Genomic DNA, 68728 nt, shown 5'->3' with positions numbered 1-68728 from the left:
AGAGGGTCCCCGTGAGTGACCAGCCACCACCCCACCCTGGACAGTTGACCCTTGGGGCTGAAGCCCTCACAGGTCCCAGCTGCTGAGGCACGGGGGACGCGGCCTCCTTGTAAGGGCCTGGCTGTGAGGTGGGCGGCTGAGGTGCAGCTTGGTGGGCAGCTCAGTGGGGAAGGAGAGGACAGGGGTCTCACTCAAATCGTTGAGACCACGCACTGAAGAAATAAAGCAGGCCCCTCGTGGAATTCCCAAATTTTATAGCAGCCACATTTAAATAGTGGGAAGGACATGTGGATTCCGACATGTGATCAACGTAAACAAGAAGCTGTGAGCTATTTTCCATACCAGGGTTTGAAGTTGGGTGCCTGGTGCTCGGGCTCATCTCCAGTCAGCTGAGCCGCCTCCCGTGTCCAGGGTCACGCTCGGTCCCCAGCTCCTGTTTCTGTGTGGCTTAGTCGCTGGAAGGTGCCGTGCTGGCCCAGTGACACCACTTTCCCCCTCCTAGATGGCAGCAGGCCGCTGGGGCCTCACTGGCTGGACCATGCCTGTGACCGAGCCACGGTCGAGGACTGGGTGTTCAGGGTCCCCCTCGTCGCCACGTTCCTGAGAGTGGTCATCCACCAAGGCTTCCCGGTCCTGTGTTCGTCCCTCGATCTGGCCACGCTGGTGCCCGAGTGCCAGGTGGGCCCCGGGCGGGAGTTTGACAGCGTCCTGGACGTCCTGGCGGTCCTCTACCTCAACTCCCACCTGGCGCGGGAGCAGCGGCACCACTGGCGCCTGCTCTTCTCCTCCCAGCTCCACGGGCAGAGCTTCTCGCAGCTGTGCGGGCACATCACGCACCGGGGGCCCTGCCTCATTCTCCTCGAGGACCAGGACGGACACGTGTTCGGTGGCTTTGCCTCCTGCCCCTGGGAGGTCAAGCCTCAGTTCCAAGGTGAGCCTGAGTGACCGCGCTCCCCGGGGCAGCCCAGCTGTGGGGGCGCCCGCCCGCTGCTGCTGCCCTGGAGGCTGTGGGCGGTGGGGAGCGGGGCGCTGGCAGGCCTTCTCCTGGCCTCTCCGGTGTCCTGGACACGAGGGCCTGACAAGCCAGGACACCTTTCTGGTGCGCAGACCTCCTCCGGTCCTGGCCATGGGGTAAAGTAAGCAGGGGCAGCCCCGGGCCAGCTTCCAGGAGAGGACACAGAGGCCCAGTGTCACCCACCCACCAGGTCTAGAGGTCGTGGGAGAGGTCGGGGTGCGGATGTCTGGGAGGGACCCACAGGTGACTCTTCTTTCAGAGGGACATTTTTGCTGCCTGGACCGACTGGCCGCCCTCCTGTCCCCTCCCCCCTTCTGTGGGCGCTGCCTCCTGGTCTTGTGACTTGGTGGAGGTTGAAGCTGCTCGCCCAGTGCCAGAGACTGGGGCAGACCTTCCCCTTCCCCGGGAGAACCTGCTGAGAGCATCCCCAGGGAGCTTCGTCAGAGGCCAGCGGCCGTGTCCCTGGGATCGGGGAGGGGGAGAACCAGTAGGTGAAGGGCTGGTGCCTCTGTCCCCCGGATCTGGTTGGTTTTAGAATCTGATTCATCTCTGAGTGCTAGTTCTGACACTGGTGGGCACTCTCCCCACATGGTGTCCACTCACGCGGCTGCCCTTGCACATGGACTTTTCTGGAAACAACAGCCTCCGTACCTCAACATCTGGGGTGGGGTGTCCTCCCACCGGTGACTGTGGCTCGGGGAGCCCAGCTGGGCTGCCTTGCTGTGGCTCAGGCTCTGCTTGAGGACACGAACAGGCCAAGAGTCGGGACCACAGATGACCACAGAGCCATGAGGACACCTTCAGGTCCACTGCTGGGCCTCAGTGGTCCACACAACGCTGACTTTGTCCCCCTGGTTCGGTGGGGCGTGAAGAGCCTCGTGCCCTTCAGGGTGGTACGTGGGGGAAATGCGGGAAGTTACACAGGCCAGGCATCACGTCAACCTCGTTCTGCCCTGGAACGCGGGACGAAGCTTCAGCCCAGGGCAGCCTAGGCCTGCGGTGGCCCGGCCCTGGGCTTTGGTCCCCTTCAGGGCAGTGTCCACCTGGGCACCTCCAGCTCTGAGAGGGGAGCGGCCGAACGGCACTTCTCTTTGGGATCATTCTGTGGTGCTCTTGGAAAGACTCCAGGCTTGGGTGACAGGCCTGGTCCCCGCTCTGGCCCTCGGGGAGGTGCTTGGGTCTCTGCGCCTCAGTTCCCAGAAGCCCGTGACGGTCATGTACTGACCGTGTTCACAGCTCGGCCGGGTGCTCGATGGTGAGAACCAGAAAGGAGCCCTCCTGTGGGGTCCACTCCAGCAGGCCGAGCGACCCTGGGGTCTTCCCCATGAGCTGGAGCCACTGTTTCCACGTGGCTTCCCCTGTCAGCAGCCCCAGCCTGACCAGGGGCGGTCCCTGCAGCTGTGGCCCACGCCGTGGCCCCGGCACCCCTCCTAGCAGGGCCCAGTAAGTGTCAGTCGAGGGACAGCTTCAGGACCACAAAGCAAAGTGACGCTGCTCTAAAGCCCGGTGCCCAGGAGGGGAGGCAGGAGCGGGGGGACCAGGCAGCTCCCAGTGCCCCAGGCCCTCTGCCTCCTGGCTGCTGAGGACAGGCGCCTACCAGGCCTCTGTGTGGTCCCAGGTGCCGATTCAGACTTTCCTTCCCCACCTGGACACCCACAGGTGCTCAGGGGGACTGACTGGTCCCTGGTGTGCCCCAGGCTCATCCCTGTGTGGGGTCCTTCCTCCATGAGTGGCTGTGGCCCCGCCACCTCTGTCCAGCACGTCCTTCCTGCCCTTGCTGGCTGTTGATGTGCTGCCTGAGGCCCTGACCTTGGCCACTGAGGCCCCCACCGTCTGTCTGATTGGCGGTCAGGGCATTATTTGCTGGCACTCGGCCTGCTCAAGAATGTCCTCATCCCATGGTCCCCTGGGCCTTGGATGCCCCCTTATGTCGTCCACGTGCTTCCTGTGACCCCCTTCCCGTCTTGTGGCACCCCTCCCTCCAAGCTGCTGAGCGCTTGTTCCCCCCAGGCCTGGGCGGTGGTTCTCATAGTCGCAGGCATTTCAGGGTCCGGTGTCCAGGTGCAGTCTCTGGGCCCAGCACCGGGACGTGGCAGGCAGCTCTGGGGTGGTCCCTTGACAGAGCTTCCTGTGGGCAAGGCAGGCTCTCATCCCGCCCCAGTGCTGAGTGCTGGTGGGGCAGGGGTCACTTCCAAGGTTTTGACCAGTGCTTCTTATTAATCTGGGGATTGAACCCAGGGTGCTTGCCACTGAGCCTCATCCCCAGCACTTTTTTATGTTTTACTTAGAGACAGGGTCTCACTGAGTTGCTTAGGGACTTGTTAAGTTGATGCCGCTGGGTCCCAACTTGTAATCCTCCTGCCTCAGCCTCCCGAGCCCCTGGGATTACAGGCCTGTGCCACCATGTCCGGCCAGCGCTTCTTTAAATGGCCCGTGTGCTCACACCTGTGCCGCCTCTTGCTGTCCCTCCCCTCCCCGAGGTCCTGCGCTGTGAGGGGCTCTGTCTGCAGCTTTCTTCTCTCCAGGATGGAGGTCTTTTAGGTGGGGACAGCCCCACGCCGTCACACACACTCCAGCAGGCTCCGCAGCGTCCTGGGGGCCACCTGCCCCTGCTCCTGAGGCAGGCGCCTCCCGACTCTGAGTCCTTGCCCGGCCTGAACCAACCCTGGCAAACAGCCGGCAGAGTTCCTCCCTGGGTCCCCCTGGCAGGAGCTAAAGGATGTCCCCAAAGCAGAAATCATGATCCTATTCGGTGCCAGTCTAGTCCCTGGACCCCAGCCCAGCCTGCTGGGTCCCTGGGCAGCCCCGAGTGCGAGGTCTGGACCCACCGTCTGGTCCGGAGAGGCCAAGCACTAGGGGTGTGCCAGTCTGGGGCCCTGGAGGGTGGCGGGAAGGTCTTCCCTGCGCTTCCTGAGCAGGAGCCATGTGTCTGCCGCTCTTGGTGCCCGGCACACACCGTGACCTGGTGCCCATTGCTCTGTGGCTTCCAGGGGACGAGCGGTGCTTCCTGTTCTCCGTCTCCCCCAGCATGGCCGTGTACCGGCACACGGGCTACAACGACCACTTCATGTACCTGAACTGCGGGCAGCAGACCATCCCGAACGGACTGGTGAGAGCTGCAGTGCGTGGGGTGGGGGTGGGGGGGTCCCTCCTGACACGCAGCGTCACCTCTGCCACCAGGCATGCGCATCTGTGCCTTTTGGTTCTCACGTGCACTGTGTCTGTCTGTCCTGTCTGGGGCCAGGGTCCCCTCAGGAAGGCTGTGGCCTCTGCTGGGCTTTCGGTGGTGGGTGCAAAGGGTGAATGTGGCCTTTTCTCCCGGCTCCTGTGGTGGCCCACGAGGGTGGCAGACCCGTCACGAGGCACCCTGCCCTCCTGTCCCTCGGCTGGCACACAGCCAGGCTGGCCGGTGGCTCATGAAGCAGCGTGTGGCTCCACACTGGGGTGGCCACGGTTCCTGGCTGTCCTTGCTTCAGTGTGGCAGCTGCAGGAAGCAGCAGAGCTGTCGGCCAGGGGTGGGCCCAGCCTGGGAGAAAGGCGGGCTGGCCTCCCGCTGCGCGCTGGGCCGTGCCTCGAGGGGGACCCCGAGTCGCTGACGCCCTGGGGCTTCCTCTGCAGGGCCTGGGAGGACAGCACGATTACTTCGGGCTTTGGGTAGATGCTGACTTCGGCAAGGGACACAGCAAGGCCAAGCCCACGTGCACCACGTACAACAGCCCGCAGCTGTCCTCCAAGGAGAACTTCCGCTTTGACAAGATGGAGGTGTGGGCGGTGGGAGACCCCCCAGAGTCGCAGCTGGTGAGTGGAGGGTCTCGAAGGTGGGGCTCCTCTGTTCCTCCCCACGGGGGTGGTTGGTCCTGCTTGGTTTCTGGGGACGCTGCAGGCGCACGGCACAGTTGGTTTGGGGGCCCTGTCCTGGAAAGCAGGGCCCTGCCCGAGGTGTGTCCCTTTGTCCTCCCTGCCCATCTGTGAGACCAGAAGGCCTGGGCTCCTTGGGGTTGCCTGGCTCTGCCTGGTTGGGCCCTGTGCACCCACGCAGCCCCTCATCACTCTGGAGACTGCAGCACCCTGGGCGGGGCCTCAGGGCCTCAGGGCTTCCGCAGCAATGGCGGAGCGTGGGTCCCTCTCTGGAGAGCCGACCCAGGGCCGGAAACCACTGCTCGGTTCCAGTTCTTGGGAGCTGCTCGCCTCTCTGCACATCATGAATTCCCTCTCCCCTTCTCCCCAAGGTCCAGGGCAAAAAGAGCATCCTCGACGTTGATCCTGAGGCCAGGGCCCTGCTGGAGATCACTGGGCAGACTCGCCACAGTGAAGGGCTCCGTGAGGCCCCTGAGGACGACGCCTAGGCGGCGGGGCTTCCAGAGCCTGGACACGGACATCCCTGGTGCAGCGCCTACGGCCCTCCCCGGGGTGTGTGTGAGCCTCGGACCTCCCCTCTCCTGCCGGGCAACTCCATGGAGCCCTGGACGGGCTTGACCAGAACACGCCGTGCCAAGAAGGTCCCTCTGCGGCCACAGATAAGATTTCTGGGAGATGACCTCCCAACCTGAGTGTCAAATTAGCAACTCAGTCTTAAAAGTTTGTTCATTTCTCATCAATGATATCCAAAGACACAGACATTTGGAACTCGGCTGGAATTCGCGGTTCTTGGGGATGTCTTGTCCTGCAGGAAGGAGTTCCCCCACTGGGGCCGCTTGGCCTCTGCTCAGGCCATCCCAGTTAGTGCCTTGATGGTCCATTTTGACTGGTAACAGATGGACGTTTGGGTGAGAATCTCGGTGCTTGGTGGGGACAGTGTCCTCGGGCAGGAGCGTGTTTGTGTACCGAGGCACAGCCAGCCGGGGGTGGGTGGGGCGCTGGAGGGGGGCGAGGGGGGCGCTGCAGCGCTGTGGTCCCCACTGTGTGCGTGTCAGGGTCTGCGTCTGCCTTTCTTGGCTCGTTTACAGACCTGAATCGTGAGCAGATGGGGGCTCACGGGCGTGAGGTAGCAGCTCTGTTGCCAACTCAAATGTGGGGGACGCCTGGGGGTCCTGAGCCTGGAGCTTGCTTGATAGATGCAAGCAGCCCACCCTGAAAGTCAGTGGCGAGTGACATCCAGGGCTGCTGGGGTCCGAGCCGCTAGCCACCATCACAGCCCTCAGAGTCACTCCTGGCCTGGGGGTTCTCCCCCGGGGAACGGTGGGGGGGAGATGCAGACTTGCCCTGAACCCCAGGGATTCCCAGATGCTGAGGGCCACCTGGGTGGGCTGCGCCTCCACGCACATCCGCCGCCTCTCCTCTGACGTCTGGGGAGTGGGTGCTGCTGAGGACCCTCCTCCTGCCAGGAGCCATGAGCTCCGAGTCTGACTGTCCCTTTTGTCTTGGGCAGAGCTGCTGCACTGTGGCCCTTGTCCCATACTTCCCTGGATTAGAAGCCATACTGACCCAGCTGCCTTGTTTTGGGGATTCCTGGTTTCCCCCAGAGGCCGGGCGGGCCTTCTGCCGAGCCCCACCCCGACCAGGCAGGGCCTCGTGGGTCCCCTCACAAAGCCGCTCGGTGCACAGAGGCTGCAGCGGGCCCAGGGACTTGCTCACTGTTGGTCCTCTTCCCAGGAAGCCAGCCCTCAGGGCTTGTGGGCATTACGTGGTCTTCCGGATAAGACAGCAGGTGCCCTCCCTACCGTGGATCCCAAGAGCTAGGTCCCCAGTGGTCCCCTCGTTTGGGATTTTTTAAAAAAAGTGCAATTAAATACCTCCCAGGTCACACGGATGTGCCTTGATTTCCTTTGTCGTTGGTGTCAGGGGGCTGCCACCCGTGCACCCGCTGGCTGCTTGACCTTGTGCTCTTCCTCCCCAGGTGACAGGTGGAGATACAGCCACTTCCAAGGCAGCACCCCTACACCAACAAGGGGGGCACTGGGAGTGTGGGGGCACGGCAGCCTCTGGGGTGGTGGGGGACAGCCTCCCGGGATGGTGCAGGGCAGCCTCTTTGCGCTCACACACCTTTGTCCCCATCTTCTCAGCACACCAATGGGTTGGGGTGTCAGCAGGGTGACAGGCCTAATCACACCTGGGTCTGAGAAACTCGTGATCTTGTTTTAACAGATAAGGAATGTTAGGGTTTGAGGTGTCCCCCAAAGCTCATGTGGGACAGTGTGGGAAGGCTGAGAGGTGACTGAGAGGTGGTGAGACCGTACCCCTCAGTGGGTCAGTCTCTTTGAGGGACTCATGGTTTGAGGATGAGTGGGTGGTAACCGGAGGCGGTGGGGCCTGGCGGGAGGGAGCAGGTCACGGGGCAGGTGCCTGGGGACTGCAGTACCCCGGCCTCCCTGCGCTGCGTGCTCTCTGCCTGCCGCTGCCCCTCCACCATGGCCTTCTGCGTGATGCTGGGCCTCACCTCGAGCCCAGAGCGATGGAGTCGGCCGACCACGGACTGAACCTCTGAGACCGTGAGCAGAGTACGTTTCCTCCGGGACGAGGTCCTTGTCAGGTCTTTCGGTCACAGAGATGAAAGGCCAGCACGAATCCGAGCAAGAACTCGGTTGGTAAAGGCTGGGGGTCTCCCTGCACCTGAGGACCAAGCACAGCCCAGAAAGTGCTAGAAGGAAGAGGTAAAGCAATTTTTTCTTATGAAAAAGCCGCATGCGTACAAAGTTACATGTGCACCCGGAGGGACGCGTCTCGGCAGTGAGCCCTCTGGCCCAGCAGACCCCCCGAATGCTCCTCCCAGGGGGGACGCGTCTCGGCAGTGAGCCCTCTGGCCCAGCCGACCCCCGAATGGTCCTCCCAGGGGGGACGCGTCTCGGCAGTGAGCCCTCTGGCCCAGCCGACCCCCGATGGTCCTCCAGGGGAGCCACACCTGAGCAGAACTCACCCACTGACCGACCCTCATCCTCATGTCTCTGACAGCCCTGCTCCGTGTCCCCACCTTCTCCACCTGTTGTCCCCGGTCACTGTGACCCACAGCACACAGTGTTTTGCTAGGGCCGAAGGCGCAGTGAGGGCCCGTTGTGCGTCTTGGTGGGGCCGGGCCGAGGTGAGCCCGCAGGAGCTGCAGACTGGGTCAGAGGCGTATCCTTTCCATTATTTAGATGTTGACAAGTGGATCACCCTCCTGAACTCACTTTAGACCTAATGTGCAGGGGACTGTTTGCACCTGCGCAGCGACGCCACCGTGGTGACAGCTCGCTTGTCCCTCTGGTTCTGAAATCTCTCCTGGGCCTGCAGCGGCTCCACCCTTCAGGAGCTGCGCTTCGGGAGGCAGGTCTTTCCTTGGTGACTTCAAGGTGCTTCGGTGGACAAAGCCAAGAGCACCTGGCCTGCACGGCACGCGTCCTCCGTCTGTCCACCCCGTGGCCTTGTTTCACGTCGCCTTGGGCAGCGTCTCTGAGGCGTTCTGGGGTAGTCTGCTTGGGAGATCTCTCCTCCCTGAGGAAGTCAAGACTCGTCCTTCTGCTCCATGTCGCTGTGTCTAAGCGCGAGTCCCTTCCAAATGTGTCCTAGAACGTGGCCTCGTCTCACCCTAGAACAAGCCCAGCAGGCTTTATAGGAAGTGGTACACCTTGTCCCCGCTGACTTGAAAGGCCACGGGCTCATGGCCTGCATTTCTGAGTTGAGGTCTCTTTCATCTTGGTAGCTGGAGTCTCATGATAAGGAGATAAGGCAGAGCCATTCCCCTCCGGCCGTCTTCTGGAACCTGCTGGTGTGTTTGCTTCTTATTTTTCTCTGCACTTCGGAGGCACCGTGACCACTTCTGAAGGCTGGTGGTGGTGTTCTTGAGGTAGCTGCCCATGTTAATGGATGTTTCAGGCTGACCTCTGGCTAACTGAGCTCTGGTGTCCAACAGCAGGAACCCGGGGCCTGCTAGGTAAATCTCTGTGGTCATTCCTGGAGCTGTGAATGGACATTTCTCCTAACAGGTGCCGTTTGAACACAGGAAAGCTCTTTTGTACACAGCTTCACCCTAGTGACGTCATGGAGCTCTTCCGTCCAGTGACTGTCACCCGAGTCCTGGAGGTGTCTCCAGTGTGGGGTTCCGTTCCTGGGCTGATCAGTATGCCTGGGGGACCTGAGACGTACCTTGCTAGTGAGTCCCCAGCTGCTGTTCTTGACACTCTGCGGCGTCTCCTGGAGTCTGACACCATCACAGCATGCCTAGAACTAGGGACACTTGCCCACTCTCCCGGGGCCGAGCCCTGTCCCTGCCGCCCTGTACAGAAGTACCTCTAGGGCATTAAGAACAGTGACACCTCCTCCTTCTGACCTCAGCTCTGTGCTGGCGTCCGCGGAGCTGTCTCCTGTGGCTTTTCCCAGGATGGAAGCCCCCGTGTGCCCGGGTTGGAGAGCTGGTCTGCAGAGGCTGAATCTATAAAAAGCTTTTGGTTTTAGCATCTGTGGTTTTCTTCCTAGAATTATTAACAAGGAATGTGAAACGAAGGGGTTTGCAGAGGTGCCCCTGTCCGCAGCGTTGTTAGCCTGGTCTGGCCGTGTCCAGCGCTGCAGGTGAGCGAGGTGCTCTGGGCGCCTTTAATCAGACTTATGTAAATCATGCTTCAGCCTTTTGCTTTGGTGCTGGAATTGAAACCAAAATCATTCAGGCTCCTCCTCGCACTTCATAAAAATACCCCAAGCCGTCAGCTGCAGCCTCAGAGGACGGGCAGCGTGGACACCCTTGGCCGCCTCTGGAAGGGCCCCGAGTGTCACCAGTTGGGCTGCGTGGCCTCAAGCTGTGGCATGAACAGGCAGAGACACAGTTGATAAAAACCAGGTGATTTAATAAATAAATGCGGCCCCTCCCGTGCGTCCCAGAGCCCCGCAGGGGGAGGACGGCAGAAGCAGCCTCCAGAGAGCAGCCACGGCCTCCTCCAGGTCTCCCCAGAGGACAGTCCACGCCTGCAGCTGCGCCGCCCTGGAAGCCTCCCTCTGAAGTCCACGTTGTGCCAGGGCCACGGCTCCGAACACAGATGGCGCAGGGACGCCCCTCGGGTGGCGGCTCACACGTCGTCTCGGTGCGCCCCGGCTCTCCTGGCTGGGGAGCAGCACCTCTCCCAGAGCTTGGCGAGCTCCGACAGAAGGAAGACGGACGAGGCCAGGCCCGTCAGGAACAGCAGGTCTGCGGGGAGGCGGCAGAGGGGTCAGGGCCGCGCTGAGGTCACCTCCCACCCCGAGCAGGTCCCTGGCCCCGTCTAGGGCGAGGCACGGCTCCCTGTGGAATTTGGCGGGCAGACCCTCTTCCCACCGGGGGAGGCCTTTGCTAGAAACCGCGTCCGGGGCTCCTTCTCTTCTGCCTGTCCCCTGCCCTGCACGGTGCCCGCTGGTGACCCCCATGGGTGCTGGTGGAGGACAGGCACCGTCCCTCCCCTGCCGAGGCCACAAGCGCAGCCCCTGTGCAGCCTCACACCTCACCGGCCATCGCAGGTCCCTCCTGAGCAGGGACAAGCCACAGGCCGCCCTGTGTCAGCCCTGGGGACCAGCCCTCTGCTCCTCGGGGGGACTGGCCAGGGCAAGACTGAACCAGGAGGGAGAGGGGACGAGCCCTCTGGACACTGCTGCCCTTCAGGTGACCCCCGCACAACCCTTCCTTGCTGGGGTGAGGGACTGTTCCCTCCCCTGCCAGCCTGGCTGGGGACATGGGAGTCCTGGGTCCCATACCAGGTGTCTCAGGGGCTCCATGTCACTAAATCAGGTCTGTTTTAGCAAGAACCGTAGGGTGGCCCAGCTTCTGGTCTCTAGAAATGTCAAAGTCACAGAAGGCTTGGGGTCCAGGCCACGCCCCCCAGCTGAGGGGACATCAAGGGCTGAGCTCAGACAGTCCTGCCCACTGCAGCTGGGGGCCTCATGTGGCTGGTCCTCCTGCCCTAAGGGCCGGATGTGGACCCCCTCCCAGGCCCTACTCCTGGCGAAGGGGCCTCTTCCTGAGCCTCCTTGTCCTCTTGATGCCTCCCTCCTGCCCAGGTCCAGGGCAGAGCAGCTGCCCGCCTGCCGCCGTGTGTGGGGCTTCGGCATCTCGGGGCGCACCGCCCACAAGCCCTCGGGCCCTTGCCTGGCAGGGGCGGGGGCAGCACCTCCAGCCTGTTAGTGACCTCTCCTCAAGTCCCGCACTCACCCAGCGCTCCCAGGTTCTCCGTCTGGAAGACCCTCTGCAGGGGCGGGACGTAGATCACGGCCAGCTGCCCCAGGAGGGACCCGAGGACCGAGTAGAGGAACATGCGGTTCCTGAGGAAGCCGATCTCCAGAATCAGCTTGGTCTGCGGGGAGGAGGCTGCGCGTGGGCACCTCACAGTAGGGCAGCGCTGCCCAGCGCCACCTGCTCTGAGCCGCCCGAGGCCTGGACAGACCGGGGCTCACAGGTGACCCCGCAGGGTGGAGGCTGGCGGCAGCTCTGCTGAGCCTTTGCCTGTCAGGAGGACGCAGGGTGCAGCCACTGTCATACCTGGGAGCGGCAGGTCAGGGCGTTGAAGAGGTCGAAAAACACGAAGCACGTGAAGGTCATGGTGGTGGTGCGCGGGGTGCTGGCCCCGTCGTCCGGGATCTGGAACACGCACAGGCAGGGCCGGTGAGGCCGCGGGTCCTCAGTGCGCCGTCCTCACCTGGGAGCCCAGGACAGAGCCTCTGCCGCAGACCAGGCCCTGGCCAGCCACCGCCTCTGGCCCCGAGCTCCACGGTGGGAGCTGCAGACGCATCTCCTGACCACAGCTGAGTGCGGCCACTGAGTGAGGACCTGGCTCTGGGTGTGCCGTGAGCCCTCTAGGGGGCAGTGCTGCCTCCTTCCAGGAGGTAGACAAGCTAGCTACCTGCGAAAAGCCGTCGCCTCCAAGGAAGGAGGACAGCTGGCCGCAGAGGAAATCATGGCCTTTGAGGCCCCCAGGGTGGACGCAGAAACCTCCCCAGCTCTGCCACGCAGCATCGTGGGCACAGGTTTCCGGGCATCTCTCGCCTCTACCTCCCCCTCCTGCATGGGACTCTCCCTGGCCCTCCCAACCCAGAGGGACGGGCACGGTGGCACACGCCTGTAATCCTAGTGACTCAGGAGGCCGAGGCAGGAGGACCTCAAGTTGGAGGCCAAATGGATTCCCGGCCTCACTGCCCAGCCTTGCCACTATAGGACCCAGCCGGGCCCTGCCCCTGCAGGCCATGATGAGTGACCATGACGAGATGCCATGGAAGGTAAGACAGGAGGACGCTCTAGGTCCCCAGTTGCTTCCTGGTGACAACAAAAGCCGTGGGGGCTATGTCCCCTCGAGGAGGGAACCTGCGTCTGTTGTCAGCCTCCATCGGTTCACGCCCGGCTGCCGCCTGGCTGGGCGCCCACCCACTGGCCTGTGCCCTCCCGGCAGGCGGTAGCTCCTCCCCGCTCCTGGGCCACCCTTCCCTGTGTTGCGTGTCCCTGTTCCTTCTGGTGGCCCCAAGTTCTCCATCTGCCTACGCGTCTCTCCCCTGACCGGGCAGGGACCGTCCAACCCCAGCGTCAGCCGATGGGGCACGTGACTCACCTCTTTCCAGAAGACGAAGAGGGTCCCGCTGATGATGGTGGCAGCGGACAGGAGGGTCTTCAGGATGAGGGATCGGCTCAGGATTGTGTCCCTGACGTTCCGTGGGGGCTGCCTCAGCATGTCCCTGTCCACGGGCTCTACCCCCAAGCTGTTCCCAAGACAAGGGACACTCTGATGTGCACCAGAAACAGAGGAGGACCTCGGCACAGACACAGGCCCGAGTCAGGCTGCCAACCTGCTGCAGTGCCCGCCAGGATCTCCCGGCCTTCCCCATGCCCCCTCGCCCCTGGCCACCTCTGCCTGTCCTCGAGATAGCAAGGGCAGCCCACCCAGTGGGTGATGGCACCGGTGCCCGCCTTCCCACCACGCGGTGATCTCAGTGACCTGGTCTTTCCTAGTCTTTAGGCAAGTCCCAGCTCCGGGGAGCCCTCTGGAGGGGCTGTGAGAAGCGGGGCCCAGCTCTGCCCACTGCAGGGCCCCTCAGTCCCAAGAGACTCGACTTCTGCTACCAACCGGCAGGATGGGGGCTCACCCCGCCGTGGCTGGCCAAGGGCACTTGTAGAAGAGGCGGCTCCAGCGCCGGGGGGTGAGCTGGGCCCTCCCTCCCTCCCTCAGGCCGTGCTGCTGGTCACATAGGACAGGTCTGCCTGGGACACCACCTGGTGTGCCGCTCAGCAGGGTGCCAACCCCAACCCGTCTTTCCCCCGCGCCTGTCTGCACACAGCCAGTGGCACACATGCCCCCGTGGGATGCCTGCCCCGTGCCAGCAGCCGGGGGACAGCCAGGACCAAACCCAGCCCCACCTCTGAAGTTGTGTCACCGCCCAGCCCTGCCCAGCTCCGTCCCCCTCAAAGCAGGTGGTTCTCCGGCCTCCTCGGGTGGGCCTGGGCCTTCGCCCCTGCTGCAGGCCTGGGGGCGGGCCCGGCCCCACTGTCCGCTCACCTCTGTGCGGGTGGCCCGTCCATGATGATGTTGACCCACAGGATCTGCATGGCGTTGAGGGGACTGGGCAGGTTGAACACGGTGGAGAGGGTGAGCAGGCTCAGGGCCGAGATGCTCCTGCGGGCACAGCACAGACGCAGCCGTCAGCGCCACCCCGCGGACAGGTGCCCGGGCCGCGGGACTGCGGGCCCCACTCACGTGCTCAGCTGGAACCGGACGAAGTTCTTGATGTTGTGGAAGATGGCCTTGCCTTCCTCCACGGCGCTCCTGTGGGGAGGGACGGTGTGGGCAGAGCGGTCCTGCAGGCCTGGCCTCGCGCAGTGCTGGTGAGCAGGCGGGCGGCCCTGCAGGTACTCTGGGGACACACTGTTGCCCTAACCGTGTCCACCAGCCTCTGGGGACCTGCCCGAGGCCCTGTAGCCCTCTGTTCACGAGGTACACTCAACGCCTCCAATTACCGTCTGGCTGAGCCTGGGCCACTCCTTGGCTAAGACCCTGCAGTACTTAAAGGCCACAGCAACTGGCCGTCCGAGACAGGACCACAGGAGACAGCATGAGGGGACCTTCCTGAATCTGCAAGAGGCTCTGCCTGGGCTCAATCCCACTTTTATGGAATGGCGCTGCCACCGCCCCAGGACCCTGCTTTGAGAGGCGCCTGGGGACACGTGCCAGAGTCTGGGCCGAGTCTCAGGAGGCAGCTTTCTGGGGACTCCTTGGACCCCTCCTCAGCAGAACCCCTGCCCCGCCCCGTCTCTCACTGCAGCAGGTCCCGGGGGGGGCTGGTCACCCCAGCTCTGGCCACCGATGACCTGCCGGCGAACCGCTCACATGATGGTGGAGAAGTTGTCGTCCACCAGGATCATGGTGGCGGCCTCTTTGCTGACGTCAGTCCCCGTCTGCCCCATAGCGATGCCAATGTCTGCAGACTTGAGGGCCACCGCGTCGTTCACACCGTCCCCCGTCATGGCCACAATTGCCCCCGACTCCTGCAGAGCCTTGGGGAAGAGCAGGCGCTGGAGGCTGCAGCCAGAGGTCCCCTCCAGCACCTCCTCCTGGCCTGGCCCTGTGGGCTGTGTGTGGCCGCAGAGCCCCTGGCTGGGGGACACTGGAGCAACACAAACCTTTCCTCCTTTTTAAACGTTTTCTCTCAGGTACTTTGTCACAGCAACAGGACACTAGCAGATGAGGAATCTGTGCCCTAAAACCATGATGTGCCTAGTATATAGATTTTTTTTTTGAGGAATAAGTAGAGATTATGCAAGTGACATCAAAAATACCCAAAAGAACTCAACCAGCCCCAAAATAACATGAAAGAAAAAAGCACCAAAGAGCTCAGGAGCAGGTCTCAAGCCCTGTGCGGGGAGGACAGGAGCACTTCTGGGACCCACTGGATCCTAAAATGACAGCCTTTTCCTCAGGACCTTGCTGTGGGACAGGTGCGATGACATCAACAGTGCCCCGTTCCACAAGAGAAACCAAGACGTGGAGTACATTAACGAGAGCCACGCGGAGGGGCAGCTGTCAGGCCCGGCTCCTGCCCCGCCCTGCCCCGCCACGCCCAGCTCCCGATGATCCTCTTTCCCCTGTTGGTGACCAGCGGCCCCCAGTCCCATTTCCATTTCCTAAAAGGGTCCCTGGCTGTCATCTGGGCTTGCGCCTGCCCTGCAGAGGTGACATTCCCCAGAACCCATGCAGCTAAACGTGGCCACGTGGCAGCACTCGGTGCGGTGGCCTGGGCACTGGGTGACGTGGAACCACAGCTGGAGACACGGCTGCCCACCCTGGACTGTCACTCAAGGGACCAGTGAGCCCCAGGGGCCACCGTCTGGGCACCGCTTACCTTTATGATCTTGAGCTTGTGCTGGGGGCTGGTCCTGAAGAACACGGACACCTGCACCCGCAAAGTGAGGAGAGTCACCAACCTGGGGCTCCCGACGCCCCCGCCCGGCCGTGCCCGGGACAGCCCACCTGCCCGACGCAGGCCGCCAGCGCACGCTGCTCTGTGCCCGCCACCTCCTCCCCAGACATGGCTCTCAGCTTCCCGTTGCACAGGCCGATGCTTCTTCCTTCAGGGAGAATCCGCACTGAGGACCACACAGGCCCCGATGGTGGCCCACCCCCGCCTGTCATTCCATGTCCCCGATGTCACTTCCTACTTGAGTGTGGAATGACAATAAAACCACAATGGACACCGTGTGCTGAGCACCTGCTACGTTCCTGATCTCAGTTCCACCCCAGGACTGACGGGCAGCAGGCCTGATTCTCCCCACTTTAAAGAGGGGAAACAGAGGTGAGTTCTTCCAGGTCACACAGCCAATAAGGGGTAACACTAGGACCTGAAATGGTTCTGACTCAAAAGTCTGTGATCCTTTCACACACTAGACTGCCTCGGGACAGAATGGGGGAAAGCCAACATGTGACGACACTCACAACAGTAGTCACTAGAATAGGAGGAGGAGACTGAGGGTCAGAGTGGTTCAGTGATTTGCCAAGGGTACACAGCTAGTGCCAGAAGCCAGATGGAAACTGTCCCTTGTGCATGATGCTGCCTGCCAGGTGAAGTCACATCGCTTCATGGACACGGGCAATGGCAACACGGTTGGTCCTCACTTTCCATGAGGACCCCTTTTGGAAAGCCTGCTGATATTTTGCAAACAGACACACCTTGGAAGGTGGAGCAGTAGGGCACTGGTCAGGGAATCTCAGATTCTTTTTTTGGGGGGAGGGATTGAGCCCCATCTCAGCTCCCCCAACCCCTTTTTTTCTTTCTTTGTGGAGCTGGGATTGCAGCCAGGGCCTTGTGCATACCAGGCAAACACTCCACCAGCTGAGCCCCGCCCCAGCCCTCTTCCCCCACACCTTTTCTGCTTTTAGTTGTGGACGGCCTTCATTTTATTTGCTTATTTGTACCTGGTGCTGGGAATCGAACCCAGTGCCTCACCCGTAGGAGGTAAGCGCTCTACCGCTGAGCCACAACTCCCGCCCGTCCCCCGCCCTTTTTGAGACAAGGTGTCTCCAAGTTGCTGAGGGTCTCGCTAAGTAGCCCAGGTTGGCCTCAAACGTACAATCCTCCTGCCTCAGCCTCCCAGATTGCTGGGATCACAGATGTGGGCCACTACACCCAGCTTTGTTTGAGGCGCTGGCGATTGAACCCAGGGCCCGCTGCGTGCGGGACAGGAGCTGGCCACCCAGCCTCACCTGGTCCTCTCAGTCTTCGCTCAGCCCTGGGAGGAGGGTGTGGCCAGGTGCCCTGAGGACTGAGGGGCTGTGGCCCTTTCTGCCCACCCGCCCTTACCAATCGCCAGGGCCGTCTCCAGGGCGTCTCCTGTGATCATCTTCACGGACACCCCGGACTCCGAGAGCACCTCAACGGCTTCCTTCACACCAGCCCGCGGGGGGTCAATGATGCCCACGAGACCCAGAAACGTCAGCCTCCCAAGCTCGGGCCCAGAGGCCAGGGCCAGCACTGCGGAGGGACCAAGAGGAGTCACAGGGCCCGCGGGGACTGTTCTTAGTCCCCGCCAGCCCCCCGTGGGTCCAGATCCTGTCTGCAAGGGGCTTGGGCACAAGTGCTGGACTCCAAGGAGAAGCAGAGCTCTCCCGGGGTCTTGGGCCTGGGCGGGGGAGTGCCCGGCACAAGACAAGTGGCAGAAAGTGACACTTGTGGCCTAGGATCCTGACCCCGCCAGCAAGCGTGGCCCCCAGAGAGCCCTGCAGGTGTCTGCGGGCCCCATCCTGCCGGGTTTCAGAGCCTGGATGGCGGTGCCAACCCAGCGGAGTCCCCAGTGGTGCCCGTCCACTGTGGCAGCTCTGCCTGGGGCACTGGTCAGCAGGCTGGCCACGATTTACAACCTATGTCCCCAAAGGGGACACTGAGGTGACAGGAGCTGAGAGGGAGCCCAGCATCTCTCCTCCCCCACAGGATGCAAGTGTTTCTGAGCATTTTCAAACCCCCTGAAAAGGGAGAGGTGACCAATGACACAGAGGGAACCAGGCTTTCGTCCTCAGCCCCAGGGAGGCAGCGGCTCTGGCCCAGAAAACCACGGGCAGCCGTGAGACGGACTGTGGGCCGGGCCCTGGGAGCCGGAGGCCCGGCTTCCCCACAGAGGTGGCCGGGCAGCTGGCGGGCGCCGTCCTCCACCTGAGCAGCAAGGGGCGGCCTTTGCCCCGTGGGGGCACCTGCGCGGCTGAGAAGCCCCGTCTTCGCCTGCCCGGACCCCAAGCTGCTGGGCTGCCGCAAGCACGCAGCCTGCCGGCCACTCTGGCGGATGACCGGTGGCAAGCCCGGCCCTGTGCCTCCCGCGTCAAGGCCACGTGCAAGCTGAAGGCCCGGCTGGCCTGGCACTGACCCCGCAGGCCCAGCGACCCCATCCTCTTCTCTTCCTGCAGGCAGAAGGCGCGCTGCTGGGGCGTCAGGGGCAGCGGGAGGCCCCCGCTGTTGTACGTGGTGCAGGAGCGCATCACCTCCTCGAAGGCCCCCTTCATGAAGTAGACGTCGTCCCCGTCCTGGAAGAGACCATGGAGCCCGCTGTCAGTGGGCGCCTGGGGACAGAGGGGCCGCCACTGTGAGCCCGGGGGTCCAGAGACATGCAGGACACTCTCGGGGAGCTGCCACTGTGGATCCCCCGACGGCTGCCACGGGACCCCGGGCGGGGTTTGGAATCCACGTGCTGGAGCGGGACAGCCACCCTGTTCCACGACAGGTCCTCCTGTCCCCGTCACAGCCTCCTGCGTGTTTCGCTGGTGAAGCCCCCAGCCAGCGCGGGGTGGCGGCTGTCTCCGAGGGCTGCGCCTGTCTAGTCTGCTCCCCGCTATACCCGAGGGAGACCCCGGGGGGCCCCAGAGAACGGAGACCCCACTTATTAGGATCCGCCTCACACACATGCAGCCCACGTGGGCAGGGCCGGTCCACATTGTGTCCCCAGCACGGGCACAGTGCCCGCCTGGCTCACGGTGCGGGACTACACGCTGAGCGGTGTAGAGGGCTCCCGGGACGCGGCACTGGGAGGGCTCAGGGAGAGACAGTGGCAGCCTGGGCAGCGCACGCCTGCACTGCAACCTGCACCTGTGCTGACGGCGTCTTAGAACCTGGAGCAGCCCGGCCATGCGGTGAGGGACACCACCTTGGGGGACAGAGGGTCTGGAGGGAAGGGCAGAAGGGGAAGGAGCTTTCATTTCATTTCGTCACATTTCTGTGTTTCATAGTTTCCCACTGGAACTTGTTACCATTGTATCTGGGGACAGCAGCTGGAAGGCGGAGGCCGAGGCAGGAGGATCGGGAGTTCCAAGCCAGCCTCAGCCACAGCAAGGCACTAAGCAACTCAGTGAGGCCCTGTCTCTAAATAAAATGCAAAAAAAGAGCTGGGATGAGGCTCAGTGGCCGAGTGCCCCGAGTCCAAAACCTGGTTCCAAAGTGAAATAAAAAAAGAATTAGAAGGTATAAAAAAAATCCACTCATGGCCTTTCTGAAGCATTCAAGATCTGCAGGTGTGTCCCCATGAGGCAAGTGTCAGGCACGTGCTGACCCAGCCACCCAGAGCCAGAGGGAGGAGAGGAGGGCGAAGGGCAGGAGGGGAAGGGGGACATTTACAGTGGCAAAAATGAATAAATAAATGAACGGAAGCCCAGCTGCGGACCCGGGGAGACCTGCCGTCTGGGCACGCGCCCCAGTCGCTGCCTGCAGCCTGCACAGCAGCGGGGTGCACCTGCGTGTGTAAGTGTGAGCCGGACACTCAGCTCCGGGGGTGAGAGCAGGTGCCTCTGGGGCCACTCCAGTCACAGCCCAGGGCAGCCACGTCCCCAGGGAACTCGGTCCCTGGTCCCGTGCCTGGGGTTCCTGACTCGGGAGGTTGGCGCGGAGCCTGGGACTCGGCATTCCTAACAGATGCCCAGGGGAGGCTGAGGTCGATGGGCAGCGGGCAGCTGCTGCTGCAGCTGAGGAGCCCGGAAGAGGCCCCAGGTGGGTCAGTGCCGTGGCGGCCACCGACGTCCCCTTGACACCTGCACTGAGTGGCCTTACTTTGGAGCAGGGTGAAGCGAGCACAGGAGCAGAGCCGCGGCTCACCTCGTTCTTGCGGCTGCACCTCACCGCCATCCACTTCTGCTCTGAACTGAAGGGGATCTCCTTTCTTCTTATGTAGGAATCTTTAATGTCACTCAAGTCCATCTAAGATCACAAAATGGGACATTTCAGGGTGTCCTTCTAAGCTGGTCTTGATGCAAAGCTTGGCTCATTTCAGTCACTCATTCAGCCATCTCAGGAGGAGGAATCACGCTCGCGGGCTCCCAGGTGGCCATTTGTTCTCAAGTGTCCCACCCAGAGAGAGACGTCTCTCTTCTGTCCCCGGACAGAACCCACGGTCTCTGCCTGGTCTCCATGGGAAACCTGCTCAGGGTCTCTGCCAGGACTTGAAGGTTCAGCAAATTCCCAGAAAGGGTCCCTGTGTCAGAGAAGTGGCCCTGCTGCCCGCAGCCCACCAGGCCAGGCCTGTCCACCCATGTGCTCTCTGGTGGCTTTGGGTCAGTTACTCGGAACCATACCTGAACCTCCCCAAACACAAACTAGTTCCAGCCACACACAGGACTCAATGGGATGGGGAGGGGTTTAGAAAAGGGGCTTCCAAAGAGACCCCTGAAGGGACGTGGTATGGGTCGAGGGATGGGAAGTCCTAATCCCAGACCCCGTGAACGTGGCCTCCTTGGAAGCAGGCTTTGCAGCTGTCAAGTTCAGACCAGGTTATATGGTGGCTCAGATGTAAGGAGAGGGACACGCAGGAGGTCACGTGTGACATGGGTCAGAGCCTGGACGGTGCAGCCGTGGCCAGGGGATGCTTGGGCTCCGGCACAGCGGGGCTACAGAACAGGCCCTGCCCCACCCCGATTTCCACCGCTGGTCACAGAACTGTGACTCCACAGGTTTGCGTGGCTTCAAGCCAGCCGGTATGTGGCACTTTGTCCTGGTGACCGTAGGAAACTCATCTAGGGGAGGTGAGGGCCTGACCCTGGAGCCACTGGGCCTGCTGAGGCTACACGCAGAGCTCAGTCCCATGCCATGAAGGCACATTCTGAAAGCTGGCAGGAGAGGGGGGACTCGAGCCAGGGTGTGGCCCCAGCGGGACAGTGAGGCCGGGTTCTCTCTTCCCTGCTGGACCATGAGAAGCCACTTAGGGGAATGTGTCCCATGCCCCCGACACGTTCCAAAGGAACTGTCTCCTGGGACTGGAAGGAAAACAGGAAGGGTGGTACCTCAGGGTCCTTGAGTGGGGAGGGTGCTTCGCTGGCCTGTCCAGGGACTCATTAAGGGCCACTGGCACCTCCTTCCCACTCTGCACTGGCTTCCAGAAGGTGGACCCGGAGGAGGCAGAGGGCTCCTGCTGGAGGGAGGGACAGGTGGACAGGTAGGCACAGAACAGCACAGGTGTCCAAGGAAGGGGACACTAAAGGTGACATTGGTGAAGTCAGAGAGAGACAGTGGGAGGAAGGACAGACGGGGGCCACAGCATAGGCGGAGCGGAGCACAGCGTCTGGATGGGCAGGAAGCAGAAGGAGTCAGACCTTGCTGGGTGAGCACCCTGAGCAGGTTTTGACCCTGACCCTGACCTTGACCTTGACCTGGGTCCAATCAGACCTCCATCAGAGACAAAGTTCCCTTCTACACAGAGGGGTCCATGGATGTGCAGGGCTGGGGAGCTGAGGGCTCCTGCACCCATGGCCCTGGCTGGCCCTGGAGAAGGACGGGGTGTTGGGGGGCACTGCCTCTTCCGTTGGTCCTTCGCAACTCCCTGCCTCTCCCACTCCCCTTCCCACTATCCTCCTTCAGTTTTGCTGCTACTTCTGCTGATTGGTCCCTAAGTACAGGGCACAGCTGCCCACACACTGACCGCCCTGGAGCTCCGCCCACCCTGCCCCACCTGCGTAGACCCTGGGAACCGGCCCTGGGCACGGAAGGGGGAGCATTCTGCAGAGCCCAGAACTAAGGAGGGACCTGCTGTCAATCACGTGTACGGACAGGAGGCAGACCCTGCTGGTTGGGCCTCAGTGAGTAGAACAGTGATGGGCGCACGGATGGGTCCTGTCCCTCTGTCCGTCTCCCCAACACCCACAGGGGTCTGGGCCGTGGGGGTGCTCGAGATCTTTCTGGAGCCCTGGCAGAGGGCTAGAGACGTGGAGAACTCTCCAGGGCCACACAGCACCCTTGCCAAGCCCCCCTCCTCCACGGTCAGCACTGCTACTGCGCTTCCCCCCAGCCGGGCCAGAGCAGGTCCTCCTGTCCCACCCAGCTCCTGGAGAGGACCGCGGCCGCCAGACCCTACCTTCATGGCCAGCGCGATCAAGGCGCCCTCTGTGGGCTGGCCCACCACCGTGTTCTTCCTGATGTCAGCGTTGTTGGCGACACAGCCTGCCTGGAATGTCGGCACTTAGTACCAGGAGCCGCTCCCGGGCCCTGGGCTCGCTCAGGACGGAGGAGACGTCGGGCACTGCAGGCCTGACCTGCGCTCAGAGCTGCCCAGGGACAAGCCGCTCCTCCAAGCAAATCAGCACCTGGCTCTTCAGAAGGGACAGAGCACTTCCTGCCTGGCAGAGTGTCAGCTCCCCAAAGCCCGGGTCTGGGACGCCAGGGAGGCAGGTGGGGTAAGGCTGCAGCCTTAGAGACGGACACTGACCCCACGGAGCTGCACTGGGAAGGAGTGGACGCTGAGCTGTGTGGCCCTCAGTTGAGACCCATCTAGAAAACCAAAACTAGAAAGAGCCCAGGCCTCCCAGCTCCCCTCCAGGGCTGGCTGGCGGGGTGGGTCTGGCACTGTCCCGTGTCGCTGAGCCTGTTTGTCAATCTGCAGAGCTGAGACACTGTCCTTGTCATCATGAAGTGGCACCCTGAGGACCTGAGCAGGAGGGTCCTCCCTGAGCCTCACGGAGGAGGAGGCTGGGACTCTGTGGAGGGCACCGCCACGCGGAGGGGAAGGGAGCCACAGAAAGGACGGCCAGGTGTGACGGCCACAGTCGTGTGTGTGGCCTGCTCATTCTCAGTGGCCACTCAGCACCCTGAGCAGGGGCGCCGCTGGTCAGAGTGCTCGTCCACGCTCCAGCGGCCAGTCCCGAGACTCTCTGTTCCCTGCCCTCTGTTTCCAACGTGGCAGCCTAACCTGGGTGTGGCCCAGCGGTGCCAAGAACCAGCGGGTCCAGCTCCGCTGCCCCCGGGTCTGTGTGCATCGCACCCCGCTGCCCCGATTCACCTCCACCAGCTTCCCCACGGAGACGTTGGAGAACTCCTTGATGACCTCCTTGGACGGTAGAAGACACACGGTCCCTTTGCCGTTATACCCGACTCCGCTGACCTGCCAGGGCACAGCAGAAGCATGGATGCCACCCAGAGTCACACCAGCTCCCTGGGCAGCCCACAGTCCCCCCCTGGGGTCCACACCGGGGACATCAGCCTGCACAGGAGGAGGAGCCCTGCGGGATGCCTGTCACTCAGGGGCTGAGCGGGCTGCGGCAGGGGTGTTGGGGCGCCTGCTGCAGGCCGGGAAGCCACGGTCAAGAGCGTCCAGCAGGAGCATGGACGAGCACTCTGACCTAGAACAGTGGAAGGTGCTTTCACACCGAGCCAGAGGGCAAGTCCTCAGTCTGTGCTGCCCACTGGCCTCTGCCAAGACAATGCCCCTGCCACGGGGGGAGGCAGCCACCGTGGCACGTCTGCGGCACTTCTGCACAGGGACGTGGAGTGTGCCAGCGAAACTCACTTGGCGAAAGTAGCCACTGGCCCTTGGGCCCTAATTTACTGAACCCTTGGTGTGGATCTGGGGACTCGAGACGTGCCGAGCCCCTGGCAGCGAGGAGCAGGCAGAATCGGGCGTGTCCTGCCAGGCCCGCAGGGAGGAGGAGGGCGCCTTCTAGCCTTTACATCCGTGATGAGGCCGGGAGGTCGCTCAGCACGGAGCCCCTGCCTCGCATGCCCGAGGGCCTGGTCCCCCCCCCCCCCCGCCCTGCAAAATACTTAGGTACACTTCAAAACGTGATCATTAAAAAACAACTAAGAAATAAAGAAGGCCACCTGACATCAGCCTGGGGCTGCAGGACACCCAGGGCCCTTGTCCTCACTGTGCTCCTGAAGTGGCCATGTGCCATCTCCAGGAAGGCCAGGGCCACAGGGCGCACCATGGCCTCTGGCCCCACAAATCCCTGGTGGACTCACCTCGGCGTGGAGCCCATCGGACGTGACGAGCTGGGTCACTGTCATTTCATTGGCTGTCAAGGTCCCCGTCTTATCAGAACAGATGACATTGCAGCAGCCTGGTACAGAGATGTTGGTTTAGGGAGAAGAAGGGTCACTGCCAGCAGCCCTGAGCCCGTGAACACCGAGGTCCAACGGCCACCACCCAAAGCTCTGCTCCATGATCCACAGGGAACCCTCCAGAGGGGCCCTCACCCAGCGTCTCCACGATGGGCAGCTTCCTCACAATGACCCGCTTCTTGGCCATCCGGAGCACTCCCAGGACCAGCGTCACCATGACAACGATGGGCAGACCCTCTGGAATGGCTGCCACGGCCAGGCTGGATGGACAGTCCCAGGAGCCACACTTCAAATGGACTCCGGGACCACGTGTGTCCCCTGGGGCTGGCCACGCCTTTAGCTAGCGAGGCTTGTCCCCATCCAGTCTCCACCTGCAATCCTGGGGCGTGCCCGCTTCCTGTCCATCACCTGCTGCCCTGGGCCCCCCCCTGCAGACCTGCTGGGGAAGTGACCCCTCCTAGGCAGCCCCAGCTTAGTAGGAGTTAGCATCTGTGGCTGTCTTTTAGTGCTTTTGCATTTAAATCATTCTTACTTATTAGAGGGACAAAAGTCTTTGGGTCCTTGAAAAGAAATTCTAGAATTAGCAATAAGTGGGAAGTGGCAGTGGGCGTGAGGGTCCCTTCTGGGTCACTCGAGTTTCATTTTTCATGATTCTAGTGACTTAGATAGTTCCTGTGAGGAACGTAGAGAAGGAAATCGAGTCACGAGAAACCAGGACACGCTTTGCCACCGAGCTGATCCACTATGGGCGGCTGCTCTTTTTAACTCCTCTGGACAATGTGACCCCCCCCAGAGCAGTGGTTGATTGGATGAGAGGAGAACATGTGACCCAGGCTGGGCCAATGAGATGCTCTCTCTTGGGAATGTGACTTGGGGCTGAGGCCCTTCGATGCTCCCTCCCTTGGGCTCCTTGGGTGTGTCCACAGGTGAAGGGCCACAGGAGAGGCCTTTCTGGCTTGGGTTGCCAAGGCTTTGCCACATTGGGGCCAAAGGGTCCCACATTCCGCACTCCAGGAGGGGAGAGATGGCGCCAGGCCTGGGGTCTGCTTTAAACCCTTGGGTGGGGCCCAGGACAGGCAGGACTGCAGTGGGGCGCCACTGGGAGCCGCGGGCCTGGTGCTCCCCTGCTGTGCTCTCTACTTGGATGCGTGCTGGAAATTCCCCTTTAAGATTAAACCACAAAATTTAACAAAGCACGACAACCCAAACGGTCATCAGGGACAGGAAAGACTCTGCTGCCCACGGCACCTGGGCCGACTCGCCAACAGGTGGTCCGTGGGAGCCCGGGGGCACGGCCCGCCAGGGGGAACGTTCAGGACAGGTGACTCGCTCCAGAGCCGGGAGGCAGGGCTGGCTGCTGGGGCTGGAGGGACAGAGGGCTCAGGGTTCCCCCTGGGTGATGAGGAAAGGTTCCAAGGATGGAGGGGTGGCCGCTAGGGGAGAAAACTCCAGCAAGCGGGGTCGGTGGAGAGCCGACCGCGTCTCAGCAGAGGGCCTGAGCAGACCCTCCCGCCAGCTGCCACGGGGGCCCGCCGAAGTGTGACTTCAGTGACGCTGCGAGAACGCCAACTTGGAGCCACTCACCCCAGTTTATAGAGACTACCTGGGGGCAGAGGGACAGGGAATCTGTTGTCCGACAAGTGCCAGAAGAACGGGGGAAGGGCTGAGGTCTCTCCCCTGGGGACCCTGAGGAACCCCACAAGACACTCCCGAGGGCAGGCCTCCCCAGAGCAGGCCGAGGAGTCCAGTCTGGGGCCAGGCCCTCAGGAAGTGAGCCCAGGGCCAGTCTGAGAGGTGCTGAGCACTGGAACCCCACAGCCCAGGCCCTGCCCAGAACAAACCACCACGGCCATGCCCAGCCACACCGGAGCTGCTCGGCCTCCCAGGAGAGGCCCGACACCAGCAAAGTCCCTATTTTCAAACATTGGTAACAAATAATAATAATGATAATAATAATAATAATAATAATAATAATAAAAACAGTTCAAATAAAGCGCCCTTCCTGACTGCCTCCCCCAGGCGGCCCGTTTCCCCCCTGCACCACTAGACACCCTGCAGAGGGGTTCCGCCGGGTCTCCTGACGGGGTGAACGTGAGCAGGGACCCCGCTGGCCTCACACGGTGGGGCTCGGCCTGGCTGGGGACGCTCACTCAACTCAAACCACGCACGGGCCTTGGGCACACCAAGAAAGCCTGGGGCACGGCCAAGGAATGACTGGCACTGGTGCTCCTCATCACACAACCTGTAGGAAGTGGTCTGACTTCAGAGGAGCTAGAGGTGGAGGAGACGTGCATCTTGGAATTAAACAAACACAGTGCATGAATGGCGCCCTTTCACCAGGGGACAATGGGCCATTCAAGAACACGTTATATAAACCAAGACGACTGCGGGTGGCTAAGGGGCTGTGCCGGTTTCCAAGGGGACCGTGAGACGGCTTCCCTGGTTTATGGCACAGGCTGGCAAGGCCAGCTAAGCAAACAAGTACCGAGAGTCGTGACGGGCACTTCTTCTGGACGTGTCCACAGTAATAAAAAAAATAATCCACGCACTTGTAAAGAAGGGGCGTGGAAAAGCACCTTCCTGATCATCCTGAATGTCATTCAGGGCACAGGAATCAGGATACACTTTTATAAAGTATAATTCTCTCATCTTACCCATTTTGGAAAATCCTCTCTGTGGTTGCTACCTCTGATTGACGTTTGAGGTGACTGTAATCTGCCACTAGAAACTAGAAAGCATGATCCTATTTTTTTCTTTTTGGCAGTACTGGGAATTGAACGCTGCCCCCCCACCCCCGCAGGGCGAGGGCTGTCACTAGGCTGCAGGCCCACCCCTCCCATTCTGTCTTCTGAGGCCAGGTCTTGCTGAGTTGCTCGGGCTGGCTTGAACTTGCCATCCTCCTGCCTTGGCCTCCCAAGTGGCTGGGACACCACCTTTCAACAGCAGAGGTGAAGGCAGCGGATTTCTCTCGAGTGTGAGTTCACCGTGGATCAAGGGGGACAGTGAACAAGTTGGAAAGGAGCCTTAGGTCAAGGCACCAGTAATGGCCGGCAGCTCTGGGGGTGCGGTGGACACAGAAACCTTTTGGGTCGGCTCACAGAACTTTGCCAGTGTGTGAGGTCAGGACCGGACGCCTCCTTCTTGCAGGGAGATGTCTAAGCACCTGGCGTCTGAGGCTCTGCCTTCTCCAGGGGCCCTTGAGGCCCAGACCTTCCCCTCCCACGCCTGCAGCTGTGTCCCCTGAGCCTGCTGCTTGGGTGACTCAACCCTGCTCTCGCCCTGAGCCGGGGGCGGTTTCTGATCACAGTGGTCTCCTGGCCACTGTGTCACCCGCCCTGAGAGGTTGCAGGCTCTCAGCCCCCGGCTCCCAGAGTCAGGGGCTGGAGAGCCGTGAGCTGCCTAACCGCAGCCATCTCCTGGGGATGCCACGGGGCCTGGGCAGTTGCCTCCAGGAGGTGCTCGGATGCCAAGCTCTGTCCTCGCCACCCAGCCTCCACGTGTGCCTCTCCCAGCCTGACTCGCCCTTCCTGCTCTTCCTTAAGTGGCTCCCTCTCAAAGGCGTGCCTTTGACTCCGAATGGAAACCATCCATGGCCACCTCTCTGGGTCACTCCCCCCTCCTCCCTTTCAGTCTCCTCCTGGGGCAGTGCTCACGCTGGACTGTGACCAGCACCAACGTGCACTTAACTCAGTGCGTTTACTTTCCCCCTGGCCTGAGAGCCACAGGGCAGAGACCGCAGCTCAGGCCGCACTTGGGGGATGGACACAGAGAGCCCAGGTGCTCAGCGAGTGTCTGGGGGGCAAACTAATGAGCCGCTGGCTGCCAAGGGCAGGGCAGGGACAGCGGGGAGAGGGAGGGCTCTACCCTGCCCGGGCGCGGCATGGGGCGCGGCTTGGGGCCTGGGTGCAGAGGTTGCGAGTCCTGCTTCCACTCCTAGATTCGGTAGCCCTGAGCAAGGGTGGAGCCCAGACCCTCACCCACTCTGTTCCAGGAGACAGTGGCCCCTGGGCAGCTGTGCGAGCACGGCTGGGCACCACATCTGCTCGGCTCCATGTCCAGCACCAGTCCACCCGGGACACCCCTTTAGCTTCTCCAGGGTCCTAGACCTGACTTCCTGCAGCCTCTCCCCCGGCAGCCTCTCCCCCTCCGCCTCCACGTGGGGGCCCCCTGTGCCCTGGCTCTTGCTCCCTTCCCCACACCTTCCCCAGCCCATCTGCTGTTATGGGTGACACATCCAGGTCCTAACTCCTAACGTGGCCAGTGTGGCCTTATGTGGAAACAGGGTCCTTGCAGGTGTAATCAAGTTCAGACGTGGAGGCCACAGGGTGCCCACCCTTGTCCACTGTGACTGGCACCTTGCTGGCCAGTGGCAGAGGCAGAATCCCAGTGGAGGCTGGGGGCCAGGGTCCCACTCTTAGCCCATGAGCAAAGAGGGACAAGAGGAGCTCGACCACCAGCCGTCAGCATGTTGCAACAGCCGCCAGGCCCCTTCCCCGCCAGGCAAGTGCGGGGCCCTGGTGCGTCTCCCCACCCCCCGCCCCCCACCTCTGCCCGGGGAGCCTCACCTGACCCCGATGGTGAACATGCCGAGCACCGGTTTGCCTCGCAGCCAGCCGAGGAGCAGGAGCAGACCTGGGGGGACAGCACCCCGTGGGCTCTCGAGGCCTGAGCCTGCGGTGCTCGGTGTGAAGTGAGCCACGCCCTCGGGGACCCAGCACCACCCTTCCTTTTTAAGGAAGGTATTTTATGCCTGAAAATCCTGGCTTCACTTTTTAGGAAAGGCTCCGGCCAAGTTTGAGTTAAAGAAACAATGAGGCCGGGCTGGGGCTCAGTGGCCGAGCGCTTGCCTAGCACGTGTGAGGCCCTGGGTTCGATCCCCGGCACCACACAGAAATAAAGATAAAATAAAATAAATACAGGTATGTGTCCACCGACAACTAATAATAATAATAATAGAAATAATAATAAAGAAAGAAACAGTGGGCTCCTGCTGGGCTGTCTGCGTTTTCGCAGCCCTGGTTATTACATATTCTACACATTATTCCAATCGTTTCCCACGTGCCGTGTGCAGCCAGGACTCCCCTGGGTGCTTGGTGTGGCAAATGATAGCTGGTCCTGTGAAGGGCAGATGGGCCACTGCTTTCTCCTGTGAGGGCCCTGGGGACGGAACCCAGGGCCTCAGGCCTGTGAGGCAAGCGCTCTACCACAGCCACACCCCGACCCTGGGCTCTGTGTCCTAAATCATTTCATCCTGTGTGCTCCTGGTTGAATTTCCCATTTTCTCCTTTTGTCATTTACCAAACGACACTAAACGCCAGGCCCTGCACAGGACACTGGAAACATGGGGGTCACTGCAGACAGATCTTGGGGGCAGAAGTAGCCTGATCTGGGCTGGGACCCGTGAAAGATGTTCAGGCACTGGGGGAGAGCACAGAGCTGCCAGGTGTGGCCTCAGTTTCCCCATCTGTGCAATGGGAACTGTGACCGTGCTACCCTGGCGGAGTTGCTGGGGCCCTGGGTTTGATCCCTGGTGCTGCAGAAGTGCTCAGCACAGCCCTGGCCTCTGTCCATGCCCACCTGTCACCATCCCCCTCAGGAGCAGTGAGGAGGAATGGCAGGGGCATTGATGGTGCCCTGTAAAGATCACTGGCTTCTTGTCTGCCGTGACTAGAGCCCAGGACGTGTCATGCTGGGAGGTTGCGGGGTGGGGGCACAAGCCGCGATCAGCTGTGCAGCTCAGTCCTCAACCGAAATCTTAGCAGCAACCCAAAGCACTGGGGTGAAGCAGATCAGAGGGGCGGCACCAGAGGCACCAGGCTGTTACCACCCTCCCTGCTCCAGGACGCTGATGCTTACTCCCAGGGACCCCCGAGAAGCCACTGGGAATATCTCCCCCAAATCCATGTTCAGGGACAAGGCTGGTGGCTTGGAGGTGGCCAAGCTCAGAGTATTTATGCCAGGGGAGCTGGCAGTATGCCCACCCTGAGGGTGTTTTCCAGCTTCCCTGCATGCCCCTGGCATGGACGTGCCCACTGAGCTGCGCTCCGGCTCACCGTGGAGTAAGGGTCACACAGGGCAGCGACCCACAAGGCCTTCACGTTGGAGGGCTGATTTTCCAAAGATATTTAGTCTCTTGGAAAGGCCTGTCCATAGTCTACTTTGACAACCTGCCTTGAACTGCATTTACTGCGCATTTGTTCTTGGGGTGCCTGAGGGGGGATGTTGGGGTTCATCCCCTTGGCAAACCCTGGAGAGCAGGGGCAGGGGCCAAACACTTTTGGAATGGGAGCTGGGGAATGGCTGGGCTTTGCCTGTCACCTGGTCTCTGATGCATTTCGTCTCTGCCACTGTAGCTGGGACAGCCACACAGCCTGAGAAGGCAGGCTGCCCCAGCAGAGCACTCCCAATAAACCTGACATTTGAATCTCCTACGGTTTCCACACCATGACATACAACTCTTCTTCTGAGTTTAAAAAAGATTGTTTAGAGACTTTAGAGACATCCTCTGCCTGCTGGACACACAGAAACAGGCAGCAGACCCAGGGCGGCCTGGGAGCCCCGATTTCCAACCCCGGCTCTAGAATGCAAGAGAGGCCTGGGGGCAGCCAGGGCCCCTGGGGCATTCTATTCTGCCAGAAATGTCTGGTCTGTGTGCAGCCCCAAAGTGCTGCCCTGGGTGGCCAGGTACACAGAAAGCCTGCAGGTGGGAGGGGGCTGCAGGTGGGAGGGGGCTGCAGGTGGCAGGGGCGTAGGTGGGAGGGGCTGCAGGTGGGAGGGGGCTGCAGGTGGGAGGGGGCTGCAGGTGGCAGGGGCTGCTGCTTCTCCCAAGAACTTTCTCTGGCTCGCGGTTTTGGCCAGACTCGCCAGGACTTCCCCTGCCTCCCTCAACTGCTCCCTTATCAATCAAATAAACATCTGCTGGCTGAGAATCTAGGGCAAGCCAGGCACTAATCCTGAAGGCTGGGAATGGAGGACACTGACTCAAGGCCAGCCCCTTAGCGAGAAGGAGGTGAAGGGACCGGCACAGCCCCTTGGGATGTCAGGGCTGAAGGCCTCCATTTAGGGTGAGGCCGTTTGGTGTGCTGTCAAAAGGCCGGGCAGCCCTGGGCCAGGCAGAGCCTGCTCCGAGGCACAGATCTGTGGCTGCTTCATGCTGAACTACATTTCCCAGCCTCCCTTGCAGCTAGGCAGGTCTCATGACTCTGTTCTGGCCAAGAGAAACAGGCAAAGGCCATGGCTCCTCCCCCTGGTGGGTGCCTTGAAGCCTTCCCCCAGGAGCCCAGGTCCTGGTTCCCCACCTGCCGGCTGGGAGGAAGGGCAGCCTCCAAGGACCGAGGGGGAGGCAGAGCAACAATACGGCAGGGGCCTGGGCCGGGGCAGCACATGGAGGGGAGCACCCAGGAAAGCCCCTGGACCAGAACGGCCCCTGGACGGCGGTGAGCCAGAGGCAAACGCCGACTCTGAGGCCGGTTCAGCGTGGGCTGCCTGTCAGCCACTCCGCCTGCTCTGAGGCGAAACCTCCTGCATCCGTTGGAGCGTCCCTGACCCCAACCCCAGCCTCATGCATCTGAGCAGCAAGATCCTCGAGGGACACCAGGTGCCCTGCCCCAGGACAGCTCCCCATCTCTGGGCCCAGCAGGGCAGCCCCTGACTCACCAATGATGCCGAAGGAGAAGAGCGTCAGCTGCTTCCCCAGCTTGTCCATGCTCTTCTGCAAAGGGGTTTTAGGTGTCTGAAGGGGAGAGGACGACGGGCTTAGTAGACGGGACCCCACAGCGTGCCCTTGCTGTCCTATAGTTTGCTCTGAGTGACAGTCACACAGAGCACACAAGGGCCATCCACTGGCCTCTGCCCTCAAGGTCGGTGCCCATTGACGTCTGAAAGTTACATCATGGTGAGCACCCTAATCAATGTTCTAAAATGAAAATTAAACTAAAACTAGGCTCACACGGCGCCCGCCTCCGTCCCCAGGCTGGGCAGGGCCAGTCTGCACCCAGGGCGATTTCAAACCCAGGCCCAGCCCACCACCACCCAGAGCCCCGCCCCTTACCTCTTCCGCCTGCATCATCCTAAACACTTCGCCGAACTGAGACTTTTCCCCTGTTCCGATCACGACCCCCTGTGTCCAGGAGAGGGTGAGGGAGAGAGGTGTCAAGGGAGGAGCGAGGCTGGGCACGGGGAGGCCCCGGGAGCCCAGGGCTTACCTGGCCCTTCCCACACTGCACCAGGGTGCCCATGAAGACGATGTTGGTCAGCGAGCTCAGGTCCTCCCCGCCTGCCAAGGGGGTGTCCGTCTTGCTGCACGGCTCGGCCTCCCCAGTAAAGCTGGATTCGTCCACCAGGAGGTCTGTGACCTGGGGGACGAGAGGAGACCTGTGGAGCTCCCCTCTGGCACTGATGCCCGTTGGTGGCACCCAGCACCTTAACAGATGTCCAACAGCAAAGGGCCGCAGCTCAGGGAATGAGGTCCCTGCCCCGGGAGCGAGAGGAGCTTGGGACCAGAGTCCCTGGCTCCCGGCTTCCTGCCTCCTGCCGTCCTCAAAGCTACGGAAATGCCCACGTAACTAGAGATCACCGAGGATTGGTTCTTCCAGAACAGCTTCCCAGAGCCCCTGGACCTCCTCCCAGACCCCGCCCGCAGCTGAGGGTCCCTACAGTCCTGCTCCGTGACCGTGACCGAGTGCTCTGGTTTGGATACGGCTTCAGGGTCCCCGAGGGCTGAACTCTGACCCCACAGTGAGGTATTAAGGGGGGGGACCTGATCTGCCTGTGTTCTGAGGTGGCCTCCGAGGGACAGGACTAGGCAGGGTCAGCATGAGAAGAGACACACACGCCCCCCTCTTGCCATCTGACGCCCCGGGGTGCCCTGGGACTCTGCCAGCAGGAAGGCCACCACCAGACGCAGCCCTTGACCCTGACCTCCGAACCATGGGCCAAAGTGGACCTCTTTTCTTGAGAGCTGCCCAGCCTCAGGGAGCTCACTGTGGTCACAGGGAGCGAGGTCCTCCAGGGACACTCTGACGTTAGGTTACGGCAGGAGCACCCACAGGGCAGGGCCACACCCACGCCCCCAGGAAGGAGAAGGAGGTACCACCCGGCGGGGCACCTGGCACTGTCAGACACTTCCACGGAGCGTGGCTGCAGCGCTGTCCACCCCCCCCCCCCCAGTTCTGTCTTCATTTCAGGGCAGGGCCAGCGAGCGGGGCCCACTTCCTGCTGAGCCACGAGGCCGCCCATCTGACCAGGGAGGAGAAGACGGCGCCTGCTCTCCCCGTGGACAGTGCGAGAGGCGTGGGTCACTTTAAGAGCTTTGTAAACCTAGTGCCTCCTGCACCTGCCTGGGCCTGAGGTGCGTGTCCAGTAAAGCTGGACCACGGAGCCTGGGGCTGGCGGACGCTCCCCGGGGTGAACAGAGCACCACTGTCCAGCGGAGTAGCAACTGGGAACCCAAAAAGCACGGATGGACGGCATGGCCTCATCAACACACAGGGGACAACTTGATTCCCCACGAGCAGGGCAGGAGGGAGCCCGCTGAAGTAGCAGACGTCGTTCAGAACTCGAGACGCCGTTTCAAAGACCCACTGCAGAGACCTGGGACCGTGCGGCTGCGCTCAGCCGCCGACGTCCCACGTCAGGCCACAGCACGTCTCATCCTCACAGTGACCCTGGGATCAGGGGAGCCAGAGACGAAGAAGAAACTGAGGCTCTGAGAGGCAAATCCCTCGAGGCATACACTGGGAGATGCAGGGTCAGGGCGCCAACCAGGGTCCCTGGCTCCCGGCAGGCAGGCTTGCCGTCTGCGCCCTTGCCAGGGAATGTTGGGCACTCTGCATCCACAACCACCCTGTGGGCATCATCACCCTCTTTAACAGGAGGAAACGGAGGCACAGAGACCTTAAGTGACTTTCTCAAGGTCACACAGCTTGGATTACAGACAGGGTTCAAACCCAGCCTCAAGCTCAGGCCTACGGCACCAACCGCCTTCATCTGTGGCCTCTCCCTGTCCTACAGTGTCACCTGAGGTGGTCAGGAGCCTTATTGGCTTCCTGGAGGAGCCCCTGTGGTACGAGGCCTCCCAGAGCAGTATTTCCCAGTGGACCTGTGGACAGGGCTTGGCCACGTGAACGTGGTTTCTCCATGGACCCACACGCCCCAGACACACAGCAGACGCTGAGGGCTAGCGCTGGGCATAGACACAGAGGGGGAGCCCACCTGGCGCCAGGCCCAGCTGCTATGGGTCTGTCCACAGGGAGACGCCGGCGCTGCCTGGGGTCTAGCCGTGGGGACTAGCCGTGGGGACTAGGTGCTGGATTCCTCCCTCTCCGCCCCTCGAGGGTCCCGACGTGGCCCTGTGGACACACTGGGCAGGCTGCCAGCTGTCACGCCTGCCCCACGGCCGAGAGCTCGCTCGGTCTTGGAGGGATCCCAGAACAGACCCCCATCCAGTGCACGGGCCAGATGTCACTTCCCCTGAGTGCCAGGAGCCCGGCACGGTCCTGCAAGGCTGTGACAGGGACCCACAGGGTCGCGGACTGGCCCCTGCCCTGTGGAAGCGCCTGCTGCCCCTCTGCCTTCCCTGCTCCGTCTCCCTCCCCGCCAAGGCAGACCAGCGTCGCCCTCACCCCCACCCCCCCAGCTTAGCGCCCACAGTCGCTCCTGCTAGAGAGCCCCTCACCAGCCTCGTCCTCGTCCACGGGGACACGTTCAGAACCCCCTGTGGGTGTCTGGACCTCAGGTGGCATCGAACCACATAGATGCTGGTCCACTCCCCCACCCCCGACACACCAACTCTGGGGACGCCGAGCTCATAAACTAGGCGAGTAGGTGACCAGCACTGGGGACCATCAGTGGGGACCAGCAGTGGGGACCAGCAGTGGACATTAGCAGTGGACATTAGCAGTGGGGACCAGCAGTGAGTGGAACAAGGACAATGACTGGTTGCCATTCAGCTCTGAGGCAGCGTGGGGACAGTGACCCAGATTTTCAGACCACAGCTGGCCGTGGGCCTGGGGCCCTGGGGAGCCCCGGTGACGGGGGGCACTGCGCTAAGAGGAGCGTGTGACCTGTGAACGGGGACGAGGGCGCAGCGCTCAGCTTCCTTGCCTGGTGCGTGTGGGGGCAGGCGTGTGTGCGAGGTGGGGGCAGGGGTGTCCCCCGCAGTCCCCGAGCTCACCTCGGTGAGGCGGATGTCCGCGGGGATCCGGTCTCCGACGGAGAGGGACACGACGTCCCCGGGAACCAGTTCTCGGGCGAGCAGATGCTGCAGCTTCCCGTCCCGGACGCTGCGGGGGCAGGAGAGACGGCCGCTTGGGGACACTGGCTCGGACGCCCCCAGATGGACGCAGCAAGGGCAGGGGCGCGTGTCTCCCCGTCGCGGGCCAGCCCTCGCCGCTTCAGGGTCGTGTTATTCTTTAAACTTGGGGACACCAAAAGCCTTGAGGACCCTGGACCTCATCTGAGCAGTGAGGCTCCTGCCGCGTGCTCTGCCTGCAGCAAGGCCAGGCTGCCGGCTCTCCGGAAGCTTCCGCAGGGCAGGACAGCCCTTGTAAGGCCTCCTAATGAGGCCACCTCCTGCGCTTAGAGAAGATGCCACTTGGGGGCAGAGCCAGCTCAGAGGCTGGGGGACAGGCTGGGCAGAGCTGGAGGGCAGCCTAGGTGCCCCAACACCCAGGGCCGCTTTCCCAGGGCACAGTCACCTGCCCTGGGACACGGTCGGCTGTGCGGTACGGGCTCCCCTGGAGTCCCACCCACTCAGCCCAGCTGTCCCGTGGCCTCCTGCCTCCCTCTGCCCCCTCAGGTCCCCCCACACCTGGCAGCCAGGCGGGAGGCCGGCCGCTGCTCCCTCCTGCTCCAAACTCCAAGCCTCTCCCAGGACCTGGGAATCAAACCCCAAGTCCTGGAGAGTTCCTCCGGCCGGGACCACCACCTGCCACTCCTGCTCCTGATCCCATCCCATCCTGAACACACCCGGCACCTTCTAGTCTTAAGGGGCTTGGCAGGCTTTGAATGATGGGTGGACGTTCCTCCTTGTGTACAGAATTGGACCTTATTCAGGATCCACCCTTCTCCCACAGCCATTAGGAGCAGGTCCTCCCTGGCTAAGATCAGCAGGTGGTCCCATCTCCCACCTGTAACAGGGTTAGACATGGACACTTATGCAACCCTGGCCCCTGGGGCTTGTGACAAGGCTTTCCTCACTCTGTGTATACACACACACACACACACACACACACACACACACACAGAGCCTCTCCTGTGGGACCTTGGCATGTTTGGCTATGAAACCTGGAGCTGTGGCAGCCTTCTTGGGACCATGAGGGGGCCTTGCAGAGAACAAAGCTAATGAGCTAAAGACGGCGGAGCAAAGGGGTGAAGAGACCAGGCCCTTGGTGCCAGATGAACTAGCTCACTGCACCGTCCCGGCCTTAGATCCCTTGCTATGAGACAATTCAACTTCCCTGTGGTCTGAACGAATGAGTTTCCTGTTCCTCGTAGCCAAGAGCGCCTCTGGAAGACCTGCCTGTTGACCCTGCCGTTCTCCCGTGGCTGGTTCCTTTTCCTCAGGCCCCAACTAAATGTCAGCTCCTCCACAAATGTCAGGGCCAGGCAGCTGGTGACAGCTATGGAGAGCTTCCCCTTCCTCCTCGGGGAACACACGTCCAACGTCCCTCCTGAGCTCCCCGAGGCCGGGCCGTCCCACTCCGGCCACGCTGTCACCTCAGTGCAGTCTCCCCGGGCACACAGCAGATGCTCAATAAACATGGGGTGACTGCACGGGGACAGAGGCGACACTGGAAGGGCCTGCATGGCCGTGCCCCTCTGGCCAGGGCGCTGCGACCTCTTCAGTGCTCTTCCCGCTCCCCCGGCTGCCGTCCCTGCTGCTCTGGGAAACGAGGTTCCTTTAGCAGTGGCTTCTGGGGACAGCAGTAATGTGACGGCTCCCCTGCAGGCCCAGCCTGGTGCTTGGATCCTCAGCTCGGGTCATCAGACCACACGAACCACCCACGTCCCCTTCGCGCACGCGGCCCTGGCACGTCTGGGCTTGCGGCTGCCCGGCTGGTCTGACGAGGGCGCCCATGGCCGGCACTGTCCCCGGCGGCGCTTCGGGCTGGCTCTCCTCCCTCATGCCCAGTGCTGTCCTCCTCCTGTCCCCCTCTGCCTGTGTCTCCGCTCACACTCCCTGGAGTGCTGGTCCCCGGGAGATGGCTGTCCCCGACTAGTGTCCAGCCTGCTGCCCGGGGCTGCAACTCATGCCCAAGGCTCTTCCCCAGGTCTGCCCCTCAGCACACAGGGAGGTGCCACACGTCTGGGTCCTCTAGTGTCCGTGCCCGGTCGGGGTGGACTCCCGTCGCTTTATTTCAAGCAACAGCGCCCGTCCGGGATGGCGCTCAGCCTGCACCGGCGGCCACCTCAGCAGGGGTTAGGGAGAGACCTGGCCCTTCGCGGAAGCTCTGCTTTTTACAAGGAGATAAACAGGAGTCCAGCTCAGAAGAGGCCACTGCCCCCTCCTCGCCCGCGAGCTTCCTTTCAGTCATCAGAGGAAGGGCCCTGGTGGCCGTTCCTGGCCGGCGCTGGCCGAGGCGCCCAGTGCCTCGTGGAACTAAGACCCTGTTCCCGCGTCACCCAGCGCATCTGAAGTCCTCGGCAGGCACATGCTGCGGGGATGCTGTGCCGTGCAGGTCTAGGACCTTTCTGGAAGCTTCTACAGCACCACGCTGCACTGAGCCCAGGAAGGACAGCCTTTTCCTCTGGACATCGTTGGTAAGCGCAGCGGGACAGCACTTGTCCAGCTGGGAGCGTCCAGGTAGGCAAGAGGCTCCGGGGGCTGCTGAGCAAAAGCCCCGTGCTCACACTCCCAGGCCACCCAGGCCAGCGGCTGACCTGTGGGCCAGGAGTACCCGGCCCTGGGTCCGAACCTCCTCAGAGTCTCCCTCCCTCCCTCTCCCCTGAGGTGACAGTTGCATAATGCAGTGAGGGGACTATGATCCACTGCTTCCCAGGCTCTACCCAAAGCCACTCCTGCCCCTGCAGCCCCCAGGCTGAGAACCCAGATTTATACACTGATGATGGAGCTGAGGCCCAGAGAGGTTGAACAACATGCCCGAGGCCACACAGCCACCAGCTGTCGAGACGGAGACCAGGTCTCGTAACTCCTGGTGGGATATGGTTCTCCCGACGGACAGACGGACAGCACAAGAATACGACTTCTGCCGAGCACCTGCCGAGCTTGCCAGCCTCCCCCCCCGCCCCCCCTCCCCCGGGGCTCCTGTGATGAGCCCGAGGGTCCAGGGAAGCCCAGACTTACCAGTTACATTCTGGGGGAACCAGCTTGGTGAGTTCCTCCAGAGACTTCTCCGACCTATACTCCTGGCAGGAATCACATTGGACATGCTGCTCAAAGGGGGGCACGCCACAAGCACCCCCTGCCCAGGCCACCCTGCCAGGGACTGGAAATACACACCTGGATGAAGGCCACAGTGACCACAATGAGCACAGCCTGTGGGGTAGGAAACAGGCATGAGCGAGGCTGGGGAGGCCAAGAGGCTGGGAGGCCGGGAGGCCGGGGAGGCCGGGGAGGCTGGGAAGGCCAGGAGGCCGGGAGGCCGGGGAGGCTGGGCCTTCCAGACATACTTCCTTTCATGAATTAAGCTCACTGTGTGGAAATTCGGGAAACAGACAAGGTCCCCTCCCACCCTGCACCAAGATCAGAAAAATCCCACTTCTTGGGGGACCCGTATTAGGGTCCCTATCTAGATTTTTTTGCATAGACACAACATGACATCATGTGACACGGGCATCTTCTTTTGTAAACTGCCATTTTTGCTCTCAATGATACGTGGAAGACGGGTCCCACGCCTGCAGATGAGGGTCGAACCGCAGCCCTCTACACAGAAGCTGGGCTGCGTGGGACGGGTCTGCCTTTGACTTTAAAAGAACAACTTGCACAGACAGAAAGTGGGTGCCAGCCATCAGGGGCGGCCAGCAGCGGCTCTCACACCGTGGCTCCATTCCTAGGACCAGGCGGACCCCAGGACCAGGCAGGCTGGTGGTCAGCAGGTTCAGGGGACGGCAGCCAGGAAGGGACTGCTGGTAGGGACGGGTCTCCTCTGGGGCCGAGGAAAGAGCTTTGGAATTCCACAGAGGTGACAGCTGCATAATGAAGTGAGTGGACTATGATCCTCTGAATCGGTCACTTTAAAATGACCCAGGGTTTATGTGACTCTCACCTGAATAAAAACTTTTACGAGGCGCACCTTACTTTTTAAAGGGGGTTATCTCAGGGTGGTGGGGCCGGGGCAGCCACGCCTGGTAGGGTGGACCCGCGCAGCTCGCGATCAGCCCTCCCACCCCAGGGGCAGGGGAAAGCGTCCACTGCCCCCTCCTCCTAGCCACCTCCTGTCCGCCCAGGAGGACCGGCCAGCTCGCGCCTCGGTACGGGGACAGCAGGCGTGGACCGGCTTTCTTTCTGTCCACTTGTGCTTCTGGCTCACAGCCAGCTCTTTTCCCCTGGGAGCGGAGACGGGCCACCCCGGGCAGCCCCGGCTGGGAGCCGGACGCCGCACACTCACCATGGTGATGCTGACCGCGTCCTCGTACTCTTTGGTGAGGACGCTCACCAGGGCAGATCCCAGCAGCAGCAGGATCAGGGGGTTCTTAAACTGCAAGACACGAGAGGGACAGGCAGGCTGTTCGCGTCAGAGGCCAGCCTGGGCCTCTCACCTGGGGACAGCAGGTGACTCGGGCTTCAGGCAAGGCCGGGCTTCCCTGACCCTGACCGAGAGCTGGAGGAGGGCCACCCAAGCCCAGGTTCTCCCTGCCTGAAAGTCCACCACTGAGGGCTATCCTGATGCTGTCCCCAGCCAGACCCCGGCCCCGCCCGCCTTTGAGCCTCGGTCTCACCTTCCACCTCTCCACGTGGCCAGGTCGGGAGCCTGGCCCACCACGGCCACACAGACCCCCAGCCCTGGACATCACAAGCACCCGAGCCTGGACACCAATCTGCTCCTGCAACTGCCTCTGTGGGCTGCGATGGTGTCCCCTTCTGAACAGGCGCTCCAAAAAGGTCCCCCAAGCACGTTCACTTACTGATTCTGCATCTGCCCCTTCACTTTACAGACACTCGACGGAGCTCATGTTACAGAGGAGTGACAGGAAGCACACGCTCCAGCACCCAGACACAGGACGGGAAAGAGCAAGGCACAGGTCAGGACAGAGGAGAGTTCGAGTGTCAGAAGCAGGTCACCGTGGTTTAAAGCTGGGCTACGTTTTGGACCCTGGGCTTCCCAACAGCCAAGGCACAAAGGGAAATGGGATCAAATGTGTCACTCCTGCTGCTCATGAGAAGTGCTTCAGCTTCGTGCCAGAGGGGTGTGTGAAGGGCTCCAAGCCCACCCTCACCCCCAGGGTCCCCCTGTGCTTCTCCCCTGCACGAGGGACAGAGCTCTTTGGGGGTGGCGTGCCAGCAGCCCTGAGCTGGCCTCCCCAACTGTTATGACCCTTTAAGAAGGAGCAGCACAAAGACATTTCCCCTTCTCAGCTGCATCCTCCTATGATCTGACCCATCACCTCCACTGACTGCTTCAAGCCGTTTCCCCAGGACTCAGCCCACATCTGTCCTGAGGTTCCTCGTCCTCTCAGGACCCAGAACTGGTCTGAACGTGTGGCATGCTGGGCCTGGTCTCAGGAATTTGAGAGCCTCTACCGTGACCCACCCAGAACCTCCTGCAGCCCCTGACTTCGCCAGGCCTCAGCCTGCTCTTGGCTGGTGACGTATGTGGCCATGAGGGTACATGGCCTGCCCACGGGCCAGCACCTAGTAGGTATCTATAAATGGCGACCACCAGGAGAGCCAGACTGACTAGGAAGGGTCACCACTGACTGAGTACAGGACAGTGGCCACCTGAGTTCCAGAGAGTGGCCCCAGATCAGGGCCTTGATCCAAGGGGAAGTTTGCCTCAACCTCCTTCCCAGGGCTGGGCTGGCCTCTTCACACCTTCAGAGAGAACCACACACACCTCGCAGCCAGGGCCCGTGAACCCACACCCACCCCTGACCACAGGAAGTGCGGTCGGCAGCCAGGACAGCAGCAGAACTTCCCACAAAACCCCGAGACCTGCACCACCGGGTCCAAGACAGACCTCAGGGGACAGAACTACGGCCTTCCTCACCAGGGGGACGTCCTCCGTGTGCAAACAAACCACCCGCTCACTCTGAGGGCCTCTGAGAGTGACTTCAGGGACACAGCACCCAAGGGCAGTGGGTCGGCTCGGTCAGACCCCAACTCTAGCAAACCAGCCACGGAGCGCCGTGTTCCAGGCGGGGAAACGGCTCAGGACGAGGTGCCCTCGAGTGTCCCTGCCTGGAATTCAGCAACCATTTATGCATTTATCACTCTCATTTTCTCACCAGGAAAAGCTTAGGTCCACGGGAGAGGGATTGAGTAACTCGTCCAAAGCTACCGACTGGAGACCGGGATTTGACCTGGGCCATCCGATTCTAATCCATGACTTTTGTTGTTGTTGTTTTGTTTCGTTTTTGTGGTGCTAGAAACGGAACAGGCAGGCAAGCGCCCTTCCACTGAGCTACACGGCCAGCCCCGGCCGCCCCACTCCAATCTACCTACCCCGGGGCCCTATGTCTTGGGTCCATAAGGGCCCAATTCCCAGTGGTAACCCATGAGATGGCAGAAGGCTGCCTCAGGAGGAGGAGAGTCCCTGTCACCAGAGGCGGACCCCTGGCGCACAGCAGGAGCTGGACAGACAGACAGAATTGAGTCCAGGACCCTGGGAGCCCTAGCCACCCTCAGCCCCGTGTCCCTGCAGGCGCCCACAGAGGCCGGCCTGAGCCCACAGGGTGTGACGGACGAGCAGGTCCTCGCTGTAAGGAGTCTGACATGTCACCCTGGAAGGCCCTGGCTGGCCACGGCGGCGAGCCCCTGGTGGGAGGGAAAGAGGACCCTCTCCCTCTTCCCAACACTGGGGTTCTGGGAGGCTTGAGGGCCGCCATCACCCGCCCGGCTGGGAACCTGTTTTGGTGCCAGAGTGCGTCCATGAAGCTCACCCTCAGGGCCCCAAGAGTGACCCAGGGAGCAGCAGGGGCCACTAGGACAGGAGATGGAGAACGCTGTGAGGACAGCGACTGGTCCCGGAACTGCCAACGCAGAGCCTCCGACACGGGCCCAGAGGGAAGGCCGCTGAGCCCAGGGGCCCAGGAGCCAGGGAGTGGGGAGCCGTGGAACCAGGCAACCCCGTCCCCGAGGCCTCCTGACCTCCTGGAGCCCACGGCGGGCTCTGTCCCCTGCTCCCGCTTCCTGCTGGCCTCGTCAGCACCAGGTTACAGCTAAGGCCCAGCGTTCTGGAGCCAGAGCCTGGCTGTGCAGTCAGCGTCACCCCTTCTTCTCTGTGTGACTTTAGGGTCGGTTTGACAGATAAAATATGGGACACCCAGTTAAATGTGAATCTCAGATGAACAAGGACCAGTTAAGAAGTGCAGTTAGGTCCAGCGGGACAGACGGACACACCTCCAAACTGCCTGTCGTCTATCTCCATGAGATTCAGTCTGAGCGGGGCACCTGTGATTTTATTTCCTAATTCTGACATCCTTACACACCCCGGGGAAATAGGTCAGTGTCTCTGTCCTCCACTCTCCCCTCTGCAAAACGAGGAGGAGGGGGACCAAGTGGGCCCGGCCACAGTCGGAGCCCCGAGTGTCATCAATATCCTTCACGATCACAGCGCTGGGCCTCTGGTCACCACTCAGGGTGCCTCCTGCCAGCTCAGGCAGCCTGGAGGGGGGCGGGAGACTGCTTATCTTGTAGAGCACCCACCCCAGCCCCAGGCAGGGCCTGTCCAAGACACCTTCGGTCAATATTTACAGAGTGCCCGGAGGCCCCACCTGCCCGGCCCGGGCACCTGTGGGCCTACCTGGTCCAGGTACTTTTTCCACGCGGGCTCCGCGTTGTCAGCCACAAACTCGTTCCAGCCATGGACCAGCCTGCGCTGCGTCACCGCAAACTCCGACAGTCCGTTGTCCAAGTCCACCTGGAAGGGGCCGGCCCAGCACCAGCTCACGGAGGGTCCCGCCAGGACCGAGGAGCCCCAGCTGCAGACCCCATGGGAAAGCCGGCCACTTCCGCAGGGACGAGGAGGGTGGGGTCATCCCCAGAAGAGAGGGGACTTATTCAGAGACCCCAGCAGATGGGGCAGAGTGGGCAGGGACAGGCACAGACTTTTTCACAAAGACCACAGGGTTCCTTCTACGATGACCGCCGGGAGAGGGCACTGGGCCCCAGCGTCAGCAAACGGGACTACAGAGGTGTGTGGACGGAGGAGCGCAGAAGCAGGGCTTTCCTGAGTTTAAACATGAGCCTTGGGAAAGAAACCTGACATTTCCTCCAAAAATTAAGCACAGAATTAGCTCAGGCCCAGCAATCCTACTGCCAGGTCCAAACACCAAGAAAACTGGACGTGGGTCTCCGGGAGGTCTGCACACGGCACTCCACACAGAGACGTAAGCGACCCCCTGCCCACGGGCGGGTGGCTGGAAGAGGGGTCTTGGGGTGCACACGCAGTGAGTGTCAGCTGGCTTTAAAGATTCTGACTTGTGCTACAAGGATGGACCTTGAGGGGTCAGGTAACTAAAGACACCAGGGCTAGGGGGACACGGTAGGACTCGGCCATATCAGATTCAGAGGCAGAAGAGGGTGGCGGCTGCTGGGGGTGGGGTGGCACTTGATAGGGACAGTTTCCACCTTGCAAGATGAAACCGGTTCCAAGGTGGAGAACATTGACCCTGCACACAGCGTGAAGGATCCCAACACTAAAACGTAGGCTTGCAGGTGGCGCAATAAAGAGCGTCACGCCACGTGTCCCACTGCCACCAAAGTCATGAAAACAGACCGTGGGGGCTGCCCCGGGCAGCAGTACTTGCTGAAAGGATCGTCTTGTGCATTCATGGTGCCAGATGCTCCTGAGAGCTCGTCACTTAGACTAACAGCACTAATTAAGAGTCACTGATAACGTGGGGCAGTGGTGATGGGCGGCCGGTGGCAAAGTTTCCTTGTTTTAAAAGGTCAACAAGGAAGCTGTACGTGGTGGCAACAGGGGAACTGGGCTGACTTCTTGATTCTTCTGAATAGGGAAAGAAAAGCAATCGGGCTTTCCAGGTGGGAAAATATAGGAGAGGAAGAAAACAGTTCCTCTCCTGTGAATGCCGCCTGCAGGACCTAGGACAGACTTCTGGATTCTCGGGAACAGACTGGCCCGAAACAGTGACTTCCAGCTTCCTTGAATGGTGACACGTGCCCTTTAAAACTGAACCTGGGGTGCTCCACCACTGAGCTCCACCCTCATCCCTTTTTATTTTTATTTTGAGACAGGGTCTCACTCACTTGCCCAGGCTGGCTTTGGACTTGGGATCCTCCTGCCTCAGCCTCCCAAGCTGCTGGGACGACGGGTGTGCCCCCCCTGCCCGGCTTTTGTTCAGTTTTCTAAGAAAATGGGAGAAGTGAAGCCAGCCCGGCTCACAGCCCCCAAGAGGAGCTCCCTGGGGGCGGCGCTGTCTTGCAGGCTGGGGGCTCCAATGCACTGAGACTCCTGTGAGGTTGGGTCTAAGTATCTGGCGATTCCAGGGATCATAACCGATGGAGGAGGGGACTCCAGAGGTGGAGGGCTGGCGCTGAGACCCCACACCTGGGCCCCCCCTGCGCTGCGCTGCTTTCCAGCCCTGGGCCCTGACTGTCTGCCTCCAGACCCTCGAGTGTGGAAGGACACTGGGCCTCCCGTGAGGGCCATCGAGTGGCAGCAGCACTGATGAGAGGCAGTGCTTCCCAACAGTGTAACGAAGATGAACTGCAAGCAAGAAATTCAGAGCACTCTGGGGGCTCTGTGCTGCCCTCAGTCTAAGAACCTGTCACGACCAGCGTCAGAGGAAGGGTAGATCCTTACGTGAAACGCTCTGGCCAAGTCCTCTTTGTGGCATTTGCATGCTTCCTTGGGTGGCAGAGCTGGGACCGTCCTCTCTTTTTCGGAGGCTTTCAGCTCACATGGCGCATCCATCTGTGGAAGAGCGGTCACTGTTAGCCAAGGGGGTCTGTGGCACCGAGGCGCCTTTTTAAGCATCACATGCCCGTGGGAAGTGCTGTCCTTGAACAGCTTGAATCTCACACACAGGTCGCCCGTGACCAGCCTCCTACAGAGACGGACAGTGGCCGCCTGGAAGCAGCTTCGTGGGGCCGCCCACCTGAAGGGAGACCACCCTCACGCTGTCCATCACCACAGGAGGGTTTGCTGGGGTGTGAACCCTACAGACAGGGCGACATGTGACAGACAGACTCTTCCATGCCTGGCCTCTTACTCAGGGTCCTTAGTGGGGGTGCTGCCTGATGTTGCAGATAGCCTTGGCTTGCCCATTTCCAAGGGGGCTCAGTGTTGAACCTGGCGAGCAGATCACAACGTCTTTACCATTCCCCTGTGGATGGACAGTCGTGTTGCTTCCAGTCACGGGCTATTACTGGTGCATCTGTTTTTAGCGAACTTATTTAACAGAATAGAACTGGCAAGGCCTCAGAGCAGGGTGTTAATTTTCATATTTAGAACTGGGACCTTGAGCCGATGGGAATCTCAGTCACATAGACACCGCGTTGTAGAGAGTGCCTCCTGCTGACAACAGGTGGTATCACAGCCTGGTTCTATGAGACACTAAAAACAACCCAAGAGAAGAGTCGGGGTTCACAGCCACTCTCTGGGAGTCTGCGTATTCTCTGTGGGGTGCCAAAGGCCTGGGAAGAGACCACAGGGAACACCCGGAGGCTCTGGGTGGCTCTGATAGCACAGAGGGACCTCAGAATCAGGACAGGGTAGGTGGTTCTGCAACACTTCCCGGTATTTGGCCATCCAGGACATGATAGTCATCTCTTCCTCTTCCAGCAGGTTGTTGCAAACTGGGAAGGAGGAAAGGCGGAGGGGTATTGACCAATTTCTTCCTGTAGCTGGGATAGAAGTTGCAAGCGCCTCTTTCCTCCTTGCCAGTCATCTCCTCCCCAACCCCAAACCAGGAAGCGCAGCAGTGAGGACCGGGCTTATTCAACAGGCTCCTGTCTCCTGGGGCTACTTCTCACATCAGCAGCAGGTGCTCCTTGCACATTAAGGGAAGATGAGGGTCACACACTGAGCCAGGCTCCCCAGCTCTCAAGACCTGGTTCTGCTGGGCCAACCGCAGTGCTTGGTTCTTGCCCCCACCATCCTGGGGGGTCCTGGGCCCAGCCCCACCTGTTCTTGGTCTTTCCAGTTCTTTCTGGCCATAACTATACCCCGTTCACTTTTCATGCAGTATGCAGAGTGACACTGAATGTCACAGGTGTGCATGTGCACGCACCCCCCGCAGTGCACAACCTCCCGAGTGCACCCCCTCACAGTTGGAAACACGGGACAGACTCCAGTCGCTCTCAGGATAAAACACCCTCTTCGACACGCTGCCACAGACGCCACCTCGCCCTGCCACCTCACCCTGCCACCTCGTACCCATCACGCAGTCTTCTCCCCCGTCGGCCCCTCCCTCAGCTCCTGGCAACCGCGGGTCTATTTTCTGACTGTGAGGATTTAACTGTCTGCACCTCTCATATAAATGGAACCCTGCCCTACGTGACTTCTGGTCTCTGGGTTCCCTTTATGACCCTGAGGTATTATTTGTTTGCAGCAAACAGACTCTGTGGGCAGCTGGGGCTGGTAGAGCAGAGCAGGGCCTTCCTAGGTCCCAAGGGGACAATCTAGGACATGGGGACTCCTCAGAGCAGCTTCACCAGCTCAGGGCTCCCGAGGGAACCACAAAGGACAAAGGCAGCCCTGCGACAGACGGCTGGCTGGACAGCAGCTCGAGCTGTGCGGGGGCCTCCCAGCAAGCAGCCTCCCCTGCCCGGCCCGCTGCCCTCCCACTGCTCAGGGACTGCATGCCCTTGGACACTGACTTACACCCCGGGGAGCTGGGGTGGGCGCTGCTGCAGGGATGTGTTTCCAAATCCTCACACACCCCTGCTTCCTCCTCTGCACAGAGGGGTCACCACGGCACAGAGGCCATGGGATGGGAAATAGTAAACAGGATACCCGAGCCCAGTGCAGGGCACCTAGGAGCCAGAGGTGCTTGAAGGGCCAGGGCCGTGTGGCTCCCAGGCGCCCGGGCTTCTCTCTGCCTCGCCTCTCCTTCCAGAACCCAGGAACGCTGGGGTGCTGAACAGGGTGGCAGGCTCAGCACACAAGAGCCCAGCAGGCCCCCCGCAGGCCCTGGGGACAGACAGTGTTTTCTGACTCTTTGGCATAAGGTGTGCCAAATACCACACAGGACATGTGTATACTCAAAAGCTAGTTGTCATTTACCTGAAACTCAGATGTGACAGTGTGTCCTGTGTCCATTGGGCCACACAGGTGTGAGCAAGCTGAGAGATGCTCATGACCGTGGTCACAGAATCCAGGGACCTGGGAGATGGAAGGGGGCCAGGGAAAGCTCGGGAGGAGTGAAGGGGGACCTTCTGTCCCAGGAGGAACAGGTGGAGAGGTGCCGAGAAGCAGTCAAGGCCTGGGAGACTCAGGGCCCCTGGCTGGCCAGAGTGCTCGGCCCGGGTTCTGGAAGGAGCGGTGAGGCAGAGAGCAGCCCGGCGCCTGGGAGTCACACGGCCTGGCCCTTCAAGAATTGCTCAATGCTCAGCTGTTAGGTCCATGAACGGGAAGGGGACAGCACAGGGTCATGACGACCAGGAGCAACCGGAGGTTTCGCTGAGCAGGACACCACAGACCTCAGGACAAGTGCACCCACGAGGTACACACCTGCCTTCCTCCAGGCACAGACGTGCCAACTGCACACACCTGCGAATTGCACACACCTGCCAACTGCACACACCTGCCAACTGCCTAGCTTTACGTCACTCTGGCGGTCCTTACGGTGTGGACCTCAGGCCAGCATCACCTAGAACCTTTGAGAAATGCAGCTTTCTGGGCCCCGTCCTGGACCCGATCCTCGCGGGGCTGCAGGTTGGGTTGGCAGCCTGCGTTTTAACGGGTCCTCTGGGCCTTCAGAGCAATCCACAGTTGCCGCATGTCTCTTGTGAAGGTCCACCTGCCATGGCCCACGCCGGACCCACTGAGGAGTGGGGAGCGGCCACAGGGTGGGAAAATCCCCCAGGGCACTCTGTGTGTCCTGAGTGCAGGACGCCTGGGCTGAAGTCACACTCAGCCCACCCACTGGGTCCCTTGAGGGCCTCCGTCTTGCAGAGGAGAAAGGGCTGGGCAGCAGGCCAGGGACAGAGAGAAGGGCCCGGGGCCCCAGGAACACCCTGGGGACCAAGCCGGGCGGGGGCCCCTCTGCTTCCTAGAGGCCATGGGTGGGTGACGTCTCCAGGCAGCTGGTGCCCACAGTCCTTCTAGAAGCCGGGCAGATAAGGAAGGAGAAGGCCTGAGGCAGAACAGCAGCCAACTGAAGGTCGTGGCCATAAAACACCACCCCACCCAGTCCTGCTGACACGAAGGAGGTGACATCGGCCATAAAACGCCACCCCACCCAGGCCTGCTGACACTAAGGAGGTGACATCGGGTGCCAGACCCCCTTGACCACCTGTTTCCCCCTCCCTCAAGGCAGATGCGGGTGTTGCCCACCTCACAGATGAGGAAATGCTGAAGTGGGCACCACAGGGGGCTCCAGCCACTGCTCGAGGAAACGGGAGGAGCCTCTCGGTGGGTTGGGTGTTGTGGAAACGGGAGAAATGGAGGGGGAAACGCCTTCCTGGGTCTTCCACGAGGAGCCAAAGAGGGGGAGACAGGAGACAGGCAGGGAGACAGATAAGCTGAGCTGGACTCCGGGCCCCTCCCACCCCAAAGCCCAGGCACAGCAACCCCGGACCCTGGGAACGTGTCGCCTCGCGTGAGAAAAGGACTCTTGATGAAATCGAGGACCTTGGGAAGGGAGAGGGTCCTGGCTTGGGGCAGTGTCACCACGAGGTCCTGGGGAGAGGAGGGTCAGGGAGAAGCTGCAGAAGGCAGGAGCCAGGTCCCTCGGGGGACCCGCCCCGCCCACACCTCTTGTCAGCCCTGGGGACCCACGCCGGACCTCATCCTCCAGAGCGGCACTTGGGTGCTGTCTTAAGCCACCGAAGTTGTGGCGCTGCTACAGCAGCAACGGAAAACCACCCTGTCCACCCCGGAAGGAACCGGCTCTCTGAGCCCCGGGCTCCGTGCCTCCCCAGCCCACCATGCTGCCCTCCTGCCTGCTGACCTCCTCAGAGGTGCCTGACACTGGGACTTCTGTCAACGGGGTCTGCTCTGCTGCCTTGGAAGTCTGTGCAAGCGTCAGACTCGTGCTCTTGAACTGGCTTCTCTTGCTGAACGTGGTCCTGGCGAGACCCACCGGATGGAGCCATTAAAGGCTCATTCCTTCTCTGCTGTCATCAGGGTCCCACGCCTCCCTCTGCATAGGCACACCGCAGTTTATCGAGTGGTTTGTGTGTGGTTGGCACATAGGTCATGTCCAGCTTGGGCTGTGACAGCCCACAGCCATGACCCTTCCCAGGAGAATGTTCTGGTGCATATAACCCCGGGGACATTCCCGGCTCGGCACTGCTGGGCCACAGGGCAGGCAGGGTCCAGTGTCAGTGGATACTGCCAGGCCCGTTTCCCAAGTGTGGAACCATGACCGGAGGTGGAGAGGGGAGAAGCAGCCCCAGGACACCGCGAGTACACTGGCCTGTGCAGAGCAGCAGGCCAAGGCCTATACAGGCCGACCTTGGGCGGAATCCACAGGACGCTGCGACTCGGGCTGTCTCTGGGCTCGAGGCTGGGTGGTCGAGGGCAGAGACTGGAGGACACTGTTCCGTGCCTTCTTCTTCTTTTTTTCTTATGTATTTTTAGATGTTGATGGACCTTTACTTCATTCATTTATCTATAGGTGGTGCTGAGGCTCGAACCCAGGGCCTCCCACCTGCTAGGCTAGCGCTCCACCACTGAGCCCCGGCCCCAGCCCCATGTTTTGTGCCTTCTTGAACCCAAACCACAAGTGTGAACTGCCGATTCCAAGGGGGAAAACCAGTTCTGTGACGCCTGGGGCAGCACCAAGGGAGGAGGGGCAGAGGCCTCCCATCCAGGAGAGGCTGAGCTGCTGGGAGAGGGGCAGAGAAGGAAAGGGCTCTGGGAGGGACAGAGTGTGTAAGGGCCATGACCGGAGGGCAGAGGGCGCGCTGGGCAGAGAGCAGCACCCAGTCGGGATCCTCCCCTGCTGAGCTGCAGCCCTGGGTGCAGGCAGGGAGAAGAGCACCTCAAGGAACTCAGGGTGGCTGCCCAGCGGTTCTTCATTGGGGGAAACAAGATTCAAAATGCAGCAAATGGGGCAGGAGCGCCCCCGGGGCCACCAGCCTGAGCAAAGAACACCCCACGGGGCGGAGGGAGTCCAGAGTGTGTGTCTTGCTCGGAGAGGACAATGCAGTCAGGGACAAGAGGAGGCTGAGCTGTGGTGGCCAGTGTCCCTGGGGATGGATGAGGAGACTGGTTACACACAGGAAGAGCCCCGTGGCAGCTGGGATCCAGCCGAGGGAGTTATAAACGCACCAGAAGCCTGAGTGGACTCCCAGTTACTGGATTGGAATCGATGGTCGAGATCCAAAGTGAAGCACAGATACAAAACTAAACAGGCCTGACGGGGTTCACACCCCGGAGAGGGCCCCGAGGCCAAGGCAGCCCCCGGAGGCATCTGCAGCTGAGACTCCTGCCACCGCTCTGGATTTCTGCACACGCTCCCTCAGCAAAGAGCACCCGGGAGCAGAGGCCGACTTCCCCGCTGGGGCAGCGAAGGGACAGAGGAACCTGAAATTCCCTCGTATCTCAAAAGGGCTGAGATGATATGTGCAAAGGGTGCTCGGGAGAGTCGAGAGGGCCCAGGAGGGGGCTCTGCCGGCCAAATCAGGGACACTGTGAGCACACTGAATACATATTGACAGCAACAGACCTTGTTTAATCAAAGAGGGTGTGGGCTCACAGTGATGTGACCGAGTGAAAGGCTGTTGCGGGGGCTGTTTCTTAGAGCAGAACGAGAGCAAACAGAGGGACGTGGAATTTGGAAACCACTCGGCAACACTGGACAGCAATGGTGTCAGGCAAGCGAGGACACCCGCACACTCTCAGCCGTCTCCCCTTGAGATGCTACCGTGCGAAGGGGACACACTAGCTTTGGGGAGGAGGACCAGGCAGACACCACCTCAGCCAAGGGCTAGGGGACAACAGCATCCCTACCTCCTGAGAGGCAAGAGGAGGACATGGCACCGCCTTACAACGGTCCCACCATAAATGCATAGCCCGAGTCCTACCACAAGGACAGTCTGCAAAATTGTGACCTTCAAGAATGTCAAGGACATGAAAGACAAGGAAGACCCATGGGACTACTGCATCCCAGGGGAGGGTGGGAGATGGACGGCACAGGCAATGCACCCTGGATGGGTCCTTCTGCTGTCATCGAGCAGCACGTGGGTGGAGTCTGCAGACGGGATGGTGACAGTGGCGCATGTTCAGGCTCCACTGTGGACACAGAGGCATGGCTCTGTGTTAGGAACCCTTGGGGAGAAATCCTGGGGCAGTGGAGCCCCTGCATGCAATCTGTGTGCGGAAGCGGGTGGCGAGGGTGGGTGGTACAGCACCAGGGGGATCCGGGCCAAGGGATTCAAGGACTTGCACTGTGCCCTCGGCAGGTCCCAGATTCAGGTTCAGCCTGCATTTATGGAGCCCCAAGTCAGTCTGGCTGGAGCCAAAGACGGGGAGCTCCTGAGAAGCACACGGGTTGTCCTGGGACAACACATGGAACAATCAGAACTGTCCAGTAGGGAGGCCCGTGTCGGGGTTGGACCAGAGCACGTGACCACGTACACGTCTCTTTCCCTCCAGACTCAGGAATCTCACACTTTGTCCCTGTCTGTACTTGGGTCCACCTTGGGCCAAACCACGTGTGTTCTTCTGGGCCCTCCTCCCTCAGCTGGTCAACAAAGCCCAACAGAAACCCACGGCAATGCTGTTCCGCCAGCGCTGTCCCCACCAAGCACCTGGGGCACATCAGGGACTCCATAAGCATGACCTCAGGAGGCTCTGCAACCACCAGGGAAAACCACACATTCCCCCACTGTGGCCGCAGCACCCCAAGACAAACACCCCTCTACATATTTCCTCCCAGGAACGTGTCCTGGGCTGTCATTCCACCCCACCCATTCCTGTGCAGGAGGCCTAACCCCAGGACCCCAGGACATGCCTGCGTGGCACACAGGGCCTGACCGGGGTCATTACAGTGGAGCCCAACCCAATCATGCTGGAGTCCTTCTAGGAACGGAGATCAAGCCCCAGACCGGGGAGAACAGCAGGAGAGAGGCCTGGCCATCCCATTCCCTCCTCTCCATGTGCCCCAGGCAGTGGCTGGGAACGTGTTCCTGCCTCCCAGCTGGCCAACTGCATCCAGGCCTGGCAATGCCACTTACAGCCCCTGCCAAGGCCACCAGTCACATTAGCCCTCAAGACACCCTGCAAATGCTCTGGGATTGGGAGGCCCCTGAATGCGGGTTCCGCTGACTCTCTCTGGCCGATCCTCGGTGGGAAGTGAGCACAGATTCCGAGGCCTTCAGACACGGTCAAGGCCCTCCCTCGAGCTCCCCGAGACCCCACTGACGGAAGTTCCCGGGCTGCACAGCTGATAACTCAGAACCATGATGCGACACGGTGCACACACTCGCACCCATGACAACCACACAGGCTGCTAGCAGAAGGATCAGGTCACCACAGCTCAGTTGTGGAACTGGTGAGTCAAGTGTAAATTACCTGAATGCGGAGGGCGGAGTCACCAGCAGGGGCCTGCTCACATCCAGGCCTCACACACAGAACCCTGCCCTGCGGTGAGCACCACGAGTATAGCACAACCAAGCACAAGAGAAGAAGTACTCTCGGCGCGCCCAGTGCTCTCCTCACCTGCTGGTGACCCGCGGGTTCTGCAGTGACCAAGTGGCCTTTCAGACTGGGATTCACAGGCTGCCGCTGACAGGCAGCGGGTTCAGGACTTAGGGTGATCTTCCCAAACTAGCAAACGAATTCCTGGCCTATTTGAGTGTGATTTTGTGCACAAACATGAAAACAGATGATCTTGGCAGGAGGGTTATCAAAGTCAAGATTCAGGAGTCCAAATAAAGAGCAGAGCTCGACAGAAACACTAGCAACAGCAGAGAGCTTGGGCAGACTCCAGGTCGGGCGTGCTTGGCTTTTTTATCTGAACCATCCAAAAAATACGTCTTTCCACATTGTGGAGGGCTGCCTCTGAGAGAGCCCTAAACACCTGTCCCTGACCACCCCGTATGCATGCACAGTGTGGAACCCTTCAGTTGAGGGTGGACAGGGCCTGGACTTGCTCCAATGAGCAGAGGACGGCAGAAGTCAGGAGACCTCATTCCCTCCCCGAGTTACAAAGTGCTGTGGTGCCCGTCTCTTCACGGATGCTCTCTCGGCCTCTTGAAGATTCCACCTGCCGTGTCACAGGCAGCCCTGCGGGGAGACCCATGTGCGAGGGAACAGGCCTGCCCATGGCCACGGGGTGAGCTTGGAAGTGGCCTTCAGGAGAGACTATGGCCCTAGCCAGCAAGACCCAGGGACAGGCGCACTCACTAGGAGGCACCCAGACGGAGCCCACGGTTCCCAACAGATAACACAGGATGCAACATGGTAGTCTGGTATCCAGCACTACATAACTAACCAGCCACCCAGTATCACCGATGGAATTTTAGTAAATCACCAGTCCCCTTAAAATAAAGTCGTTATGTTTGTAGTTTATAATTTTATTATAAACTTGGTTTTATTTTATAGCTGAGTTAAAAGCATGTAGCTATTTTTATTGCAGGTCTTTGCCTATTCTTATTAAAGCCACACTTCAATGCATCTAAGACAATGCTGGGGCCTGTAGGCCATTTCCTTAAGATGTCCACAAGTTTGAGAATCACAAATGATTCCTGCTGAGTGTGGACAAGGCCAGGCTAAGGATGTGTGTGTGGCCCCCAGAATTCCACCTCGTACTCTGTCTCTCTACAGCGGGTGTGATCTCATAAAACACAACTCTGCCTGTGACTGTTCTGTAACATGCTCCTAACATGTATGGCACATCTCTAAATGACAAGTGCCACATCCTGACTTAAAGCCCTTTGAGGTCCCGACGCTTTATGGATGAAGCCCAGATTCTTCCTAGCAAAGATCTGGGGGCCACGTGTACAGCCTGGGTCTCCCTCCAACTCTCCACCACCTGCCGTGCCACCTCCCATCTCCCCACTTCTATTCATGCTAAACATCACTTCTCCTTGACAGCTCCTAGGTACCTGTCACTGTGGTCAACTGTAACCTGTGGCTCGGCACCCACCCCTGCCCACCTGCATGATGCCCCGAGGGCAGGGAGTATGTGCATCTTTCTCAGCACCCATCCCTGGGCAAGTTCTGGGAATCTGGGTTGGATGAGCAGGTGCCATGGCAGGTGTCCATCTGCTGGAACTCAGGCCTGCTGTGGAGTGCCCAGGAGGATGAATGGGCTCAGCAGCCCCGGAGGGCAGCACAGACACCAGCCCAAGCCTGCTTTGGGGAAGAGACGGGAGCCCCGAGGGAGAAACTGCTTCCCCAGAGTTGGCACCGTGTGTCATCCCGGAAGCAGGAATTTCTGGTCCAACGTTCTCCTTCCCTTAATGTCAGGTCAGCAAAGAGAAGCTTTTTCCATTCACAGAATCAAGGAGTCTCTTAAACACCTTCCTTTTCATTACCCTGAATGTAGCCAGGGCAGCCCTCTCTGGAGTCAGGAGGACGGTGCTTAAATTTGGCCTCCGATGCCTCTATCTTGGGACCTTCTGCCTCTGTCTTGGCCACCTGTCCCCCGTCCAGTCTCTCTGCTGTTAAATTCTCCTTGCAGCCAAGACCACCAGGTCGGAAATTAAACAGCTCTTGGTTTCTCTGCTGACTGTCGGCCTCCCCAGTGGACTTTGTTCTGTGCACACCTGCAGCCCAGAGCCTGGCAAAACTGGCCAAGACTTAGTGGGAATGAAAACTGGCCCACCTGTGAGCCTCTGCAATAAACGTCACCTGCAGGCAGCGGCCCTCGAGGAGCCCCAGCCAGTGCTCAGGGGTAGCTCCTGCTCCAGCTGAGCCAAGGGCTGGGAGGTGTAGGGGACAGCTCAGAGGCATCCAGGAATGGTGAGCTAGGTGCTCATAGAGGCCCAGTGACTGGGGTCATCTTGGCAAACAGTACTTCTTTTCCAGACTTTCTTGAGAAAGAGAGTTCAGAGGGCACAAGTGTGGGAGCTAAGGAGGAGCCGTGACCTGGCAGGACGGTGCCTCCCAGCTCCCTCCCCCATGCCCCTCCCCATTCCCCTTTATTGGGGTTTCCTGTGTTCACATGAGCTGAGCACCTCTGGAGACAGCCCACCTGCCCCTCAGCTGGCCTTGTGCCTCCCAAGCCTCCCTGAGACTCCACACTGAGAATTATCCCCTGACCCAAGGCTCACTGGGTCCACAGCTGGGTGGGACACCTGTCCGACCTTGGGGGGCCCTTCTGGAAAGCTTTGGAGGAATGAAGTCCACCTGGCAGAGAGATCAACCTGCATCTCCATTTGGGTTACACTGACCCTGCACCTGAATTCCTGGATATCCTATACAACCTGATCACAGCCAGCTAATATCAGGAGTTCTTGCAAAATACCCAGCCAGATGCTAAAATCAAAAGATGGAAAAAAAAAAATAGGAAAAGTAGAAAAGGCAACCCGTTTTGGCAAATGACTTCAAACTCCTTCAACAGAATGTTGTGGTTGGGAAATGACTTTGGCAAACTGCCACAACACCAGTTCCTATCCATGCCCACGCACCTCATCACAGGAAGAGTGACTGGGTCCCGCAGTCTGCAGTCCTTACTACCCTACCACCAGAACTCTCTGGGCAACACTGATTTACCACCTACTCTTTGTAAATGAACACGTATTTAAGGACCATGCAACCAAAATGTATTGACTATTGGCATTCTTTGGGACAAAAAAAAAAAAAATTTAAATGTTGCAAATATTTTTCAGCAGATTACTTCTATTAAAAATCAAATTTAACCTTGAGGTTCTCTTCACTAGTGAGAAGGCCACTGCAGGGTCTTTCTCCTGAGCAAGCTCAGGGAGGGACTTCCAGAAGCTTCAGTGTTGAATGGCCAGTTAAACTCAGCCCTTGGATCTTGTAAGGTGCTCTGCTTGCAAAGGGAAGGGGTGGACCCCAGCCAGGAAGGGCTTTCTTTGTCAGCTGGGCCAGTTGGCCCCCTGAGAAGCTCTGGGGCCTAGGACCCTGCTAGTTTATCTGAGGGGCCCCTGGAGGCTCAGAGTCCACGCACACATTTTTAAAAGCACATTCATGATATAGGAAGAGAAGCCGGGAGGTCACTTTAATTTTTACTACTATTGCTCAACAGTTGGGCTTTTTTTTTCCCCCCCTTTTAAAGATTCCTCTAATCCCCGCTGCCCTCCGGTTCCTGTAGCCTTTTTAAAACCCACCAGCAGACTGGGTCTGCAGACGGAGAAGTGAATTCTCTGAAATCGCAGAAACCTGGCTTAGGTTCCCTGCTGGGTCCCTGGCTCTCGGCCCTTTGCTCATCCGCAAAATGGGCTGTCGCGGCAGGTGGCTCCCGGGGTGCTGCCGCTCCGACAGCCCGGGGAGGAGGCCGCCCGAGCCCGGGGCGCAGCGCGCAGGGGGACTGGGGCGGGTGCGGGGTCGGGTCGCACGTCCCGCACCGGGTTGCCCAGACTCACCAGGGTTTCCACCTCGTCCCTCTCCAGCGCGTGGTACTGGTGGCCCCGGCCCCAGAAGGCGAGTTTCTGCAGGAACTTGAAGCGTCTCTCGGCCATGGTGAGAGGGAGGAGTCCCCGACGGCCTCGCGTCGGGCCGGCGGCCGCCCCTGCCTGAGTCTCCGGGCCCCAGCGAAGCCGCGGCCGGCTGTGCGCGCCCGAGCCTCCCGGGCCAGTCCAGGTTACCAGGTAGCTACCTACCTGCCCGCCCAGGTGAGGGCCCGCCCCTGGGCGGGGATGCGCACAGGGCGGCGCTCGGCATCCCTGGCCCCGCCCCGCGAGTGCTCCGGGGACCCCTGATCCCTTGGGGACTGCAGCAGCCAACGGAGTAGCTGTGTGCCTCAGATCCTGGGCTGTTTCCCAAATTTGTCAGATCACAAGAAACACCTGGAGTGAGGAAGCCCCGGGGCCAAGTCTGGTTTAAAATCCTGTTCCCCTACCTCCCCACCCTGAGTCTTCGGTATGACTATGCGCTGGGGCAGGACAGGGAGTCTATTGAGGAGCCAAGCTGGTCAACACTAACATATGGGCAGCAGCGTGGCCTGGAGCTGAGTCAGATCCCTAACTGCTGCTGTGTGGCTCTGGATGAGCCACCTGGCTTCCCCTGTAACTGACGTGGAACACAAAGCTGAGACCTCATCCCCTGGGCCCTGGGAGGGAATCCTAGCAGCAGGAGGTTGGAGGACCACTGCTGCCTTCAGCCAACATGGCCCTCGCCCTCATCTGCAGAGGGTCTCTGGTGCCTGCTAACAGTGGGCCTTGGGAGGTCTCCTGAGTTTCTCTGTCCACGGCCCCCAGGACAGTACCTCCTTCCTGGTGAAATTCAGGGTCCGGGGGGCAGTGTGGCACGGGGCTGGGGCAGGACTTGGCACACAGCATGTTCTCATCAGGCTGTCACAAGGAAGCCGCTGGACTCGCATGGCCCCCAGGGCATGACAGTGGGTGTGCAGTGACTTGGCTTCAGATGGGACTAGAATCCATACAATGAGACCCACCACTGAGTCGAGGGTGGCTTTGGGGAAGGACATGCCACTCTCTGCCGTCAGCGTCCTCATCTGTAGAGGGAGGTGCTGTGGGAGATGACATATGTGTTTGTCCTTGCAATTGAGTGGCCCCTTCTAAGCAAATATTTGCCAGCGACTTCAACTGCTCCCCAAGGGTGGCTCATGGTGTCTCTCCTGCATCTCCCCCTTTAACTGTAACTAAAGAGGTCCCTGCACGGGCTGCACGCCCCCCCCCCGCCCCCCAGCTTAGGAAAGGGGCAGAGCTGGGCAGCTGGGTGGGCCAGATTGGAATTCCAGTCCTTTCCTTTCTGATGTGTGACCTCGTACAACTTTCTTCACCTCCACGCTCCTCAGTTTTCACATCCATAAAATGAGGATGTCACCACCTACCTGGATGAATCAGGGTCCCAGAGTTTGAGAAACAGGGTTCCAAAGGTGGGCAGGGCACAGGGAGAGCAGAAGCAAGTGCACGGTGACTCGAGGTCATTAGTGGGGAGAGTGGCTACTGTGCAGGGCCTGGAGGGCAGTCACCTGCAGGGGGCAGCTGTGTGGATGCGAGAATGTCCCTGGAGGGCATGGCTCTGACCCAAAGCCAGCTGTCAAGGGAGTCAGGGACGCAGCTCCCTGGGCCAGGAGTGGGGAAGGGTGGACAGGGCTCTGGGGGGTCAAGGGGAGGTGACCAGCACCGACCTCAGGTCCACTGCGCAGGTCAGGCTGAAGCTTGCACTGGGAGGGCCTGACCTGGCGAGTCCCAGGAGAGGCTGTGGTTAACACAAAAGAACAGGGTGAGCTCGCAGGGTCTTTCCAACGAGCACCCCTGATTTTAAGCTAGTGCTGATCCGGGACAGAACACCTGAGGGCCAGGAACTCAGGGTTTCCCAAGAGTGCTGACCAGGGAGCCTTCTCCAGGTGGTGTGGCACCCACAACGGCAGGTAGGACTCCGGCCTCCGCCTTCCCCCTGAAACTCCCATCTCTCAGATCCCATCACCATGGTCCCTGTCCAACCCGGAGACGGCAAGGCTTGAGAGTGCCCTCCATGTAGGTATTGGGGTGGAGAACAAGAACATTGGAGTGGACCCCAGAGAGATAAGCTATGACCGGGCACCCCTTGATGGGCACCGGTTTTGCATGGTGATTAGTCAATGCAGCCTGCCACACATCTGCTGCATGTGCCTTTCCTGAGCCGGTGATGGACCTGTGTGCCCTTTCCCTAAGCGTTTTGATGGCACTAGTTGGTGTGTGGGTGGCGCACTCCTGGAATCCCAGGGACTCTGGAGGCTGAGGCAGGAGGATGGTGGGTTCAAGGCCAGCCACGGCAACTTAGCAAGGACTTAGGCAACTCAGTGAGACCCTGTGTCTAAATAAAATACAAAAAAAAAAAAAAAAATGGCCAGGGATGTGGCTCAGTGTTTGAGTGCCCCTGGGTTCAATCCCCAGTACCCAAACCAAAACCAATCCAGACGAAGTTGGTGCGTTCTTTGTACATTGTTGGTGTTTTCTCTGCGTCTGTTCACCCTGACTTTCTAGTTATGGGGTTCGTGCCCTTGTTTAGTGGAGGCTACTGGTCAGACATGGGAAGGCAAGAGAAGCATGTCCCCTTTCAGCCTCTCTCCTGAGCCATTTTCTTCGGTGCCCGCTGGTGTTCCCCGGGTTCTGCTAAGCCGTGGTGAGTCCACTGGCTTCTCGGCCCCTCTCACGCCTCCTTTGCAGGCTTCTTGAGGCAAGCACTCTTCTCCTCGCCTTCATCTTTCACTTTGATTTTGAAACGAGCAGGGTGTTCCAACGCCCCCGCGCCCAGCAGTCACACCTGCCGTCTGTAACTGTCCTCAGGGTCCCTCTTGGCCTCTCACCTCCTATAGAGTCCACGGTCGTCTCGGTCATCTTCAAGATTCTCCTTCCTCTCCGAGTTTGTTTGCTGGTTTGTTGTTTCTGTCTGGAGACTTCTAGAGGCCACGCAGCTGCCTGACTTCCTGAGGGTGGCAGCTGAGCGTGACCCCGCCTGGCACACGGGCCGTGGATGAGAGCCCAGGGCGGGACCTGAGCAGGCATCCAGTCTTTCCTGAAATGTCTGCCGCAGGCACCGCGGGCATGGCGGCCTGGCGGCCTGGCTCGTCAACCCCGGCTCACTCTCTCTGAAGGTGGTGTCATCCCATTACCCACCACTGTCTCCTGACAAGGCACCTGTCGCAGAGGCACCTGGAATTTACTTGGTAATTAACTTCACTCACAAGTCTGGCATTGAAGGCGACCTTTTCAGGGGTGCACCGTACAAAGGTGGCTTGAGACGCCTGTGCAGGTGTAAGAGCTAGCTGGAGCCCTGGCTTCCTGCACAGGCCCTCTGTGTGAAGAACTGTGTGCTCAGCACGAGGCTCTCACAGGCGGAGAGACCTGGACGCTGCAGCTGAAGTGCATTTCATTCAGCACATATTTTCAAGCAGCAAGCACACGTGTGTCCCATCCTGGTCCCTGGAAACGGAGTGTGACCTTACTGGGAGGGGTCTTCATGGACGTACTTCTGCCGAGGACCTCAACTGGGTGACAGTTAACTCCGGGGACAGGAGAAGAGCCACGTGAAGATGGAGGCAGGGCTGGAGTGACGGGCACTAGCCGAGGGGCACTGGGGCGCTGGAGGCTGGGAGAGGCAGGAAGGAGCCTCCCCTGGAGCCCGCACAGGGAGCTGGCCCTGCGAGCCCTGGGTTTGAAACTCTGGCCTCCAGAACTGAGGAAGAAGAGCATCCGCAGTGCCGGCCACCCAGGCAGTGGCCATTTACTGCAGCAGCTGGGAGGCCACTGTGGTGGGCAGTGCCACCAGGGAAAGTAAACAGGGCACCCCAACGGGGGGGTCTTGTGCAGAGGACGCCAAGCAGAGAGGGGCAAAGCCAGCCCCAGGCTAGGGGACCCCTGATGCGAACCAGCCCCTCATCTTCACCAAGCTCAGGTGAGCCCAGGGCCCCCAGGTACCAGGCCTCACACTTCCATGGTCACTTCCTCCAGACAGACCTGGGCCAGCACCTCCCACAGCTGTGACCTTGGTGGGCTTCTGGGGGCTTCACTCCCTCCCACCAGGAGGGACAGGCTCAGACCTGTGGAACATGATGCCAGGGCCCAGCGACTCGGAGACCGCGAGGTCAACATAGCCGGGATGCCTGGCCTCCCCCTCCTCCCACAGAGCAGCAGATGCCAGCAGCCACTGGCCGGCACTTCCCCTGGGCTGGGCAGGCCTGGGGCTCCTTGTCACCTTCAAGGAGCCACCATAATGGTTGGCACCTGGCACATGAATAAGTCTATTTACCAAAGGCTGTTCAGAGGAGGAAGGAGTGACCTTGGGCAGAACCTTCTAGAAGGTGGAGGTGTACCTGGAGATCTTCCTGTGGGGTGAGGAGGCAGAACCAACAAGGACTCTGGTGGGGAAAGGACTCCTCACTGCCCTTCTCCAGGGCCCCTCTTCACACACCTTCCCCAGGCCAACGGCTAGCGATTGGGAGGATTTTGTCCACTAAATAATCTGGCATTGATGAAATATAAATGGCTCCCTTATTTTTGGAGCAGTTTTAGGTTTATAGAAAAATTGCACAGAAAATACAGAGTTCCTGGGTGCCTCACCTTGAGTTTCTCCTGTCCGCGTCCAGTGTCCGTGTGTGTGTGTGTGTGTGTGTGTGTGAGACAGACAGACAGACAGCATCCCAGCCATGGACGTGGCCTGCAGAAGTCCACTGTTCCCTTCCCTCAGGGTCCCACTTGGTGGTTATGACACGCACCCACCACTACAGTGTCGCAGGGAATGCAGTCACTGCCCTGAGCCCCCCGCGCCCCCCATTCTGCCCCACCTTTCCTGGACCCCTGGCACCTTCCGATCTTTTCACTATCTCTGCAGATTTACCTTTTCCGGACATTAGACTGTTGGAAATTTGACCCCTTTGAAAATTCACTCTCATTTTGAAAGTTCAAAGGCGTCTCCCAGAGCTACGAGAATGCCCATCCAAAGCACAGCGGCCCCAGGTGGTCCTGCTGAAACCCGCCAGTTCTTGTCCCCCCCCCCATTCACAGAAGTATCTGTTTTGTGGCTGAAAGTCCTGGCACCCTGGTCATGTCACATACTGGATCCTGTCACCCCCAGCATTAGAGTCCAGTCCCCTTCAAGGCCCATCAGGCCTCAGTCCCAGACTCTGTCCCCATCTGTCCACCCTGCCACCCAAGCCCCCTTCCTCCCGCAGCCCCTGCCTGACCTGTCCTTTGGCCCCGCTGCCTCCTGCTCACCCTCCAGGTTGTAATGGAACGTGGCTGCTCTTCAGAGGCCCTCGGAGCCTTGTCCCACAGGGGCGGTCCCACTGTGCCCGTGGCTCCCGCAGAGTGGCGGCCCTTTGTGAGCTTCAGTTTAAGAGAAGGCATTGTGCACCGAGAACCCAAATGTCCATCAGCAGCGAGCTGGTACACAGTGGTCTCTCCACGTGGAGGACACTCCCTGGCCTCGGGTAGGACCAAGGTGCCAGCCCGCACTGAAACGCGGACGAGCCTCGGGGGCGTCACACTGAGAGAATCCAGATGGGGAAGGCCTGGACCGCAGGCTTCCGTTGACAAGAACCGAGGGACACTCGTCCACAGGGACAGGAAGTGGGTAGTGCATGGCCTGCTTCCTCTGGGGCGGGCCACGTGGGGACGTGGAGAAGCTCCTCTGGGTGATGAGAATGTTCTGGAACAGGCTAGAGGGCATGGTTGCTTGCCCTGGTGAATACACTAAAGCCCACTGAATCGCCCAAGTTGGTAAAAGTGGTGGCTTTTATGTTCTGTATATGTTATCTTAATAAAATATTTTGAAAGTAGCCTGGACACGGCGTCACCTTGCAGAGAAGCCAGACTGCCCATCCTGGCCACAGGCCCCTCAAGCCTCCCAATGCTGCAGCCCCTGTCTGGCCGTTTGTCACACAAGTTGAGCTCAGTCCTGCCACCCTCCCGCGGGGCACCAGGCCCCTCCACCTGGCACTCTCCCCAAGCTGTTCCTGGAGTCCTACCCTCCCTTCTTTCAGGCCTGGGCGTCAAGCCTTCCCTCAGCACCCCAACTGAAGCACGTACCCCGCTGCCCTGCTGCTGGCCTGACCACTGACTGGAACTTGCTCGTCCTGTGTGACCCTCCAGGGAAATTCCCGTCCATAAGAAGCTGTGTCCCGGGAGACAGGTAAACGGCTTAAGGAGAACGCGGGTATCTGGGAGGGCGCGGAGAGTGTGCCCAGGTGCTTGGCAGCCACAGTGGGAAACAGTCACCTTGCAGGGAGGAGCCTGGCAGACCCAGCCTGACCCAGAGACCCACGTCGCCGTCCTCGGGCACCAACAAATGATGTGTATGTCCCTGGCTCCAGGCACAGGGACGCACGGCGCTTCTGCCCCACCAACATCTCATCAAGGGTGTCAAGAAAGAACTGCCTCCTTCCTTCAAGGAAAGGTGGTGGAATGTTCCAGATCTAAGGGGACTAACAAGTCCCCACAATCACGTGCGACTCACAGTCCTCAATCAGATCCTGGATCAGGAAAATACGTCTTTATCTTCTGCCACCAGGGGGGTTAGCGGGAAGGGCGGGGGGCGCTGTGGTAAGGTCTGAAGGTGCCAGCATCGTGCCACGTGGCTTCTGTACTGTCACACTGCACCTCCGTTATGTAAGAGAATGTCCCTGGCTTTGGGAAATACACCATGAAGTGTTCAGGGGCCGAGGAGGAGAGGGTGAGAGAGCAACGGAGAGTGAGAATGTAGAAACCAGGGAGTCCAGAGAAGGACATCTGTGAGTCTCCAGGTCACACACCGCAGGTTCTGCTCACATCACGTTCTTGAGATGACAGAATTGTAGAGATGGAGTGCAGAGTGGGGATGGCAAGGGTGTGGTGACAAAGGGACAGCATGGGACATCTGCGTGGTGCCAGGACAGACCTGCGTCCTGGAGGTGGTGGCCACATGCGTCTCTGCAAGTGACCGAACAGCAGAGATCGCACACCCACGCAGCAGCAGGGTCACTTTCCTGGCTCTGATGTGGCACGGCCGTCAGATGTAATTCCCAGGGAAACTGAGGGAAGGGTACCCAAGATCTCTCTGTCCAATCTTTGTACCTTCCTATAAATCAGTAATTACTTCAAAATAAACTTTAGAGCTAAGCAGTACCCACCTCCATCTCCCGGCCCCAGTTCCTCTGCTGTGTCCTCCCGAGCATTTCTGCTCACTGACCAGACCTGCTGTTCTGCTCCTGGTCTGTCCCCCAGGGTGGTCAGCTCCACCTGGACCAGGCGGACTCTGTCTCCAGTTTAATTCCCAGTTCAGGGAGGAGAGCGTGGCTTTAGGTGCTTTAAATTTAGTTGTCTTGATAACTGAGTGAGAAAGCTGTGGCCAGAGGCAGCAGAACATCTTGGACTTGGTGAAGCCGAAGGAGGCCAGAGCTAGGACCATGACCATGTTCATGCACCTTGGAAGACCCCATGTTCCTGGGGCATAGGACGAGATGCCACAGCTGCCATAGGGTCAGCTCCCTCCTCAGCTGGGTCTTGATGCTATTTGTACCAGGCCCACTGGATACAAGAGACTTTGGGTCGGCGGTCTGGGTGGCGAAGGGGTGAACCATGAGCCCCATCTGAGCAGCAGGGAGCTGGCTCGTTCATCCAGCAAACAGTTATCGAGGGCCTGCGGAGTGGAGGGGGCTGGGGCCCGGGCAACATCAGTGACCAGTGCAGCTGACCTGGCTCTGGGTTCCCCCCTCCCCAGGTCCTCATGGCTGATGGTACCTGTGCTTGTATCCCTGTTCTACAGAGGGGACCTGGTGGCAGCAGCCAGGGCCTCCTCACAGTCATGCTCCCTCTGACACCAAGACCCAGGGCTTTGGAGGTCACCCTGGGCTCCCAGACTGCTCTGCCTGGAGGTGGGGGTCAGAAGGGCAGCAAAGGCTCCAGCCCCCTGCGTGCCTTGACCCACGCTCAGCTCCTTCCTGCAAGGCGGGAGAACTTGCTCCCACCTCTGGTGGGGACACGCCTGGCCCAGGCCTAACTGACCTGCTCGCGCCCTGGGCCTGTGACCACCCACTCCACTTCCTTCACTCCAGGCAGCTTCCGCTGGGGACACTTCCTCAATACGTCACTTGCACACAGTGTTTGTCTCAGGGCCTCTTCCGGGAACCTGACTCAAGCCAGGATCCAAGACATGCAGTGGTCGCGGAACCCAACCAAGCCACGCGGTCAGAGGAGGCAAAGCCACGTTTTGCATCCCGGCCTCTGCCGCCCTCCTAACCATCAGGCTACACTGCCTCAGATGAGGGGCTCCACCTGTCCATCTGTCCACCACCTGTTTTGAGTGTCCCCTCCTGCAGGCATGGAAGGACGCCACAGCGGGGCCGAGCATGGGGCAGAGGAGCGCGACCAGGATTCTCAGGTCGTTGAGGAAGGCAGTCCCAGCCGGTCACTGCCCGGAAGTGCCCATGAAATCTCCCCTGTGGGCTGTGTCGTGCTGGAAACTGGGGTCAGATGACAGAGACAGGGGTCTCCACCCTCCAAGAGCTCTGAAAACCACAGGGCATGGGTTCCGATGTCACCATGCAGGGCCCTGTGGTGACACAAAGGGACATGTCCGTGTAGTTTGGAGGCCCAGGGAAGACTTCCAAAGCAGTGATGTCCAGCCTGGCTGGACGACAGGGAGTAGGGTGAGACCCGGGTCCAGGAGGGTTGCTCCATATCCACGGCTGTTGTTTGGGCCACGGTGAGGACAGGAAATGATAGCCAGCTGGGTATTTGGCTGGCTCTGGAGGCAACGCCCTTAGAGGTGGCCCTCTGCCCGTCCCTAGAAGAGGACTTGCGTCACACCCTTCCATGGGAAAGCCTTTGGTGAGGGCGAGCCAGGCCCCAGCTAGATTCCTCCGTGTTCTTGGGACCTGGGCTGTGCCCTTCACCCTCCCAGCCTCAGCCTCTCCCCTGGAGGGGTCAGTCAGCACAGCCTGCAGGTGCTCACGAAGGTGCCAGGAATGTACTGGCCCCAGGGAGCCGAGGTGGATCCACAGGGCTTCCAGGTGTGCAGGGGCGGGTTGGGGGGTGCTCTGGGGAGCCACAGCTCTTGTAGACTTGTGTTCGCTGATGGCAGAGGGTGGGTACCCTTCCTGACCCTCAGGAGGCATCAGGTGGTCTGCAGTGCTGACCGTGACCATGGGGTCCCGTTGCTGGGAACTACCCAGGTTTGGGGCTCTTGGAGCCCCACAAGCTTCAGGGTCTTCCACGGGTGTTTGGGGCCAAGTTGGGGAGTGGGGAGAAGACGGCGTAGGGGGTTTTGGCAGATAGAAGGGCTGATGTGGACAATTAGGAACTAGGTCCACTCTGGGCCATTTCTACCCCTACCACTGACCTCCTGAGTCCTTGACAAACTGTCCCACTCCCTGAGGGTCACTTCTTACTAACTCGATCAGAAGAATCAGACTGCCCACCCCACAGGGCTTCTAAGGACAGGAAGGTGAGGGGAGACTCCCAGTTCAGCACCTGCCCCTGACCTCGAGTCTGAGTGCTGCTCCTGGGAGAGATGTCGTCTCCCCAAAGTTTCTACGTTTGATGATTTTTAAGGGTTTCACACATTTGCTTTAGTTGAAAAATACAATTCTGCTTCTTTGTGGCCTGGCTGGCATCATGAGATACGATAACTTAAAAGGTAAACTTTCCTTGCTTGATGCTTCTGCCCGGGGCATCAGGCAGTAGCCGCAGGATACCTCTCAGGTCCACTGGCTGGTCAGTTAGAAATGTCCCAGCTGCAAGCATCAGAGACCGTCCCGTATCTGGGTGTGTTAAGCAAAAAGAGTCACAAACCCGAGAAGGGCAGAGGCCAGGGCGGGAAGCAGGAGGGTCTTCTGCTGAGCAGGGAGCGCCGCAGGCGGCCATCCCAGGGGAGGTGTGACGCTGACCCCACCTGTCTGCCTGGCCGCCTGGCCACAGCCACCAGTGCCACGTGGGCCTGGCACCGTGGGCAAGCTGACTGCAAAGGCCGCGGTGTCTGCTGGACCCAGGTGTTGGTCGCTGGCCTTGTCCTCCCACTCCTCACGCCCAGCATGGTCTCGCCAGAGGTCCCCTGAAGCTAACGCTGAGGTGCGGCTTAAGAGAAGTGGTGCTGGCAGGAGGCGGCCCTGGGGACACTGCTGGGGAGCAGGGAGCCTGGGTGCCGATCCCCAACTCCGCTCCCTCCCTCCCAGGTTGGGGGTCTCCTGACAGTGGGAAGACGGCCTCAGGCCTGTTGGTACCCAGAGTGTCCCTCATGTTCCCTCAACCTCCAGGTTTCTCGTCGGCTGCTCCCCGATGGCTGCCGGGACCCATGATGACAAATTGGTTTAAAACAACACTAATGGATCCTCTTCCGCCTGGGCTCAGGTCAGGAGCATGGGGTGGGCCGGCTGCTCCCTCTGGAGGCTCCCGAGGGTCTGTTGGCTGCTCTTCTGCGGCTTCTCCGGGGCCTGGGTCCCGGGCCCCCCTCTTCAAAGCCAGGGCATCTCCGCTCCCCTGGCCCACGGCTGACCCCACCTCTCCCTGTAAGGACCCACATGACCACGCTGAGCCCCCAATGGCCAGGGGCGTCCCTCCAGCTCCTGACCCCCACTGCACCTGCACGGCCCCTTTTGCCACGTAGGCAGACACACCTGCAGGGCCAGGACTGGGACGTGGACTTTCTTGTCGGCCATCACTCTGCCTGGCACATGGCCCCTCAGGACAACTCTACGTGCCTGGGGACACCTTCCTCGTGTCAGCAGTGGGCATGGGAAGGGCAGAAAGACGCAAAGTCCTGTCCTTTATTTACCAGTTTTCAGGACAGTGTCCCGGCCCCTCCCAGCCTCTGAGGCAAATAACTCATTTTTCAAAAACTCCTCTGCACTCCAAGATGGGCCTCCGTCCCGGCCCCTGTTGCCCTGTGGAAGCTCAAGTTCTTTGGGCCATGGGGTCTCTGGTTGGCTTCGGAGTCCTGGGCACATCCTCGGTCCTGGCCGCCTTGCTCTTTGCTCTGGTAAAGTGCCCCACACCACCACCCATGGTGGGTACTGAGGAGGCTCCAAACTCTGTGACTTTTTCTAGAAAAAACAAAGGCCAACACACAACAGCTACCCTGCTGTCCTGGGCCTCTGCCGGTCACTGCTGCTGAGCTGGGATCCAGCTGGGCCCCAGCCTGGGCGGCTGCTGACCCCTTGGGCCCAGGAGAGAACCTGTCAGGGCTCCCAGGGGTGCCACAGCCCTCCAGCTCAGCGGTCCCCTCTTGTCCTCTGAGACTCTGGAGAGCAAGTCCTCAGCGGCCCCTCCAGAGGCATCTAAAGAGCGTCACCCAGGGCAACCATGGCTCATTCCTGCCGTCTCCTCCAGGTGGCTGTCTTACAGCCTCCCAGCCTTGGGACTCCCTGCCCTCCCTGCCCGGGGACTCCCTGCCACCCAGGGCCCCAAGCTGAAGGCCCCTTAACCCTGCCCTCCCAAACCTGCAGGGGCAGCCTCCATACCTTCCCATCCTCCCCCAGCCCCTACCCTGCAAACCAGCTCCTGGTGACATGGCAGACCTCGTCCCGGCCCCCGCCCCGGGGTCCCTAATGCACGTAGACCAGGCCTCCTACGGTGCCCCTGCCATCCCTGTTCAGGTGGAAGAGCAAAAGCTGGCACCACACTGGGACACCTCGGGCAGCCCCGGGAGCCAGCGGGCTGCTTCCGCTCTTGACTGACCTGCCCCTCGCAGTGGCCTGGAGGCCGGTGCTAACGTTTGCTTGTTTTGTGGACTGGGGGGGGTCCCTGGGGGTTCCCCGGGCAGGGAGAGGAGCCGGTTTCCCCGGCTGACAGTAGCCTGCCACCAGCCTCTCTGTCCTCAGGGAAGGAGCCGAACCTGCTCCCAGAGCCAAGCTCCTGGACGTCAGAGCGGAGCCTTCCCCAGGCTGCCTCTCTCCTGTGGCGGGAGCCTGCGGCAGACTCCCCGGGCGGGTGTCAGGCCCAGGGTGGGACAGGCTTGGGACTCTGCATCTCACTCGGGGCTGGCGCTGCTGGTTCCGGGAACCTCACTGTGGGAAGCTCTGCTCTCGTGAACTGGCCACCAAGTGAGACTGGGACTAGGTTGGGACCGTCCTGGTCCCCCCAGGACACATGGCATGGTATCCTGGAGAGTTCCATGTGGACTCTCCAAACCAGGGGTCCTGTGCTGA

General features: G+C 60.5%; 2 protein-coding genes across 3 annotated transcripts in view; one reads left to right on the top strand and one right to left on the bottom strand.

Annotated features, from left to right (window-relative positions):
• Meak7 (MTOR associated protein, eak-7 homolog) overlaps positions 1-5632 on the top strand; it is a 13887-nt gene extending 8255 nt beyond the window's left edge. Inside the window, exons 5-9 of one of the 2 annotated variants that reach the window (XM_027933076.3) lie at positions 503-678; positions 793-931; positions 4006-4124; positions 4634-4813; positions 5245-5632. In XM_027933076.3, the coding sequence (XP_027788877.2) occupies positions 503-678; positions 793-931; positions 4006-4124; positions 4634-4813; positions 5245-5361 (731 nt within the window). In that variant the 3' untranslated portion in view covers positions 5362-5632. Of the gene's footprint in view, positions 1-502; positions 932-4005; positions 4125-4633; positions 4814-5244 lie in introns of both variants that reach the window. The other variant, XM_027933075.3, reaches the window with a different exon arrangement.
• Positions 5633-9987: 4355 nt separating this feature from the next.
• On the bottom strand, positions 9988-56621 carry Atp2c2 (ATPase secretory pathway Ca2+ transporting 2). The gene is made up of 27 exons (XM_027933290.3): positions 56526-56621; positions 44665-44775; positions 42643-42759; positions 39289-39378; positions 38181-38216; positions 38025-38086; positions 34893-35001; positions 31924-32073; positions 31770-31838; positions 31376-31451; positions 28285-28351; positions 23855-23979; positions 23621-23718; positions 22662-22763; positions 21741-21830; positions 19493-19594; positions 17778-17934; positions 16724-16894; positions 15397-15494; positions 15269-15319; positions 14257-14423; positions 13627-13695; positions 13429-13545; positions 12487-12634; positions 11427-11525; positions 11100-11241; positions 9988-10106 (listed from the first exon to the last, which is right to left on the bottom strand). Exons 1-27 carry the CDS (start codon positions 56619-56621, stop codon positions 9988-9990), a joined length of 2838 nt encoding a protein of 945 aa, XP_027789091.3.
• Between the last annotated feature and the right edge of the window lie 12107 nt (positions 56622-68728).

The sequence above is a fragment of the Marmota flaviventris genome, chromosome 18, assembly GCF_047511675.1.
Source record: "Marmota flaviventris isolate mMarFla1 chromosome 18, mMarFla1.hap1, whole genome shotgun sequence".
NCBI classification, from domain to species: Eukaryota; Metazoa; Chordata; class Mammalia; order Rodentia; family Sciuridae; genus Marmota; species Marmota flaviventris.
This window is presented reverse-complemented; position numbering and strand designations above follow the sequence as displayed.

Coding starts and splice junctions, on each gene's coding strand:
- Atp2c2 (XM_027933290.3), bottom strand. CDS start 56,621: ATGGCCGAGAGACGCTTCAAGTTCCTGCAGAAACTCGCCTTCTGGGGC. Junction 13,696..14,256: donor GACAACTTCTCCACCATCAT/GTGAGCGGTTCG, acceptor CCCTCCCCACAG/GAGCGCCGTGGAGGAAGGCA. Junction 12,635..13,428: donor GACGGGCCACCCGCACAGAG/GTGAGCGGACAG, acceptor TCTTGGGAACAG/CTTGGGGGTAGAGCCCGTGG.